Source organism: Elaeis guineensis, chromosome 5, assembly GCF_000442705.2.
Source record: "Elaeis guineensis isolate ETL-2024a chromosome 5, EG11, whole genome shotgun sequence".
Classification (NCBI taxonomy): domain Eukaryota; kingdom Viridiplantae; phylum Streptophyta; class Magnoliopsida; order Arecales; family Arecaceae; genus Elaeis; species Elaeis guineensis.
Genome location: NC_025997.2, coordinates 112,990,795 through 113,062,883, shown reverse-complemented (window position 1 = coordinate 113,062,883; position 72,089 = coordinate 112,990,795). Strand labels below are relative to the sequence as shown.

The 72,089-nt window shown below is 33.4% G+C and overlaps 2 protein-coding genes across 2 annotated transcripts; both read right to left on the bottom strand.

Annotated features, from left to right (window-relative positions):
- Window positions 1-30,604: 30,604 nt before the first annotated feature.
- On the bottom strand, window positions 30,605-41,376 carry LOC105032900 (phenylacetaldehyde reductase). Its single transcript, XM_029261159.2, has 6 exons — window positions 41,058-41,376; window positions 39,308-39,477; window positions 37,390-37,578; window positions 35,411-35,573; window positions 33,488-33,674; window positions 30,605-31,019 (listed from the first exon to the last, which is right to left on the bottom strand). Exons 1-6 carry the CDS (start codon window positions 41,359-41,361, stop codon window positions 30,875-30,877), a joined length of 1,158 nt encoding a protein of 385 aa, XP_029116992.1. The 5' UTR covers window positions 41,362-41,376; the 3' UTR covers window positions 30,605-30,874.
- Window positions 41,377-56,739: 15,363 nt separating this feature from the next.
- LOC105032899 (phenylacetaldehyde reductase) lies at window positions 56,740-68,083 on the bottom strand. The gene is made up of 5 exons (XM_019846481.3): window positions 67,702-68,083; window positions 65,687-65,856; window positions 61,512-61,674; window positions 59,597-59,783; window positions 56,740-57,064 (listed from the first exon to the last, which is right to left on the bottom strand). Exons 1-5 carry the CDS (start codon window positions 68,075-68,077, stop codon window positions 56,920-56,922), a joined length of 1,041 nt encoding a protein of 346 aa, XP_019702040.2. The 5' UTR covers window positions 68,078-68,083; the 3' UTR covers window positions 56,740-56,919.
- Window positions 68,084-72,089: the final 4,006 nt, after the last annotated feature.

The window sequence follows — 72,089 nt, the reverse complement described above, 5'->3', positions numbered from 1 at the left end:
CACATAAGTGCTATAAAACTTTAAGTGTACTCTAAGAAAGCTTCTAAGTAGACTGACTACCAATTCTAATTCGAAGCTCGTTACTTAGTAATACTAAAAAACTTCTTGAATTTCGATCTTAAATTAATTTGCAAAGGAAGGATCTTTTTGAAATATGATCTTATTTTGGTACATTGCTAAGGGACTAGCAATGATTAAGTTGGGGGGTGTGATTTATGTCACAAATTGACATAAAAAGTATCAATTAATATATAAATTATCTAACTTTATTAAGAAATTGATACTTGTTATTATATTTTGCAGAAGAAGAGATCATCAATAGAAAGAACAAGGAAAGAAGATTCCAACGGCGTAAATTTTATGCAAAACGGAGTTAAATTGACTCAGAAATTGAAGAATGAAGAAAGAAGACTCAATTGGGTCAAACCCGAGTCAAATCAGATCAAAATTGGTCAAAAATCAACTAATTTGGTGATCTGGTTAGCCGCCTGGTCCACAGCAACAGGCGCATGGACCATGGACCCATCGGCGCACCATAAACCCTCCTAACAATCCTCTAAAACCTCTTAGTCCCACATCTAAAGTTTTGAAAACCATATAACCCCCAAATGCCTATAAAAAGCCCCCAAAGGTCCTTGTTTTATGTATTCTTCCTTCCGATCAAGCTTGTAACCCTAGATAGTGGGGTTTTTAGCTCTCTTCTCAAGCCTCGAGCTTTGAAATTTTTGTAATAAATTTTTTTTATATAAAATCTTATTTTTATGCAATTTCATCTCTTTACATTATGCAATTTATTTTTCTTACAATTAGGATAGTTTAATTTATGCAATTTAATTTTATGCAATTAGGTTAGTTTAAATTATGCAGTTTAAATTTATGCAATTAGGATAGTTTAATTTATAAAATTAGGATAGTTTATTTTTCTGTATTTAAATTTTGCAAGTAGATTTAGATCATGTCTAGCTAAGCATCCCTTCTAGGGTTTGCGATGAAGCTAGATCATGAGTAGGGATTTTACATAGGGTTCTTTCTTTTTCTTAGGGTTTCTTTTTCTTCCTCTTTTGCCAAGAATTTTTGATGAACTACAGTTGGGTCAGAGTCCCTTCATAGTTCATGCTTGATTCAGTGTATAGGAGGAGAAAATCCTAAGGGATCCTAGTTACTACTCCCCTGTAAAGAATCTTGATGGGTTATCGTTGGGCCTTAGTCCCTTCATAATCTATGCTTGAGAAAGACAAGAGGAGTAGTCGTTAGGATCAATAAGAAAAATTTTAGGTAGAATTCCCTAATCTAGATCTAGTGGATTCAAAAACCCTAGATCCTTAGTCTTATTGTCTTTAGCAAACAACTTTCGACTTTCGATTTTTGTTAAAGCTCGCTTGAGCATAGATTTGAAAATTATTTTTAAACCAAGTCTCTGTGGGATCGACCCGTACTCGCTGGTCGTGCTACTTTGCACACCGTGCGCTTGCGGTTTTATTTACAAATTTTAAGATTTGCACATCATGGAACCTCGGCCAGTGGCCAACAGTAGCAACCGACATCAAGGAGGAAATGACCTCGACAGTGGCCAGAACTACCGATGGTCAACAAAATAAAAAAAATAAATTTAGAATAGGGGAGATCCCATTCCCTCATAAATCCGGCACTTGGCCGGTTCTAACCCACTACATCGGTGGTCTAAAAATCAAAATAAGGTGGAGAGAGGGATTTGAGGTCACTTACCTTAATATCTGATGGTGAATCGATGAGGACTTGCCGTGTATGCTCAATAAAAACTCAAGAAGTGTTTGCCAAATTACACCGATGTTGATTGACTTGGGATGGGGTGACTAAAGGGTGGAGAAGACCCCTTCTTATAGACCCAAAATACTAGGATTAGTATACCCTAAGGCCCTTTTCCCAATCAGAATAGGAGAAGAAGAAGACTCCCATTAGGAGTCTTAATGGGAGTCTTCCTTCACTCTCTCACATGCACAATGAATGAACTCCCTTTTATTGGATACTTTAAAATTTGTGCATAAAAAATAAAGGGATGGATCCTTACATTCTCCCTCTTAAAATAATTTTATTCTCAAAATTAACTTACTTGGGGCACAAACTTCAAAAGTACATATCCACCATATCGTTCTTGTGATCCTAAGTAATTTACATCTCAGAGTACTTACTTCACAAGTTTCTCAACATAAAGAAAATGTGGCATTCCGAAACTTGATCTTTCATTTTACAATACATACCAAATTCTTTTATTCTCTCTCAAAGAAACATTAGCCTCTCGACTTTAGATTAAAATATCATAATTGCTTGCCCTTAAAATTTATTACTTTTGATTTTTTTGATTCGAAAAATACTATTGTCATAATCCACCTTTAGTAGAAGGCTTGAGTATCAGTAGCCTTAATATTTCTACTCTTAACATCTTCTATATTTAATAGTTAGACTTTTATTTTAGGAAAACCTCAAGCCTCTTAAAATAGATGGAAGCAATAGTGTCAGGGCTTGAAGAAGGAGATCACAACATTCTAGATTTAAGCCCAACCATCAATCCATTAATGCTAAATTTGAGATGGTCAAAATCCTCCTCAGGGTTGTCAATAGTGAAAATTAAATCTAGATTAACCAAAGGATTTGCAATATTTCATTTTCATCTATCAACAAAATCCTTCTTAGCTAAGTCAAGTCTTCCATTATGATAACTTTTGAATCAAAGGACAATATTTTTCATCAGCTAGAACCACCACACTTTCACTATACACTTTGATCTAAATTTTATTGAATTCTATAGGTTTATTAGATGAATTCTACAGAATTCTATAGTATCACTTGAAATCTTATCCCTTAAATGTTAAACTCACAGAAGTATCTCAAACTAATTTCTCTACTCAATTCAATATCAGCAGTAAGATACTTTAGATCTGCTCGTAAGTCTAACTTTGACTAGAAATTTAACACATCTTAAATATCTCAAATAAATATAGAAAAAATTTAGTAAGCCTATCCAAAGATAATATTTTAAATTATCAAAGATTCCACTAAGATGCTTATCTTATGTCCAATTGATAAAATCAAATCTATCAATAGAATCAAATATACATTTCTTCTACATGCCAGTTTCATACTTGTTCCTCTTAGAAGTTCGATTCTCAAAAAATATTTCTTTATGATACTATAATTTTTTTTAGGCTCTATCCGAAACAACTTTTTACTGGTAAAGCCCAAATTATAATGATCAAATAATTAACATTAAAATTAGAAAAGTCATCATGATTTTCATCCATATCAATATTAGAATTCCAAAATCATCTAAATAATAATTGACTAGATACATTTAGTACAACACAATATATCAATATATCCTACTTTATTTCAGGGTCAACAACTCTTATATTTAAGTCAAACCCTACTTATTAAAATCCAAGACATAACTCATCAAGTCTGCAAAATAAATATGAGAATATAATCTAATTATATTTTTTTTTAAATTATGAATGTCATGCCCTGAACCCAGCACCTGGGTTAGCGATGCAATAGACACACACTTCCTAGGGCATGACCTTAAAGAACATGCAAGACCTTAAAATTTATTATAATTTCAAAATCTCATGAACATTGTTGATCTCAATTCATAATAAATATTTCATATTAACAAATATCAAATCTTGTACAATTAATAAAACTCGATCATCCAACTGATATTACTGATGTCCTATCTAATTAATTCTTTTCAATCAAGATCTAAACCTTAGCCAAGTGCAAGCATCCTATAACTTTGAAAAGAAAAGAAAAGAATAGAGTGTGAGCTTTACAGCCCAATGAGAATCTTCATACATTCACATCAATATAATAATATAATTTAGAATTAGTAATAAGTGTAGAGTATGAAATTTTATACCAAATATCCAGAATAAATCAAATATCTATATAAATATGTATCAAATATCTGTTTGGTCAAAAAAAATATATCACGACATACCAACAAGTGGAGTTCTTTATTCAGCATTAGTTTCATGTATCTTATCATCCCTTTCTCTTATAATAATTTTAGATTTCTTAATCTTTTTTTTTCTAATTTTAGTCTAACCAAGATCATGCCCCAGTCCAAGACTGATCAAATTCCTATACATAAATCCATAGAGGCTATCCTAGGTATAAGCTCCTAGAGGCTATCCCATATATAAGCTTATGGAGGTTGTTTCAAGCATATATTTTTAGTCGGTCATCCCAAGCATAAACCCTTGGAGGCTATCCCATACATAAACCCATGAAAACTGTTCCAAGCATAAGCTCTTGACCAACTATCCCACACATAATTTCATGAAGGTTGTCTCAGGCATAAGCTCCTAACCAGCAGCTATCCACATAATGAGGTAAAGTCCAAATCATATATTTTTCATCTAATTATTACATGTTAATTTCAAAACATTAGTTTCCATTTATAGATGATCAAGATAAGCATATCGTAAACATGTAATCATGTCATCAATCATTGATTTATATATATAGTTAACACATAATATACTCATACCGAAAAATTATATACAATTAATAGTATCTCAAACAAGATAAATCCATCAACATAAATCCAATGATATAAATCTAATAGTACAAATAACATATATAATGGTGATCATGTATAGAACTTCTTATCTGTACCGATTTCAGACTCAAGCATAATAATTGATCAACCCCTCGATCCATGAACTCAAGGTCAAGGCTTTTCACTTGACACTTTATACAGATAATTACATCTCTACATAATCAAGGTCCATCATAGACGATCATGAACAGTAAAAATTATGAAAAACACTTAAACATTATAGGTCCAAGACCCATCCTATGATCAACCAATTGATCCAAATTTACCTAAATACCTAAACCTCCACTGGTCTATAAAATCTCTAGAGAGAGATATCCATGGAGAGAAAGAGAAATTCTAGAGAGATAAACTAGATATAGAAATTTATAGAGAGAGAAAGATAGGAGACAGAAAAGAGGAGAAATTATTTTTATTTTTTTGAATCCCTCTACTCATCTAGAGAGAGAAAAGAGAGAAAATAAAAAATAAAATAGAGAGAGAAGAGAGATAGCTCTCTCTCTCTCGCTCTTCTCTTCTTCTTTAAAATAGAACTCCCCTTCCCCCTCCCCCCATTATTCCTCTCCTTCATGCCATGATGGTGGAACCTTGGTTGGCAGCCAACAGTGGCATACGACATCGAGGAGGAGATGATCCCAGAAGTGGCCACAATTGCCAACAGTCGGCAAAACAAAAGAAGAAAAAATATAAAAAAATAAACTTGAAAGAGGGAAGATTCCATTCCCTCACAAATCTAGCACTTGGCCGGTTCTAACCCACTGCACTAGTAGTGGTCTAAAAATCAAAATAAGGTGGAGAGAGGGATTTGGGTCACTCACCTTAACTTTTGATGATGAATCGATGAGGGCTTGCCATGTATGCTCTATGGAAACTTAAGAAATTTTCACTGGTGTTGATCGATTTTGGGATGGGGTAACTAGAGGGTGGGGAAGACCCCTTCTTATAGACCCAAAACCCTAGGATTAGTATGCCCTAGGATCCTTTTTTTGGTTGGAATTGGAGAAAAGGAAGACTCCCATTATGTGTTTTCTTTCAATCTCTCACCTACATAACACATGAACTCCCTTTTTTGGGTACTTTAAAATTCATGCAAAAAAAAAAGGGATAGATCCTTGCATTCTCTCTCTTAAAATAATTTTATCCTCAAAATTAACTTGCTTGAGGCACAAACTTTAAAAGTACACATCCATTATGTTGTTCTTATACTCCTAAGCCATTTACCTCTTAGAGTACTTGCTTCACAAGATCTTAATATAACGAAAATGCAGCATCAGTAAACATAACGAAAATGTAGCATCACTAAACATAATCCTTTCATTTTATAGTACATATCAATTTTTTTAATTCTCTTTCAAAAGAGCATTAGCCTCTAAAATATAGATTAAAATATCATAATCGCTTGTCCTTAAAATTTATTACTTTTGATTTGTTTCACTCGAAAAATACTATTGGCCCAATCTACCTTAGTAGAAGGCTTGAGTATCAATAGCCTTCTTTCTTCTCTTAACATCTTCTATGTTTTTAATTAGACTTTTATTTTAGAAAAATCTCAAGGCTCTTAAAATAGATGGAGTAACAGTGTCAAAGCTTGAAGAAGGAGATCACAACATTGCATATTTAGGCCTAATCATCAATCCAATAATGCTAAATTTGGGATGCTCAAAATCCTCCCTAGGGTTGTCAGTAGTGAAAATTGCCTCTAGATTAACCAAAGGATTTGCAATGTTTCATTTCTTTCTATCAATAAAATCCTTTTTAGCTAACTTTAGTCTTCCATTATGATAACTTTTGAATCAAAAGACAATGTTTGTAATCAATTCGAACCACCATACTTCCACTATACACTTTGATCTAAATTTGTCGAATTTTGTTGGTTTGTCAAATAAATTCTAACAAGAATACTGCTTTATATTGGAATCTAAAAAAAAATCCAACCTTTCAAATTTTTGAGAGAACTGGAACAAAACTTTTAACTTTCTTTATTCTTACTATGCCTCAAGAATTCCACATCAAGATTAACCTCATCCACTTTCCATGTTTGAAGCCCCTCGCATATGCTTCATCACTTATCTAGAATCCCATAAGTCTAGAATGAATTTGAAGTGACTTAACCCTAGATTCACTTGATTATCAATTAGACAATTCCTAACTGATCTTTTTTTTTAGAAGGATTAACTTCAAATCTCAACAAATTAGAAAAGTTCACATTAGTATCTCTATTAGTAGAATTAACTGATTATTTCATATAGAGCTTCCTTCACCATGCTCCTTACTATCAATCGATAAACTCACTTGAAATCTCATCTCTTAAATGTTAAACTCATAGAAGTATCCCAAACTAATTTCTCCACTCGATTCAATGTCAGCAGTAAGATACTTTAGATCTGCTCATAGGTCTAACTTTGACTAGAAATTTAACATATCCTAAATATCTCCAATAAATATAGAAAAAATTAAGTAAGCTGATCCAAAGATGATATTTTAAATTATCAAAGATTTCACTAAGATGCATATCTCATGTCCAATTGATAAAATCAAATCTATCAATAGAATCAAATATACATTTCTTCTACATGCTAGTTTCATACTTGTTCCTCTTAGAAGTTTTATTATTTAAGAATATTCCTTTATGGTACTATAATTTTTTTTTAGGCTGTATCCTAAATAATGTCTTACTATAGTAAAACCTAAATTATAATAATCAAATAATTAACATCAAAATTAAAAAAATCATCATGATCTTCATCCATATGAAGTTTAAAATTTCAAAATTATCTAAATAATAATTGACTAGATACATCCAGCACAACACAACATATCAATAAATCATACTTTATTCTAGGGTCAACAACTCTTATACTTAGGTCAAACCCTACTTATTGAAATTCAGGATATGGCTCATCAATTCTGTTAGACACATTATATGCCACTTATGCATTAATTTCATCACAATACCTATTGATCCAAAATTCAAACTAATCATTTTTGTTATATCTATCATGTCCTTAGTGATCATAAATTTATACTCAAACACCATTTAAGTCATAGTTTCTAGTGATCATAACCTAAGCTCTAATACCACACTATCACACCCTAAACCTAGCACCCGAGCTGGTCACATGATGACCGCATACTTTCTAGGACAAGATCCTAAAGAATATGTAAGAATTTAAAATATATTACAATCTCAAAATCTCATAAATATTATTGCTCTCAATTCATAACAAATATTCTGCATTAACAAATGTTAAATCTTGTATAATTTACAAAACTTGATTATCCAATTGATATTGATGATGCTCTATCTAATCAATCCTTTCAAATTAAGATCTGAAACTTAGTCAGGTACAAATATCCTATAATTTAAAAAAAAAAAAGAAAGAAGGAGATTATGAACTTTACAGTCCAATAAGAATCTCCACACATCCACATCAATATAATAACATAATTTAAAAATAGTATTAAGTATAGAGTATGAAATCTTATATTAAGTATCCAGAATAACTCAAATATCTATAAAAATATATATTAAATATATATTTGGTCAAAAGAAATGTATCACGATATGTCAACAAGCAAACTTTTTTATTTAGCATTAGTTTTATGTATTTTACCATTCATTCCTCATTCATAATTTCAAATTTCTTAACATTTTTTCTTTCTAGCTTTGGACTGACCAAGATCATGTCCTAGTCCATGAATGATCAAATTTCTACACATAAGCTCATAAAGACTATCACAGGCATAAGCTCCTGAAGGCTATCTCACACGTAAAATTATGAAGGTTGTCCTAAACATAAGTTTCCAACCAACTATTTTAGGTATAAGCTCTTGGAGGCTATCCTATGTGTGAGCCTGTGGAGGCTATTCCAAACATAAGGTCTTGACCGGCTATCTCATGTATAAATCCACGGAGGCTGTCCTAAGTATAAACTCTTGACCGGCTATTTATATAATGAGATTAGTCCAAACCATATCTTTTCCATCTAATTATTACATATTAATTTTAGCACATGAATTTCAATTTATAATATGATTAAAATAAGTATATGATAACTATATAACTGCATCATGAATCATTGATATATATATATATATATATATATATATATATATATATACTCAAGACATAATGTATCATACCGAAAAATTGTATAGAAATAATTAATAGTGTCTTAAACAAGACAAATCCATCAACATGAATCTAATGATATAAATGAACAATGCAAATCCAATGGTATAAATAGTATATATAATGATAATCATATACAGAAATTCTTATCTCTATCCATTTTATACTCAAACATCGTAATTGATCAACCAGTCAATCCATGAACTCAAGATCAAGGTATTTCTCTTGATACCTTGTGTAAATAATTGCACCTCTATACAATCAAGATCCATCATAGATGATCATGGATAGTGAAAATTATAAAAAATATCGAAACATATTATAGGTCCAAGACTCCTCCTAGGGTCAATTAATTGATCCAAGTTTACTTAAATACTTGGATCTCCACTAGCCCATAAAATCTTTAGAGAGAGAAATTCATGAAGAGAGAGAAAGAAAGATTCTACAGAGATAAACTAGATAGAGAAACTTGTAGAGAGAGAAAGGAGAGAGAAAGAGAAGATTTTTTTTTTATTTTTTTGAATCCCTTTACTCACCTAGAGAGAGAAAAGAGAGAGAAGAGAGATTGCTCTCTCTCTCTTCTTCTTCTTCTTTTTTAAAATAGAGCTCGTATTTTTCCTCTCCTCCATGCCATGATGGTGGAGCCTCGGTTGGTGACCAATAATGGCACCCAACGCCAAGGAGGAGATGACCCTAATGGAGGCCACAACTATTGACAATCAGCAAAACAAAAGAAGAAAAAATAAAAAAATAAATTTGGAACATGGGACATCGCATTCCCTCACAAATCTAGCATTTAGCTTGTAAACTATAAAGAAAAATTGAGAAGAAAGAATGTGACATATCTTATTCTTGTACTGATGATATGCACACACACATAGATACAAGTAAGAGACAATATTGTTAAGATCTCTAAGATTCTTTATTAAAATTTGCTGGGATTTTATTCTAATATTTCAAATTTGCTGGGATATCATGCTAGTATTTTAAACTTGCTGAGATATCATGGGATATCATACTAGCATTCCAAATTTACTAGGATATTATTCTAACATTCTAAATTTATAGAGATATCATGCTAATATTCTAGTATTCCAAACTTATCGAGATATCATGCTAACATTCCAAACTTGCTGGGATATTATGTTGACACCCTCCCTCAAACTCAAGGCAGTGGAGTCAACATCAACTTGAATTTGGATACGAGATCATTGAACCTACTAGAAAGATGAGATTTGGTGAAGATGTTGGTAGTTTGATCAGTGGAGCGACCAGATATGAGTCGAATGTGCCACAAACAAGACATCGACAAACAAAGTGACAATCATTTTTAATATGTTTAGTTCTCTCCTAGAAGACATCATTATGAGCAATCTGAATTACACTCCTATTGTTACAATAAAGAGTCATGGCAGAAGAATGAGAAATACTCATATCTTCAAGTAACTAGCATAGGTAAAGGAGTTCAGAAATGGCATCGACAAGGGCTCGATATTCTACCTCTATACTAGAGTGAGTTATAATAGTTTGTTTCTTGCTATGTCAGAAAATCACCAAAAAAGAGACAATTGCTAGTGATAAAATGACGATCAGTAGGATCACTAGCCTAGTCAACATCACAATAACTAGTCAACTCAAGATTAGAGCTCAAAGAAACATAAAGACCATGAAATAGAGTGCCTTTTACATAGCGTAAAATGGGGAGAACGGTAATGAAAAGGATGGATCGAGGGGTAGTCATAAGTTGACTAACCAAATAAACCGCATGGGCAATATTAGGTCGAGTAACTATAAAATAAACTAAGCTCCCAATCGGTTGACAATAAAGTGTTGGATCATCAAATGGTGTCCCATCCGTAGAAGTAAGACATGCATTAGGTTCAAGAGGAGTTGAGGTAATCTTATTGCCTGTCAGGCTAACTAGAGAAAGTAAGTTTGAAGCATACTTGGCCTGAGATATATGATATCCATCAAAGATAAAAGAGACCTCAAAACCAAGAAAATAATTGAGAGGGCCCAAATCTTTCATTTTAACTTGCTAATTGAGATATTCTTTGAGATCAGAAATACCAGCAATATCTTCTCCAGTAATGATCATATCATCAACGTAAAGTAGGAGAAGAATGATGCCTCTATTAGTTTTGTGGATAAAGAGTGCTGAGTCATGGAGGCTGGAAGAGAAATCAAGATATCCAATTATAGTACTAAATTTTGCAAACCAAGCATGAGATACTTATTTGAGACCATATAAGGCTCAACGATGATGACAAACCTTTCAAAGAGGATGTGAGTAGCTAGGGGGAGGTTGCATATAAACTTCCTCTTGAAGGTCACTATTAAGAAATATATTTTTTTATATCTATCTGAAATAATATCCACTGTTTAACAACGGTAATAGCTAGAAGGCTTAAAACAGAGATAAGTTTGATAGTCGGAGCAAAAATCTCTTCATAGTCAATCAGATATTTTTGTGTAAAATTTTTTGTAACTAGACGGGCTTTGTCTCTTTCCACAGATCCATCTAAGCGGGACTTAATCTTATAGACCCACTTGCACCCAATAAAGGCCTTCCCAGGTGGGCAATCAACTAAATCCCAGGTATGCATTTTTTCTAAAGCTTGTATCTCATCTGCCATTGCTTGCTGTCATAGAGGATCCATACTAGCCTCACAATAAGAGCAAGGCTCATCTAAAGAAACAAGAGTAAAGAAATAATGGTAATCACGAACTTTAGTAGGGGGTTCTCTTACCCTTGTGGACCGACAAAGAGAGATATCAATATATAGAGGAAGGGATGAAAGACTCAAAAGAATCATATGTAATATCCAGAGGCAAGCCAGATTCTGATGAGGAGATCATGGGTTTCGCAAGAGTAGTAATGAGCTTGTCAGAGGAATTACTTGTATCAGAAGCATTGGGGAATAGCTCAATAGAATGATTAGTTAAAAAATAAGGATATAGATGGAGAATCATAAAATTTTGAGAGAGAAAAAAATATGGTGCATTCCCAAAAAGTGACATCATGGGATATCCAAAGATGCTTAGAGATATGATCCCAGTAATGATAACCCTTTTGTTCTATACCATATCTAAGAAAACAACATAATTGTGCTCGCGATTCTAGTTTAGTGTGTTCATGTGGTTGAAGGAGAATAAAGCAAGCACAACCAAAGACTCTGAGAGTGTTATAGATAAGAGGAGTATCATACAATCATTCAAAAGGAGACATATTCTGAGTGACTGTAGAAGGAACACGGTTAATAGTGAAGACAATAGTGAGAGCGGCTTCACCCTAGAAATGTTCAGGACATAAGGCGGACAAGAGTAAGGCACAAACCAAGCCTAAAATATGTCTATGCTTTCACTTAGCACATACATTTTGTTGGGAGATTTCAAGGTAGGATTGTTAGATAAGGGTGCCTTGTTGCTGAAAAAAATGGACAAGACTAGAGTCTTTGTATTTTATGGCATTATCAATTCGCAGAATTTTGATAACTTTTGAAAATTGAGTCTTCACCATTATAGCAAAGTTAATATAAATTTTAGGTAACTCAGATCTATGTTTCATAAAGTAAATCCAAGTAAAATATAAGTAGTCATTAATAAATAGAATAAAATATCTAGAGTCACCCCATGGTTGGAGTTGGTGAGGGATTTCAGATATCGAAATGAATCAAGTCAAATGAAGCAGGACAAATAGAGTCACTTTTATTAAAAGATAGTGCTAGTTATTTTGCAAGTTGACAATGTAAATAATCAAAAGACTCATTATTGATAGACTCTAACAAACCGCTAGATACTAGTGCACGAAGTTTACTAAAAGAAGCATGACTTAAGCAAAGATACTAGAGATGAAGAGAAGATGAGATGGTAGCCACAGAAATAACTTGATGAGCATCCAACAAAGGTGGAAGATGGAGGGAGGTGAGCTCAAATAAGCATGCCACTCCATAGCCTGTCTCAAGAATCTATCCTATTTGAGGATCCTGCACCTGACAACCATTGAAAGAGAAATGTAAGTTAAAACTAAGTTCGCATAATTGACCCACAGAGATAAGATTTAAAGTTAATTTGAGAACTAAATATGTATTGAAAAGTGTTAAATGAGATGTGGAAACATGATCAACATGGCTGACATGCATATGAGATCTGTCTGCAGTGTGAATAGTTGGTGTAAATGGAATGAATATTTTAGAAGAGATAAAAGAGGGATCAGAAGTTATATGATTATAAAAAGTTGAGTCAAAGAGCCATAAAGGTGTACCTAGAGTCATAGACAAGGCAATTGGAGAAGCATTAGATGAAAACAAAACCTATTTTAGGAGGGATTCAAGATCACTTAATGTAAAAGTAGGCTAAGAGGTACAGTTTTTGATAGAAGATCCAGCAGTAATAACAGATGTAGAGACAGGTCTAGCATTGTCTCTAGGCTTGACATGAACTCCTTTGAGTCTAGGAGGTCTAGTGGGGTAGTTTTCGATAATATGCCCAAGCCGATGGCAATGTCGACACTCAATAAAAGGATATTTGGGGAGACTATAGCCATTCTTGTAGTAACTTTTATCCACTATGGTTCTAAGGAGGACAGACATTTGATTGAGAGGAAGTAGCTAAAGCAACATCAAAACACCAAGACTTCAAAAGTCCAAGTCTAGTTTCTTCATAAATTAGTTCAGCAATGGCATTATCAAGAGTTGGGAGAGAATTGTGGTGCAGCGATGATACCCATACTGGTTCATAGTCAGGGTGTAGTGCCATCAAAAGTTGAATAAGGTGCATTTGCTCTTTACTGATTATTGTCTGATCCAATTAGCTCCAGAGAGGTTGCATTATATGCAGTGCACTCCAAAGCTGGTACTAGTGAGTGAGGCCAGTTGTAGTGTATCTGTTTGCCAAAATATCTCATATTTCTTTAGTAGTCTTAAACTGAATATGCATCAAGAGCACTAATGTGTTGTGAATATAGGTGATAATATGATGATTCTTACTCTCCTAATCATCAAGTTGGTCAATGAATTTCGCTTCTAACTCCCCATCCTATTGTATAGGCTTTGTAATATATCCAATGAGAACATGTCAAAGTTTGCATCCAATAAGAAAACTATGCATACTTTGAGTCCAAATATTATAGTTTGAACCATTCAAAAGAGCTTGAATTGTTTGAGAGAATTTCATTTTGTCCATCTCGATATAAATAAGTGAGACTTGATGGAGCTAGTCTGATCTTGAGGAATAGAGAAGAATAGTATCCTGATAGAGCTTCAGAGATGTGATAGAGAGAACTGAGTACATTGTTCTTCAAGTCGATGATACTTATGGTGGAGGAAAAAAATTAAGCAGATAACATGGGCTCTAATACCATGTAAACTATAAAGAAAAATTAAGAAAAAAGAATGTGTCATATCTTATTCTTGTATTGATGATACACTCACACATACAGATGCAAGTAAGAGACAATATTGTCAAGATCTCTAAGATTATTGTGTTGACTTTTCTGACTTAGCATTTTAAATTTGCTGGGATATTATTCTAGCATTCCAAACTTACTGGGATATCATGCTAGTCTTTCAAACTTATTGAGATATCATGGAATATCATACTAGCATTCCAAGCTTGTTGGAATATCATGCTAGCATTCCAAACTTACTGAGATATTATGCTAACATTCCAAACTTACTAAGATATTATGCTAACACGGCTGTTCTAACCCTCTGCATCGATGGTCTAAAAATCAAAATAAGGTTGAGAGAGGGATTTGAGATATCACTTACCTCAATTTTTTATGGTGAATTGATGAGGGCTTGTCATATATGCTCAATGGAAACTCAAGAAGTTTTCATCAGATTTCGATAGCCTTGATCGACTTTGGGATGGGATGACTAAAGGGTGGTGAAGACCCCTTCTTGTAGACCCAAAACCCTAGGATTAGCAATGCCTAGGTCCTTTTTCCAACCAGAATCGGAGATGGAGTCTTCCTTCCCTCCCTCACATGTGTAGTGCGTGAACTCCTTTTTTTTGGGTGCTTTAAAATCCATTGGAAAAAAAACAAGAGACAGGTCCTTACAATGAATAACAATGAATAGAGCTTATGCATATTTGTTAAATCAAGATTGTTATAATTTCTATCTAGTAGTTTATCGAAATCGATAAAATTAAATTTTTGAAGAGGTATAGAACTACTATCATCACCAACTTACTCTATGATTGTCCATCTATTAGTATAAATAATATACTAATATATAATGGCTTGAAAACTTTTTTGTTTGGTGCAATGTTAAATTTTTTTGATAATATATATTTTTTTCAATGACAAAACTCCTAAATTTTGCAATATTTTCTTTGTGGATTGATGCTTGAATAATAGTCCTCTATATCAAATAAATATATAAAAAATATAAAAGATTAAAAATATAAAAGTGTTGTCATAACTTCCTCATCAATCAAGAAATAATCAATGCTTAGCAATAATGCTCAGTAGCTGATTATCAGCATTGAAACTTATTGAATCCAAATTCTTGTAATTCTAACTTTTATTTTTTAGCTTTGTTTTCTTAATGTCAGATGCAATAGCAAACTATACTCCATATCTCTTTCTATTCTATTAATCCAAATAATATAATAGATAATGTACATAAACCTAAAAATTTAATAAATAATGCTATCAAAAAGTAGTAATATATTAGTATGCACCTAAAATATTATCTGAAGGTAAATCTGAAGAATTTTCTCTATAAACAATATTTTTTATATAATCTTCAAATCATGTATGTTCATTTTTATTAGAGCCTTAAAGTCCATGATACGATGTAACATGCGAAAGTGCAAATAAAGTTAAACATGAGTACATACTAGACTAGGTAGATACAATCCAACTTTGTTTAATTGTATTTTCAATTTTGGCTCCTATTGAATGCAAATGCAAATATTGAGTTGTCCACTCTAATATTCTCTCAAAATTTTGAAGCATAATTCTTCCTGCACCTTGATCTAATGAAACATCTAAAAAAGTTTCTTTTAGAAATGGCAAATCTACTTTTCCTTCATGGCAGCATAAAGTAAATGCAGGTCTATATATGTTCCATGAATTGTGAACATGTTCTTTCTATTAGAACAAAGCTCCACAAAATTGTCATTGGTGTTCAAATAATCCAAAAAATAATGGTTCTATAAACTTTCCTGTACCATAAAAAAAAGAAATAATAACCTTAACTTTTTTACTCCCTTCTTGTATTAAAAACATTATAAGAAGAAAAAAAGTACGTCATTACTAAAGAACCTACTCTGACTTTTAGATGAAGATGTATGCTTTGTTGATCACATAATTGCTTATTAACTGAAATTGCAAGAAACTGAAATCTTAAGAAATACTATAAACTCAATATATAAATTATTTAGCTTCGAAGCCAACAGACTATACCTTCGTCTATTACTAATGTTGTATCTTCTCTAAAATAATTACTATCTGTAATACTTTCAGTTTGTTGATTTTCAGCAGCAACAATTTGAAAAGGATTATTTCCACCAATTTTTGTACTTGTATTTTTTTTAGCATTGGATAATCCATCTTGATTAGAGATTTCAAAACTTTTGTATATAACAGTATCTAAATTTTCTTTATTGTTCACCATAGAATGATAACATATATGCACAAATCTCTTGTTTCCAGTGATGCTACTTGAATGATTATTTTTTCAATTAACCTTCGACTTCTTTACTGAGTAATAATAGTTATTATTTTTATTTTATTCTGCCTATACATTTTCTCTCAATCCATTCTATATTATGAAAAAAATTATAAAAAATATAAATTTGAATAGAATAATTCAAGTAGAGGTATAGAGAAAATCTCTTACAAATTTCAAGTTTTTTTTTTATGCGGGATTTTTTTCCTCTTTTGGATTTTTTTCCCTTGACAATTAGAATAACTTACTAATTTGAGAATCAATCGGCATCAATATAGCATAAGTAGTCGCTAATAAAAAAAATAACAAAGAAAGCATGGAGCAAAATATTGTTTAATCATTTATTGTAACAATAAATGCTATTATAAAATAAAAGATACAGTCAATATTTCATTGTTTTATTTTAAAATGATGGAAAAAGAATGAAATATGATAAATACCTTGGATAGTAATTGCACCAAACAAATTGGAGGCAAACTTTTCAATTATTTGTAGAGAACAAATAAAACTTTATTTAGTAGAATTTCTCAATAAAGATTTTCTTATTTTTTAAGCTAAAATTTCTTTCTAATAAATAAATTAATACCAAACATCACCTAATGAACTTATAATTTAGTTCATCTACCAATATATCAACAAAAGAATTTATAGAAAATGGTATGTTAGTAAAACAAAAAAAAATAGAGACAATTCAAACAATCTTTATGCCTAGGCAATATATTTCATGATTTCATTAAGTAAACCAAAATAGATTAGATGTGATTTTCAAAGAAAAAGATAAACAAAAGCAAAGCAAAAACACAAATATTTTGAGAATAATAGGGTGGCACACAATATGAAAAAGAGTGTGAACAATGTGATAACTGGTCCAATTAGACTAGGTGCACAAAATTTAAAGCAGCAAAGAAAAATGCAAAAAAAAGCTGAGATGAAGACTCCCTTCGAGAGTTTTCTTCTCCACCAAGTCCACCATGGAATAGGACTCCTAAGGTTGCCAAAATCCTAGAAAATCCTCTATATATATACCCCTCTCTCCTCTTATGAACCTCCATCTGAGATCATCAAGTTTTTCTCTCTCCTTTTCCCAATTTTCATCAAATTTCTTTCTCCATGCCCATCAGAAATTGGGACCAAAAATACCACCAGAGCCAAGGTAAGGCCCTGATCCTTCCTCCTCTCTCTTTCCCTTCTTTTTGTGGTGTTTGGCACCATCATTGGCCATCAGTCTCATCGAAAAGCCATGAAGAAAGAATCTCCTATTTTGGTCGAGCATTTGCTTCCATTTTCTAGCCACAGACATCGCCTTTCCTTGAAGGTGAGCCCTAAGCTGAGTACCCAGTTTTTCTGTGATTCTTCCCAATGGTGCCATGCCATCGATGACCAGCCAATGGCCGAAAAAATCAAGAAAAGGGCTGGATGCCCTGCTTTTCAAGCCTTTTTTGTGGTTTCTCATCGACCGAACCTCACCACTAGCTATCCCCTACCTCGTTGCTGTAGGCTGCTTATAGCCACTACCTATTGCCGATCCTCCAGTGACTAGCCACCATGCCCTTTGCTCCTTTGTTTGGCTAAGAATGGAAGAAACAAAGAAAAGAAGAAGAAGAAGAAGAAGAAAAGGGAGAGAGAAGGGTTCTCTCTCTATTACGTCTCTCTCTCCTTTTCTATCTAGGATTTTTCTCTCTCTTTCTCTCTCTATCTGATCCGTGGATACTATAAACTTGAGATGATCTTTCCAAAGAGATCTAGAATCGCTTTGATATCCATACAAGATATTGAAATCCACCCCAACCATGTAAAATAGCTTTAAAATTTATTATTGACGAATCTTGTTGATTGATCTTAGCCTTGATTCTAATCCATGCTTATGATTTTTTAATCAAGTCACTTAGATCTGACCCTCAATTAGGAGGCCCTGAATTGTCCTGCTATTCAGATAGCCTGTTGAACCGATCATTCAATCTAAAGTTTTTTTCTTACAATTAAATTTATCAAATAAGAATTAATTATATTTTTAATATATTAAATAGGTTTGATAAATTCATCTAGCGAAGTTTGAAGAATTAGGACAGAAGAGGTAAGTAACGTTGACACTTCTTACTTGCTTTTGAATTACCAGATACTTTCAATGCTCAAGACTATGAAATATAAAAAAAAATATTTAACATTGATGATTCTATACTTTCTTAAATTAAAGATCAAGTATATGATATTATGTAAATCATGTATAGTCATGAAAAGTATGATTTTATGGATATTCTAATATTAATATTTTGTTTCTGAACTATGAACCCTATATTTGTGAAAATCCATACAGTTGTTATGAAAACATTGATTTCATAATTGTTTTTGCTTTATAGATTACGAACTCTATAAAGTTGTTAAATATCTTTCAACTTATTTATTTATAATATAAGAATACATATTTTAAAAAAATATAATTTAAGAAATACGATTATGGGCTCTCAAATAGCTATATATAGCCCCACCACTGAGTTACAGTAGTTGGCATACGGCTCTCGCTAGCGGGTTACGGTAGTTTAGCACACGGCCCTCACCGGCTAGTTATAATAGCTTGGTATATGGCCCTCGTCAGTGGATTATAATAGCTTAGCATATGGTCCTCGATTGCCAGCGGATTATAGTAGCTCGACATACGGTCCTCACTAGTAGGTTATAGTAGTTGGCATGATTTAATTACAGTCCTATCATGGGTATAAGGTGATTTTAGTATTTAGTTTGAGAGAATTATTAAGAATTATGATATGATAAAATGACAGATGATTTATGACTTTATCTACAAAGTTAACATGATTTATGAATTTGTTTATATTATACATTAAAAATTATGTTTATGTAAATTACATGATTTATGCATATATAAGAGCATCATTGATTTATGATATATTATTATTATGAAAGTTTTATATTTTAATGATAACTATTTTTTCTAAATAATTTTTTGATTTATTATCTTTTCTAAGTTTGTATAGCTCATATCTTTTTTTTTCTCCATCCAGATGAATAAAGTTAAGAATAAAAGATGATCCAGACTTGAGAGTCTATGCTAGCGAGCTTAGAGATTTTGTAGCTGAATCTTAATTTATAGAATAATTATAGACTTATAGTGAACTTTATGAATTTTGAGAGATGAATTTTGGCATTTGATATTGGATCTAGATGCTCTGAATTAATCTTGATTTAATTACTTGATGAATAATAAAACTAAATCTTTTATTATATTTTATATATGATGGATTTTAGCTGATTATGATTGTTACGCTTTATATTATCGAGAGCAGCATCCCTTGATAATATGACCGGGTTATGTCTGAATTTGGAGCATAACAAACAATTCCTAAATAAAGCCAGTGTACCAAAAAGATAAATCAAATCTTACTAGATACTATTCTCGATAACCAATGTCCTGAATCTAGCCGAAACATCTTTATTTTGTTGCTTCTTTTTCCAGCTTGTTATAGTCATCTATTAACTTTTTATATCTATCAATTGCTAGATCATTTTACCACCGTAACTGCCTATATTCATACTTGAGATCTTCATGAGCATTGCTAATTTTTCTACATATATATGTATAATATTCTTTATCTCAAAATTAAAATTTCTGACTTCAAAATAAAACCTTTTCTTTAACCTACCTATTACAAATCCTACAGTGATTCATCTAATTTATTTCAATACTTGCACGATGTCCCCAAGTTTTAAGGACCTTGGGCAACTTAATTTTCTTCTTAAGCACAATCTCCACATGTGACCTCAAGGAGCCATCATCGCGAACCTCCATTTTGAAAATCAGCTTAGGAAACCATAGTCTATCAATTATTTCTTGCAACATGAGTTTTGATGATATTCTGATTAATTTTATTTTTGCAATCATTATTAGTCACAAAATTATTTATCAATAAAAAAGTAGAACCTAAAAGTAGCAAAGTATATCTAAACTCACAATCCTATGAGGAGAAAAAAAAATATTTTCTTAGCATATCATCTACTAATAATATTAAACTATCTTTTAAATTCATGCTCTAACTGAATTTAAAGGAAAAATAATAGAATCTTAAAATACATATTTTAAGTTATATAGAACTTAAAAATAGTAAAGGAACCCATATTTTTTTTATTTTTTGAAAAATACATGAACTTGCTCTTCAACCTCAATTTTATAAAATTATCCAAAAATATTAAAAATATAATTTTAAAGTTCTTTTATCAGAAACCAATTTGCCACATTTTCTTAACGATTAAGAAAAATTTAGATAATTATTTTTCCCATATTTTTTGTTTGAGAAATCTATACACTATCCCATTCCTTTTAAAAAACTTTTAAAAATAAAAGTATACTGAACATCAAACTTCTAGAATTACTTAAATTTATTGGAAAATTAAATATAATATTCCATATTTTTTTTCTTTTTTTTCAAATGCATGATCCTTTTATAGAACTATTAGAAAATAGAAATATAAGGGTCTTTTTTTACAAAAGGCATGATCTTTTTTTTCCCTCTCCTTCCTGTTCCAAAAAGATGCCGAGCCTTTTTTTTTCCTCCATTTTTACCCTTTCTTGTTCCCTTTCTCCCTTAAAAGTCCTAACTCTTCTCTTCCCCGTCTTCTCCCGTTCCTCTCCTCCCTTCACCCTAACCCTCCACCTCTAGCCATGGACTATTCTCTGCTTTACCACCCACCCGCCCAAGAAAAGAAAAAATACTAACCCTTTTGTCCCATTCCACTTCAAAAGAAAATCCTAACCTTTTCCTTCCCCATCTTTTTCTCCTATTCCTCTCCTCCCTTCATGCTAACCCTCCATGTCCTTGGCATGGGCTCCTCTCCACTCCACCAACCACCCACCCAACAGAAAAAAAAAAAAAAAAAGAAAAAAACTAACCCTCTTCTCCCATTCCACTTCCAGATGGCACTAACTCGTTGCACGCTCTTGATCTGCCCCAAAATCCAACCCCTCCCCCCATAAAAAAGACACAAATCCTTGCTCTTTAAAAAAAGTACAAATTTCCCTTTTCCGCTCTTGATCCACCTCGATCCAAAGTTTTCCATGCATGTCTTCCTATTTTTTTCACTTGATCCGGTAAGGCGCGATGGCTTCGGGTGAATGCATCCATTCCAGTGGTCCCATTCTCTTCTCTGGCTTCCCATCCTATCGCAGCATCTTCCTTGGTAGTCCCATTCTCCCCTTCGGTACCACAATCTTCTCTCTTTTTTCCCCCGTAACAGGTATGCCACTCCTCCCCTCTGCATCCCACCACTGACAACTGGCCTCTTCCGCCTCCTCCCTCCATCAATTTGCTCCGTCCATGTGATTACCTGGACCAATCCATCCGATGTTTGGTACACGGTGATCCATCCAAAATCAAAAATAATGTGAATGAAGGTAATAAGACCATTACATTTGATTGTACTATGATAATTTTATATAATAATGATTTTAAATTATTTCGACTCATCAAATTATCTCGTTGCCCAATGATAGAATACTCATTTTCAAGATCGAGAATATAAGATCACTCTCATGCGATAATCTTGGATTAAAATATGAAGATAAAAATATCTCTTAATTTAAAAAAAATATATCAATATATCATTAATATATTATATTAATATTATATATATAATATTATATTATATTTGATATTATATATATATATTACATGATAATATATTATTAATCATATTATTATTATATTATGATTCAATAATAATCTTAAATTAGAATAAAAATATCTTATTATACTTTATATTTATATGATAAAATATTTAATATATTAATTCAATTTATCTTACTTTTTTAATCAAAATAAATATTCATATTAATAAATAATATATTATAATTATAAATAAAAATATTAATTCTATAATAATAATTAATATATTTTTATAAGATTAATAATTTAGAAGATTAATAAATATATTTTTATAGAATCTATTAATTATTAATATATTAATAAACATAGTAATATTTTATTTATAATATATTATATATGATTAATAAATATATTTTTATGAAATATATTATGAATAGTTTTCATATTATATAATTAGTGATTTTGGATTCCCACGGAATATCAAACAGGTTACACATGGTTACTCAAGAATCTTTAATCACTAGATTGTAGCTAGGGCTGTTCATAATTCGATTTCAGATCGAAAATCAGTCTGAATCGAACCTAAAAATTGAACCGAATATAGTTCAGTTCGGTTTTCATTTTCAAAAATTTTGATTTTCAATTCAGTTTGGTTAAAAATCAAAACATCCGAAAATCAAACCAAAAATCTCAGTCATAATTTAAATTTATCTTATTTACTATTTTAAGAACTTGTTGGTTATATGAATGGATGATGGGATATCAGATTTGGTCTATTGTTATAATTTGCTGTGATGCTTAATTGCTTGTTTGTATTGTAGATAATAAGATTTTTGATATGTTATATTTTGTTTATTATTGATTTATCATTTATTAATTATCAATGTATCATTATTTATCAATTATTAATTTTTAATGTCAGAAATTATCAAACAACAAATTCAATGGATCCTGAATTTAATTAAATATAATGTAACAAACTAACAATGAATCGATAATAACTATTTGAATATATTGTATCAAAAATAAATAATTAAAAAAATTATAAAAAAAATCAAATAATCGAACTGAATCGAAATTCTCGGTTCGATTCTTCTTTTATTCGGATCGGTTTTTTATTTTCATTTTTCTGTTATTTAGTTTTCGGATTGGATTGATTTGGATCAGATCGAATCGGTTAAAACCGAATAAACAGCTCTAATCGTAACCTACTGAATATTATAGGATTTGGATCACCATGGTGATCTTTTTTGGATCATCAAATGCTACCATACTGACAACCATCACACCCATCCCTACACAACGAATTGTACTTTTTTTTTAAAACAAAAATCCAGCCCATGGATTTTGACTATTGGGCTTTATTTTCTAATTGGCCTAGCCCATGACCCTTTTGCCTAACATGGCTAGCTACTATAACAGCTATCGTAACAATGGCTTTATTTTTTGAGTAATTTTTTATGCACCATATGCAGTGGGGTAGTAATGCACCATCCAATAATATTGGGATACGTAGCTATTTAGAAGGGACCGATATTTAATGTCATTTAATTTTTTTTTCTAATTTTTAGTGATAAAAATACTCTTTCCTCTATACAATAAAAAAGAAATAATATTATTGCTTCCTAATGTCTTATATTGCTCTCATGAATATATATAACGTCCTGAATCATATATATAACTTTCTGTATATTTATAACATCTTGAATAATATATATGACTTCCTGATGCCTTATATGATTTTTTATAAATATATATGACATTGTCAACAATATATATAACATCCTAAACAATATATATAGCTTCCTAATGTTTCATATGACTTTCTGTGAGGATATATGATATCCTGAACAATATATATGACTTTCTGTGAATATATATGATATTTTGAATAACATATATTACTTCCTAATATCTTATATGACTTCTTATAAATATATAATATCTTGAACAATATATATGACTTTTTATGAATATATATGACGTCCCGAACAATATATATGATTTTCTAACACCTTATATGATATCAAGAAATCATATATATTATTCTAGATGTTATATATATTCACAGGAAGTCATATATATTATTCGGGATATCATATATATTTACAAAAAATCATATAAGGCGTTAGAAAACCATATATATTGTTCAGGACGTCATATATATTCACAGAAAGTCATATATATTGTTCGGGATGTCATATATACTCACAAAAGTCATATAAAATGTTAGGAAGCAATATATGTTATTCAAGATGTTATATATATTCACATAATGTCACATATATTATTCGGAATGTCACATATATTCATAGAAAAACATACAAGACATCAAAAAGTTATATATATTATTCAATATGTTATAAATATACAGGAGGTCATATATATGGTTCAGAACGTCATATATATTATAAAAAGTTATACAAAGCATCAGAAAGTAACAATACTATTTCTTCTTTGTTGAATAGAAAAAAGGATATTTTCGTCACTGAAAATTGAAGAAAAAAAAAATTGGATGGTATTAAATGTATGTCTCACCATTAATAAGTATGCTACGTGCTTTAAGGTAATTGGATGGTGCATTCTATGTTAAATTTATTGCACCATGCATGGTGCAGAAAGACTCTTTCTTTTTCTTTCCCCCAAATCAGGCCAGAGTACCTACTAGACCATTTTTTTTTTTTTTTTTTTTTTTTTGACCGGACCAACCCACTGAGTTAGCCCATACTATTGGACGCTTTTTGTTAACAAATGAGCCCGCGTCCATTCATCCATCTTTCTTATGGCTCGGCCACTGCAAAACTACCATAGTGGTTAAACACTGTAACAGTGGTCAACCACTATAACAATAGCTGACCACTGTAATAGGCTCCTATTCACCCCTCTCATCCCCATCCTTCCCCGTCTTACCTCTATTCCCACCATCTTGGAAATCCTAAACCAACTCACTTCCTCATCTTCAATAGCAGCCATCCTTCCTCCACATGATGCAGCATGGGACGAGGATGATTGCCGTTACTTTGTCAGCAACCTTCCATTGCTTTGACGGAAACAAAACTCGAAGGAGGGAAAACAAACCTCAAATATATAGAATCTTCCTTCTCAGATGATGAACCACGGGAAGTAGAAGGCTGAAGCATACCTACAGCAGCCCCCCAAAGAACCCAATATGTACAAAAAAATAGGACGATAAAATACAGCAAATAAAAGATAGCACCTCACTAGAACCTTCACCGTATGCTTGCACTGTCCAAACCAATGCACCTAGCAAAATATAAGAGAAGAAAAGTTCACCCCACCTCCTAACATTGAAATGACTGATCCTGTGTAGCAATGCTGCATGCCTAGCTCTCTACTCCAATCCCACGTGGACATCCTTCCCTCTTTTTTTTTCTTCTTTTTCTTTTTTTTTTTTTCATTTTCATGTTGCGGCACACCACTGCTCAACACAGAGCATGGGGCCATCATCCTCTTAAGCAAGAGTTACAACAAATTAAAAATAGTAATGGTCATTTGCAATAATGTATTACATACACGAGAAGGAGAGGATAGGCTCCTTATCATGGCACATGGCCTTTCTTCTGCTAAAAAAAATTAGCACCAGCGGATCCAATAGAAGGCCCAGCGGATTTTTTTTTCTTAAAATCCAAAATGGGCTGCTAACAGATGTGTCACAGATATGTTTTTTTCTATTTGTTTTGATATGTGGGATCTCCAATGTGTGACACTTGTTGCACCGACAGAACATTAGCCTCCCCTTCAGTGTATTGAAAAGTGATGGCTGTGATATGTCATTCTACGTTTTGCATATATGGTTCTTTTCATCAGAAGTTATTTAACGAATACAAAGAATTTTGATGATTTATTAAAAGTATGCAGCCAAAATATGGTGATTTAAATTATTTTGTAGCTGATCAAATAATAATAACTTTATACCAAAACCTCTAGGATAAAACATTTGACTTGGAAGTGTTACTAGGAAATTGTGGGATGTCTTGAGGTAGAAGTACCTATATGTTTTTAGATTTGACTGAGAAAAAATTCGAAGATATTTTTTTGTAATATATGAGAAGAATATAATAAGCAGATCCTTTAGAGGCCTGATAGGCCCAAGCTTGATCCATCATAGTACAGACAAAAAAACTAGAAAAAACAAAGAAAGAAAAAAAAAAATCTAACCAACATATGCTTTGCAGGTCCTGAGGCACTAAAATGGCAAGAACTTTTCTTTCTAGGAATTAACTTTTTAAGAAATATTTTTTTAGAAATATAATTTTGACATATCTGGTTGATCATGAAAAAATTATAAAAAATTATATAAAATAACTATTATACACTTAATAAATATAAGATCATATATTTTTGCTTCCAAACTTTATATAAATAATAATATTATATTATATTAATATAAATATAATAATAATATATTATAATATAATATTAAATAATAATAATTAATTATATTAATATAATACTAATATATATATGTATTAATATTATATTAATATAATATTAATATTTAAATATAATAAATTTAGTAATGTACATATAAATGTAATATTAAATATGCTATTATATTAGTATACTATTAATATATTAATATAAATACTATATTCATATTAATAAAAAAATATCATATTAGTATAAATATCAAAATAATATTAGTATATTATAAATATTAAACTATATATTAAAATAAATATTATATTATATTAATATTAATATTAAGATAATATTAATATAATATTATATTAATTTTGTAAGAAGAAGAAAATGGAGACCTTGGCATATATCACTGTTCACTATTTCAATTTAACCATCTATTGATATTTCATAAAATTTTAGTCATAGATTATAAAAGAATATTTTTGAAAAAAAAATATCATCAATTTCCATCATATAGGAAGTCCCAAAATCTATTTCTCTTTTACTTCTCATAAAATATGAAAAGTATCTTTCTATAGAAAGAGCTTTTTCTATTCTCTCTCCTTTTAAAACTCCAACCAAAGAAAGAGACCTCTCCCTACTTCTCAGAAATTGCCTTTCTTTCCTCTACTTCTCGTGAACCAAACGAGTCCTAAAAGGGAGTTTGCTTCTTTGTCTCTAACTTTGGATGGGAGTCAAAACTTTCACTGAACTTGATAGCTAGAAAGCTCTAGCCATCTATCTATGTAAGGGCTTGTCCTCTTTCTTAAAGCACCTCACTAGAGATTATCGTCAATCAATTATTCTTTCCTCTCTCTTCTCCTCTTGATTGCCGACAGCTTAAGTTTCCTGTGCTCATAGGAATCAACCATCGTTGCTCATCAAAATCAAGGTAACAGCTTCTCCTTTTATTGTCCTAGCTTCTCCCTTGCCACCCCTGCACAAAGCCCTCATTGTAGAGATCCCACCACCATGAGTGAAGGAAAGACTATCTTATTTATTCCCTAATTTTAGATCTTCCATACCTAGTTTCTTGTTTATTTCTCTTTTTCTAACTATCATTGCCACTGAAGCTCATCGTCAGAGCCCATGACTAGCTCCCATGCCCATTCATGGCCATTGCTGGAGCTTCAGCCATCGATGAATGTGTTGGAATCTGAAATCCTTCGAGCCAAAAGATCCCCTGTTCTACTCTATTTCTATTTTGCCCCAAGCTAAAAGAAGAAAAGTGGGCTATGACTCAAAATCCCCATCATCATCGACTCTGCTTGACTACTACTGGACCTTCAATTGCACCACCGCCCCTTCCTTTCTCCTCTTCGTCTTCTTATAGGGTTAACTCGCGTCCTTCCTCCTGTATTTCTTAATAATCAAAAAAGAAAAAAGAGAATAAGAAGAAACACACACACACACACACACACACACACACACACACACACATATATATATATATATATATATATATATATATATATATATATATATATATATATATATATATATATATATTCTCTCTCTTCTCTCTCTTTTCTCTATCCTAATGACACGTAGATCCTCAATGGAACCCACTATAGTAATAATTGACCACAATAAGAGATTCTAATTCATGGTTGTCAGGCAATGTGCCGATCATCACCTTGATTCTTGTCAAATACTACTAGATTTATTGCTCTTGATCTCGATTAAGCCACATGTACGCTAGTCTGACCTTAATCAGAAGAAATTACTTTGATCATATTGACTTGGGGCATCGACACTACTACTTGGATAGCCCATCCTCCACCTTCGTCCACCCTTGCCTTGATTTTGACCATAATATTTTCTAATTATCGAGATTGATCTTCTATAAAGGTGCTAGGACTTAGGGTTTTTAATTCAAAATTAGTCATGATTAAATTTGATAGAAATATAATTTGAATATTAGGTTCCAAAGATGACTTTATTTTTTATAGATATTTCATTTACATAATTTTATTTTTGACATCAAATAAATTATTCAGCGATTTATATATAATTTATAAGTTTTATAATATGATATTTTTTAATAGAAAATAAATATGTAATTTTAAGATTTTTGGAATATCGTTATGTTGTTGATTTTACATAGAATATGCATACTTTGTGGGGTTTTACTATATCTTGCTATATTTTGGATCCTATTGATTAGGATTATGCATTGGCATTTTGATTATTATCAAACTCTTTATTCTATTTCTAGTCCTACCACAAGATCTAAGTATAATATTCTAGTTCGTACCTTAGAATATAATTGTGGTTCTATTTTTAGCCTTGCCATAGAATATAAGTATGATCAAAGTTAAAAACCGTTGAATAGAATAAGATTTGTTTCAAGCCAGATTTATGAATATATCTATATGAATTTTTGAAAGATGCTAGATTTGCGAGATCTATGTTTCAAAAGACAAAAAAGATTAAGATTCTTATATTGATTCACGAGAATTTGTATTTGTTTATTGAATCTTATATTATTATATAAATTATCTGATTAAGATATTTATTATTTACTAGATCGTCAAGCTCATTATTTCTTTTTTCTTTTCAGATTCAGATACTTATTTGCAAATATGGATACTGCTATAAAAATGAGACTACAAGCAAGATTTGATAATATCAATATAGCATAAATATAAATTTATTATTATATTTTTTATAAAATTATTATTTGAGATTTAATTAATGTAAAATTTTTAAATTTTATTTGTTAGTTGAATTTATTAATTATTTAAATTTTAGATTTTAGTTATTTAAATTATTTTCGTTGTGATGTATTTTATAAAATATTGAAATATCTTACATACTTGTGAAAAAAAAATTTTATAAGTATGCGGTAATTGCTATGACTCTAGCTGGTGATTTGGAGTTGGGGATATAACAACTTATTTAATACATTGTATCATTAGAGAATAATTTTTTTTAAAATTAGTAAATCATTGATTTTATTTTCTTTTCTATTATTTCAATTTTTATCAATATTCTTCTTTATGCTTGCAAATCTGAATTTCATTTTATATACCGAGCTACAACTATTATGAAATATATCAATGAAAACATTCTCACCCTTTTTTTTTCCAACACACTTTAATAAAATGTCCCCTTTGACAATTTATTCGACTTGTTTGAATTGAAATGATAGCAATATAGCACTATTAAATTTTACAATATTATTCTTCTTTTTTTTTTGATAAATTGGAATTTATTATATCAATTCTAGAGTAAATATCACCATGAGAATCAAAAAATAAAACATATTAAAAATCAGATGTAACCAACCAGTCTGCAGTATTTGCTTCTTTATATGTATCATCTCAAACAAATGTAAAAATACCCCCATGCTCTAGCAGAGAGCCGGTATCTGTATTCGATAAACCTGATAACCACTAAACCACTATCACAAAATCCCCTCAAGAATAATGTGAAAAGCATTTAGCTGTTTTATAACATATTTCGGGCCTTTCTATGCAGCATGCAACCCTACCATTGGCACCATAGTCTCAAATCATCTAACACCACCTACCGACTCAATCCATTGTTTTTCCCTCATGCCGTTATTATATTTTTTTAAACATACTAAATAACAAAATTGCTGGGTGATGAACAAATGCGCACATGCCATTCTAGGGGTGGACTCCGCTTGACATTCAAGTGTTCAACTTTTATGCATTGCACTAATCTTCAGTTGCCATAAAAGATTTATAATCTAAAATAGAAAAAGTAATATATCTTGAAAAAACCTAGGTTATTCAGAAGGTGTACAATTGGAATAAGATTAGTGGTAGCATCTTAATTAATGATTGAGCAACTAAAATTTATAAGATTCCGTTAGAAAAACAAAAGACTTCCTGCACATATACTTCATGTTTATATAATACATATTTATATTTTTTGGTACAATATATTTTTCTTGTATGAAGGACTAAACAAAATAAAAATTAATGGTTAACATGCAAAGCATAAACATAAACATAAATAAAAACAAGAGACCCATGTGGATAGGACAGAATATAATGAAACCCAAGAATGAAACCATAAACATCCGAAAAAACTGGTAATAACCATGATACTTTAATGAGACAGCATTGTCATAGAAACCTTCACATTGAAGAGAGAAGAAATAGCTTGTTCATTCAGTCATAGGAAGTGTAGGAAAGTCAAGGGAAATTCAATGCATACTAGATTTTAGCCTGTCAGTGGTCAAAGAAACACCACTATCGGATATAAAACACAATGAAACATGATAGACTTACAAAAGTATCTCCTAGAAGATGTCTCCACGAGAAATAAAGCAAAGCTTTCACAATTGCATAAAACAAAGTTGAAGGTTCTCTTGGTTCGGTGGAGCTAAAGTATCACGCTATCTTTGTAATGCCATTAAGCATTATCCCAACAAACCGGGTGCAACTGCCAATTTTTAAAAACTAACAAAACCCTTCTCCCTTAAGCTTTTAACGGTCTCCATGATGCTTGTCTCTAGAGGAATATAGTCAATCCCTAAGCTTTTTGTCTTTTCCTTTGAGACCTGATATATTGGCACAAAGGGCTTGTCATCCGCGCACCTGCCAGCATATGGAGCTTGACATTTAGAGAACAAGTTTGAAACAAAGAGCTTTATCTAAGTAGAGATGTACATTTAGATTGAAGGATAACTCATTAAAACTCATCTCTTCAAGACCTAGTAATTGGAACGACTAAATAAAAAGCAGCCTTAAACCTCTTCAGAGTGGAAAAGGTAGAGAAACAAGTTGACTGAGGCAGCAAAGTAGAGGTTGATACAAAAATATATATCTGTGCTCTGGAGAAGTTTTTCAGCATTTATTTGATACTTCAAAGATATGAATAATAGATGATTAAGGAACAGTAATCAAGCATGATGCTTGTGCTTTACATCACAGTGTCAAAACTGAAAATGTTTCATTAGTTAATCGATAACTTATAGCTGATACATGGCATACATTTAATTATAGACACATGGCTGTAATCTTCATCAATAAGATATACAGAGTTTTTGATCAATGGGGAGATAACATTAATGCTACAGATTAAGCAGAGGCTAGCAGTAGCAAACTTGAGCTAAAAAATAGGATGTTCAATTAAAATTTGGATTTGATCCATGCAAAAAATATTGCCAATCAATGGTTATCCATCTTTGTAGAAAAACTTTAAACTGACATTATAAACAGCTGCAACACATAACTCAAGAAGGTCCAAGATACTTAGGGCATTGACATGGTCGAATGTAAAAGAAGAGAGAACATCAGATCTAGTTCCATTGTTATGGTTGGAGCTACTTGTTACATTTTCATTTTCTGTGCCAAAGCTTCTTATGACTTGGGAGACGTAGATGGCTGAAGATTAAATGAGGAAATTAAGGAGGACAAGTTTGAACCTAAGAGAATTATAGACAAAGATCACGAGGTCCAACAAGCTCACGAGAAGAGACGAGTACAAAGCCATGTCCAATGGAGCATCATGCACGAAGTAGTATCTATAACTATGGTGCTCGAGACAAATATGATAGTGCCATGAAGGTGCTAGAGAGAGAACATATACACTAAGAGAGAGAAATCACCAATAGATGGCAGCAAGATGTCCTGAAAACCCTGTTGCTAATAAACAGACACCACATAAAGTGGAAAACAATAATTAAGCATGGTGTCTGCAGTTGTTCTGCTTGGCTGCATTTAAGTATCACTTATTAGTAGATAGTATGTCAAATTGTTCCAGTTTTTCCTCACCATTTGGACTAGTTTCAGCTTAAATTTACCAAAGCTAGAAAATTAATACCTTTGAGTTAAAGCAAAGAGAAAAAGAAAGAAACAAAAAAAAGGGCACATATAAAAAAAAATTAAGATAAAGAATGAGAGATCTAAAACATAGGTAGGTGAGCATGAATTACAGTTTTCTTCCTGGAATCATGCATGAATATTTTGACAAGGTGATATTGATAAAAAATAAATATGCTCATACATAACCATTTATTATTGTAGACAGGAACAAAAGCTATTAAGTTACAATATGAAATAATGTTCGACCCCCCCGAAACTAGGGTTAGATTTTTCTGATGAAATCTGTGATTCTAGTCAAAATATGCTCGAATAAAGCTCAATTATGTCTATACTTCCTTGACTCTGCTTAGGTATGATAAACCAAGTAGAGCAACCTGGATAAACTAGTAATTCTCAACAGGAATTCAAACCATTATACAAAGTTGTAATGTGATTTGACATCTCTTCAGTTTGAGCTGAATCTTTAATTGAATACTTGGTAAATAATTGAATGCATCTCTACAGCTGTTGACTCACACAATCATGACAAAAAGCAAATTTGGTAGTTGAATGACCACCATACAGTGGACGTGTCAGATTTCCATGAAATTATGTGACACAGATACAAAATTAAGCAGTAAAACAAAAAACAAAATTTATATATCCAGTAGTTAGTGCCAACCCATAGCAGATTGCAATCAGAAGTTATGTCTATGAGCTTAAAACTTAATAAAATATTTACTTAGTGCATCAAATGGCATGATACTTGAGGAACATAATAGAAATGTTTTTGTTGAACAAACGATGTCAGCAAATATGTAAAGACTACTCCATTATTCGCCAGATAGGTTGCTTGCTGCGACACTTCACATGCTAATCCCATCTTTGATCGTGTGTTGTTATATGCAGAGACAAGTTGCAACCTCAATATGGATGGGGTTTGCAGCTTGGCTAACGGTGAGAAAGGAATGAATTGCTAGATTCTGGATGAAGATGGGAAATGGTCCAAAAACATTAGCTATGATATGACTTGGCTATTACAAAACTTTCTTTTACAATATAGACCTACTGAACAAACAAAAACATAAAAAAGCAAGACAGAAACATTGAGAAAGAATGTAGGACAAAATGCAGAGAGACTGCATAGTTGTAATGAGGAAAAAAAACACAATTAGCAATTAACAAGAGAGTTATTTTCCTTGAAAACAATATGCCTTAGCAATTACATAAATCCAATGCAATTGAAGATGGTAACTTACATCTCTGGCAGTTTGAGAGCAGGATATTGGTCATGCAAAATCTTCACAAGCTCTGCATAGTGAGCAACTCTTTCAACTAAACAATATCTTCCACTTGCTGAGGGAACCTCAAATGCCAGAATATGTGCCATGGCAACATCCTTGACATTAACCCACCCAAAACTTGCATTTGGATATGTTGAAGATCCTACAAATGATTCAAGAGGAAATTGTTAGATTTTAATTCTTCCTTCATCAACAAAAAAAATATAGAAAAGAATAATCTAGATTCAACACAGTGTGTTATAACACCAATGAAGTACATCAAAGAGTTCAACGAGAAGCATGGTTCAAAATTCTATATAAATGAAACCTGTCTTTAGAGATGATTCATAATTAGGCCTATAGCAATGAAACTAGACATCAAAACAATTATCAACTTATTTTGGCCCATTTTGGATAAAACCACTTGATCTTCACCTTGGCATTCACTTTCTTCATTTTTTTAATTAATTTTATGACGTGTTTTGAGAAATGTTCTATTGGTCTTATATAATATACCTTTCTTTTGGTAAACTTGATGTCTATCACAATTTTTTCTATTTGCTCTTTATAGCTTTAGTTTAATTATTAGTTTATCTCAACATTTCTCAGAAAGTATGGCTCTAAATCGAGTGGAACAGATGAAAAGGATTCATTTAGCCAAAGCCAATTACTTTGGGATTAAGGCTTAGTTGAATAGAGTTTAGTTTAGCTTGGTAATTAGTGTTCCGGTTAATAATATGAATAGCATTTTACAGTTTTTCAGTCTAAATTATAAAAAGCTATATCAAAGATCAGATATAAAACAAATTTTATATGCAGGGTTTGAACCTACAACTGGAAAGACTAAAAATCAAAGTTACGAAAACATAATATCAGAGCACATGGATACAGTGTAGCTAGCCCCATTAATAAACTCCAATGGGCAAAGCTTAAATATAAGAGCCAACTTACTTTCACTTCAATGAATTTCATTAAATCATTAACCAATCTTTTATCAAATAACATAAACAACTTGCCGTATTGATTTCATACATGTTTGACATTATGATATTGTATTAAATAGTAGTCAGTCAATCATTTGTGGCATGCTCCTCCATTTGACTTATTGATATTTTTATGTGTTTTCTTTTTCTTGGCACTTTTTCCCTTTTTTGGAAGGAGCTCATATACTGTCGTGGAGCGTTGAGCTAACACCGGAAGAGGTTTTTTTCCTCTCTCTCTCTCTCTCACACACACACAATTGCTGTTGCTATTGTTGTGAGCAGCTTGCTCTATTGGATGTTTTTCCAATTATTAGCATTGAACGAAACTCTGGACCAATATGTCAAGAGAGCATAATGCCCTAATAGAAGCCTATATTAACTCCTTATAGGAATTTAACTGACACAAAAAATTCAAATGTGTTGAATGCTTATTTTGTTAGGATCTCAGGTCAATGTTCCGCTTTCAATCTAAACTCATACATGATCAATGGCACATGGTTCAAGAGCCCTCTCATAAGCTAGTTTACACATGGTATTGATACTGACTTTTCTTTAATCAATTAATATTTCTTTGCAAAACAAAATTTTGGGAGATATTTTGGACAAAAATTCTGATAGTTCCCTGTTAACAAAGTTGCATTTTTTTCCCTCCTTTAGAAAATATACCACAGTTCCATTGATCACAGAGTGCATAAAGAGTAAGGCCTCAAATCCCATGACATCAACCATGCAAGCATCTCTAGACTTGCCATAGTCATTCTAAATAGCAATACGTACTGCCAAAATCTTTCCTCGTGCTTTCAAGCTGAGGCTTCTTTTTGTTCAAAAAAAGCACACTCCACTATAGGTTGATAAACCTAAAGAGAAGTACTGGTTACATTTAGCTAATATGATATATAAGATGAATTTTACATACCATTTATCAAGTTCATGATTGCAGCAGCACTCGTATTTAGAGTAGGTTGCAGAAGAGGACCTATGACCATTGCTGGGTTTATTGTTACCATGTCAATAGAATTATCCTTCGAAAACTTCCAAGCAACCTCCTCTGCCAAAGTCTTCGAGAGTACATACCACATCTAATAGAGACTGTAGATTAGAAAAAATATTCTCGAAATATATACCATTAACTTTGTTTAGTACAATACAACTCAAGAAGTAGACTAACTTACCACTTGCAATACTCTTGAATAGCACCTAAAACCTTTAAGTTATTATAACATTTAAAGAGGAGCATAACAATAAACTTTATTCAAGCTACCACATACAAACGCTAAACATAATTATTCTTTAGTCTTATATAATATCACACTGCATTACCAGTATTACCAGAAAGCTCTAGCTAGAATGTAAAATAATGAACTGTACGATTTTAACAGAGTATAGCCTCACTAATAATCAATTCGCACCATATTACAATGAGAATAAAGAATAATTCAAGCAATAAAAAATGTAAAGGGAAAAAACACAAATTACAACCTTGATCCTACTTATTTGGTCTGGTAGCTCATGTTGAAAGAATTCAATATATATCATGATGCTTTGCATTGGGTGAATTTCACTTGTAGGATATAGAACATACCTTGATCAACAAGCCTTATCCAATATAAACAGGTTCGGCTTTATGAATTAAAGTATGAGTAATAAATGTACAAATATGTTTCATGACAAGAAACTGAATTTTATATGGACCATCAATGAATTGGTGTAATATTTCTGCTATACACACTTTTAGCAATAAACGTAGAAAAAACCCTGCCATGAAACTTAGAAGGCCTCTTAATTGGTAGTAAAGGCTATGTTATCAGTTATGCAGTTTATGCTCAAGCTCATGCAACAGGCGAGCAATCCACAGCCCAAAACCAAGACAAACTGAGAAGGAATTTAGGTTCATCTAGGAAATTGTATTCATCTATAGAGCCAGAATTACAAAGGCAAGAGCCCAAATTGAAAAATTATCAACATATAAGCATATATGTACTTTCACATAAAACTTTTTGATATCTAAATGTATATTTGCAGAAAGATCAGATCCTTACATTTTGAACATGTGCCTCAAGCATACAACTACATTTGTGGGACAATGGGATAAACAATTAGCAACTATAATCATCATGTAAGCAATAGAAGATAAGAATAATCATTCACCTTCACAACAATCTTAACAATGTATACTTTCACAGCATTCGAATATCAATTCATGATACATACAGTTGTCAAAGACAAGAATAATAGAGGACAGGGATATGATATTTTCATTCTACCAAAGATACTCAACAATAAAACATTAACATTTGGGAGTTTACTTTTTTCTACCAAAGATACATGCACACACATGCTACTTAAATGTGGGACCACAAACATGGACTTGTATCGATTATTTTTGTTGATAGATCAACCCATATGTTAGAAGGTGGACTACACAGTGGCAGTAGCCTTCCCCTAGCCAGGGCCAATGGATCGAGTATATAGTCCAAAACCAAGCTACACGTTCTAGCAAATCCCACATATCCACCTCTTCATACAGTGGCCCATGCAACAATTGTCACGTTTGATCCGCATCCATGCATCCCATGTTTTTTAAAACTTCATAATCATGCCGCCAACAAATCATACATAAGGAGACTCAAAAACATGATTTGCCCCAAAAAGGATAGCACTTATAAGATTTTGTTGTGCCTCTGATGCATGTCCTACAGAAATTAAAAGTTTCTGGATGGGATATTGCAAAAAAGGATAAGGACAAAAAAAAATTAAAGTAGCTCTATATTTCTTTCTTGCATATATTCTTAGGGAATTCATGTTGCAGCCATGTTTTGATCATACAACCTTCATGATGTCTATATCCAAATATGATTCAAAAAGAGAAAGATACACCTTGGTATTAGCTCATACCTTTGCCTGCTTACAGAACTCTGCACTAGAAAACCATGTCTCATCAACTACCACATCAGGTGTTCGTGGTCTTCCATTAAATGCAACAGCAGCCATGGATGATGTTACGACCACCCTTTTAATAGGAGTTTTAATGCAGGAACTGAAAACATTGAGTGTTCCCTTCACTGCTGGGTCGATTAACTCAGCCTAAATGTATGATTGAAAGACAATGCTGTTAAAAAAGTTATAGCTTGCCATCATTTGGGACAGTGAAAATAAAGAATATCACCAAGGCACATTGGAGAGAAAGAAAAGAAGGCAAGAAGTGTATCTACAGTAATCTTATCCAGTTCCATATGTATTACTGCATTATAACACAACATAGGAAAGATAGCAGAAGTTGTTGCAGTAAGCATGAAATGTTCAATTAGTCAGACAAATTTTTCAGCATACGAGCAAAAAGTTAATCAATGCTGAATATCATTATCCTACATGGATAAAGTGGCCAGATATGAAAACAGCATCAAGTGAGTAAAGAGGCCAGATTTTAAAGCAGCTTCAAGTGAAGAATGCGGAATTGCATAGATATAGGTCAGTGCACATAATGAATCCATACGACCAGCCTCTTTTTATTACATGAAAATTTTGTGCATGTATTTGGATCTAGGTTGCTAACATGAAAAAAATCTCAAGCTGAAATTCATAATCAAAAGATAAAATATGGAAAAAATCTGTAATGCAACCCCTAAACTCAGGACGAGTTTCTATACAAATAAATGCAAGCAAACAGGGAGTATGCCTTTTTCCCTTTTCTTTTTTAAGTTGTTTCAGAAATCCATGGCTGGTTAAGCTTTAGAACTTTAATATTTTCAGATTAGTTGTATGATTATATCTATAAGTCATAGTTGGGTTGAGAAAAATTAGTAATTAGAATTTTATTAGATAGCTTAGATGTCTTTACACATAGGGTTCCATAGTTCCATGGTTCTCCAAATTTGGAATATTTGTCCTTAAATCATCGAGGAATTATTTTTCTTCATGTTTTACTTCTATCTTTTGTTTATCTTTAGGAAAGCAGCATTCAAGGCCTCTGCCCCACACATCTTTAAACCTATCCTCTCTAATCCTCTGGTGCCACCTAAGTCAGGAGTGGTGCCACCTTAACCTGCTCAGATGTTGTCTTATCACCATTTGATGCCAACTAGATCTCCCTCTAAATCATTGCTACAACAACCTGTTGGCCCCATCTGTAGAACTCTAAAGTTTCCACTTCAACCCCTTTGCCATGACCTCCGCAACTCCCCTCTGAAACTGTTGCCTCAACTCACTTTTGACCCTACCTCCATCCCTTCAGTTCTACTATCTCAACCAGCTCTTATTCCCACCACCTCAACCTCTATAGTGCAACAACTTCAATCAAAGAACATAAGAATAGCGAAGAGGATCATCAGATCTGTACAACTGTTGGTGATCTTTTGCTCTCATTACCTCAATTGAGAAGAGGAGAGAGGTCAGCAGATTGAGTTTTAGGGTAAATGGCTTGGCCGAGTCTGAGTCCAATTAAGTTGCTGATTTGGTGGTTCAAACAGTTAATAGGTTCGAATGGGTTTCAGCTAGATCTAGGTTTTAACTAAACATGGCCCACCATAGCTAATAGGTGGCCGATCAAACAGGTAGACCCCGCTAATCCACCCAAGTCTCAAACAATGGTATTAACTAGATTGCTTTCTCGATACTCAGTACAAAGAATGCATTCACTCCAATAGTAGCTTAACACCAGCAAAGATTGCACAAAAAAAAAAGATTATGATGATACTGCTTTTGTTCTACAACACTAATAAGTTAGGAGCAAATTTAAATAGTACATTATAGAAACAACGTGAACCTATGAAAAAAAATAATAACAATGTTATTTTATAACAAAGACAACATGAACCTGTGGATCCGTGACATTGTGATAGAAAGGAGATGCAGTATGAAAAACACCCTCACACCCCTCAACTACTGAATCAAAAGAGCCCTCTTCCAACAAGTTTGCTTTAAACAAGTGCAGTCTCTCATTGGCTCCTTCCAAGGCACGCAAATGCTCGATTTTCTTCGGATCAGCTAATAAACATGACAAAAAAAAATATATAAGATAAGATACCAAAATTGGATTTTAGCAAAATCTCAGGTTTGTATATGTCCTATGATAAGTGGCGGTGACAGAATTTTGCAAAAGGATTAGATGATGATTAGAATATTGCATTTTTTCTCCATGATCCATTAAAACAAGAATAATAGAAAGAGATTATTCAGACAAAAGTGACTGAACAAGAACAAGAACAAGAACTTAGGATTTCATGTTCGATGTGTAAGACAGATACAGGCATATTTATAGGAATGACTGAAAGAAACATCACATAGCAAAGTGTTATCATTTAAGTGAAAAGCAGGAGTGCTTCTTTAAACTTACTATAATTTTAACAATATCAACGTCATCCTCAATCTACCTCAACTGAAATAGAGGATCTCACTTGCAAGATGCCCAATATCATTCAAATGCCGTAAATAGGCTTCAGACTTGTACCGCAGATAGTTCATAACAAATCACTCATTTTTAATTTGATCCATGAAACACGTTTGAATAGAGAGAATTTACCATCTTCTCAAATTTTTCAAAATTTTGTCCCATACAAAAATGATTAGGATTTTTTTTTCTTTTTTCTTGACAAATAGGATACTAGTTCCCATATATATAATGGACAATTTCATGGACAGTACTTCCTCCAATATTGGAAGATAAGTGGATGCTGTTTACCTAAGTGAATCTCCATATGATTCAATGTGACAAGAATGGAGATTTTGTTGATGAAATAACTGAGGAGAACCTCTAACCCAATTTATGGAGGACAGTGAAAGGTGAAAGTAGAGAAGAAAAACTGAAATAAAATTGCATCATCGATTTACATAGAATGCCTTAGAGAAGTGAGAACTTGTAGAATAAAGTGATGACCGAGGGGATAGCTACAGTTGTCACATTCTACATGTTCGCCACTCAATTGCTGAAAAGTTGTACCATTTTAAATTGAAAGGCACCAAAGCTCCTTATAAACCCTTTAATCCCGTTTTGTGTTCTGATAGGACCTACCGCAAATTGCACGAGACCCAGCCAACCCATCCTTAAAACCCTAACTTCCCACTCTATTTCTACCCATGTATTATATATAATATGTCGAGAAAAAGGCAAGACAACATTAACAAAAATCCAAAGTCAAAAATACAATTACTAAATGCTAGCAAAAAGTGTTCAATGATGATTAATGGGAAAAAAAATATAACCAATTTTTTTTAAAAAAAATCACGCAAAGTCAAGAAAACTTAAAAAAAAAAATTACAACCCCCTTTATCTGAGGTTTAAACGCAAGGTAAAAGATTCATCCAACAGTATCATCGCTTAAGGGCTAAAAAAACGAATCCAAGCAAGCAAGAAGGCTTGAAGGTCATTATTCCACAAATCTGAGCAGACAGGGACACAAATCCCACAGCGTTGATGTCATAATAACCATAAAGAGGAAACGAGAAACACTAATAGGAGCATTCCATCACTCCTTGTGTGCAACTGTTTCCCCTAAAGAGGAGAAGAGGGATATCAATTGCTATAAAATCATGACTACTAGTTCTCAAAATTACAGAAAAAGACGGACCAAGATCCCGGACGGAGGCGCGCACGGTATATCCACGCTGGAGGAGAAGCTTAACAAGCCAGGAAGCAATGTAGCCGGACGCACCAGTCACGCACACCACCTTCCCACTTCCACTCATCCTTCTCCGCTCGCTCGCCCTCGCTCCCACTCTTCCGTATTTGGATGGACATTGAGAAGGCCAGAGGCGGATGTATAAATAGAGAAAGGAGCCAGAAGCGGAACGCCAGAGGACGGCACCAGATGCCCTCTCGATCGCTCCTTGCACGAATGTTAAAGTATTCCCATCTCCTTTTTTTTCCATCATCTGCACAAATTTGGAAGCGCTTATTGCGCAATCGTCCGCAATTGCTTACTTTGGTGTGTGGCGTACAGCTAAGTGGCGGGGTTGACGGCAAAACGTGGGCACTTACCGCTGGACGCTGAACGCAAATGGGAAAAAAAGGAAATTGCAAAGAGCTGAAACGTAAGCAATTGCGACATGCCGTTGGACGCTGAACCCAAATAGGGGCAAAAATGGAATTACAAACAGCTGAAACGTAAGCAATCGCAGCAGCATTGGAGAGAGATCATGCTTAATGGTGACTGCAATACTGTAACAATTTTGAATATCATCCAAAAAGACCACCCCTCGTGATCAGCCCACTGAATCTGTACTGCAATATATCATCTGTAATGACGTGAGATCTTATCTAAAAAAAAATTAATCAGAATATAAAAAATATTTTGACATCTAAATATATAGACCTTTTTAAGAAAATAAATTTCAATCATCAAAAGATTTTTAAGATGATATCATCCGTATATTCAGGGATACGTAAATCACTTTCCAAATGGAACAATCACGAATCTCGTGATCCATATTTTTAGATCAACCCAACTGGTCTATTAATTGAATAAACCGGATTCCTAATCTGTTTCATACTAGAATCAAGTCGACCCATTATGATCTGATATGATCTTTGATCCCTACGATGATTCATTTGCCACCGCAGCAGCAGAATGGCAAGTACACATCAAAACTGACGCCTTGGTTGCCCTATCAAAGCATACATCAAAACATCGTATATCATTTGCTGTCGCAATTGCTTACGTTTTGTCGTCCATCCGGAAAGTGTCCGATACCGTGTTCCTTTTCAGGCTTCTTCCCTTGTATATATGCGGGCCTCCGACCGAATAGCGAGAGCGAGAGAGAAGAAAGAAGGATGAGTGGGAGGAGCGGGAAGATGGTGTGCATGATCGGTGCATCCGGCTACATTGCTTCCTGGCTCGTCAAGCTTCTCCTCCAGCGCGGATATACCGTGCGCGCCACCGTTCGAGATCTTGGTCCATCTCTCTGTAATTTTGATGATTTTTTTGTGATTAAATTATATTGCCCTCTTGAGGTTTGGGGTAGACATAGACTTCCATCCGATGTTTCAGAAAATATAAATAATCTCCTATCGTTTTCTTTCTTCTAAACAAGCCTCCCTCTCTAGCCTAATTCGATCTTAAATATCTTATATTCTCTATTTTTATTATTTTTTATTCATTTTATTATTTGAATTTTCTAAATTTGAAATTTTTATGTTTACTCAAATTATTCTCAAATATTGAATTTGTAATGGTGATTACAACTTATCTAAAGAAGTATGCTTATTAAAATCCAAGGTATTTATACATAATTTATCAAATTTGGACATTGAGATGGGCTATGCCTGCTTATAGCCGTATATTCTAGTAGGCACGAATAGCCATGTAACATAATTGGACTTTCAAAGCTAGAGTTGGCAGTCAGATCGAGTTGCATTAAATATGGATCAAATTAGATAGGGGTTCGATTAAAAATTCATCAATCTAAATTTAATTTATTTATTAAATGAGTCAAAAATTAAAGTCTAAACTTGACCTATTTATTAAATAAATCATCCAATCTAATTTATATAATCTATTTATAAAATAGGTCCAATTAGGTTAAATGGGTTAAAATATTAACCAAATTATGTTAAATAGGTTAAACATATTTTAAACATATTAAATAGGTTTCTAATTGATCAAATAGGTCATATTTTAACCCCATATAATTATTAAATAGGTTAAAATAGGTTAAATGAGTCAAAAGGTTAAACCTGAACCCAACCCATTTAATAAACAGATCTAAAAGGTTGATCCATGTATGATCCAAACCCATTTATATTAAATCAAAACCTATTTAATATTGATCATTTGCAAGTCAAGTTAACGAGTTGAGTCATAAAATTGCCTCCTTACTCAAAGCCCCAAATTTATAAATTATATAAGAAATAATATTAAGACTCTTTTGGCTAAGTTTTAATCATTATCACAAGTTTGATAATTGGAATAATTTGGTTAAAAATAAAAAATGAAGTTTGAAAAAAATTCAAATAACAAAAGAAAAAAAAAATAAGAATAAATAATATAAAATATTTTAACATTCAACGATGATAGAGAGTGATGATGTTAGCAAGACTATTAGCTTATTTAATAGAAAGATAATGATGGAGACTTATGTGTTATGTACAAAGCAAAAATTTAAAAAATGAAATGTATATTTTCAAAAATATTAGGTGGGAATCTATAATTATATCAAACCTTAAAAGTTGTCAATGTAATTTATTCTTTGTTTTAGGGTTTTTAAGATAGCTATTTGCTATCCCTCTTCTCCTCCTTCCTCTTTTGGAGTTAGTGATAGGGTGCTCCAATTAGTGTTATATGGCATGGCACCTATTCTCATTTCATTGATTATCTTGAATGATTATGATTATTATGATTCATCTCTTTGCATGCTCAGATTTGTTGAAGAGTCCTTAAGCCTAATTGCTTGCTTACATTAGCTTGTAGCCTTTAAGCCATGATTGTGGTTGGATGGATCTTTTACATTGTGTTTAAGCCCCAAATTAAGGAGTTTTAATTGATTTTTAAGTTTTCATGACTTTGTTGTGTATGATTTTTTTTTTTTGATATTTTTTTTCCATTAATCACTATTTGACTCATTGTGCTAACATTAATTATTCACATTTTTGACTTATTTTACAATATTTGTATGAAAGATATTTTTGACTCATTGTGCAAACATTGATTAATCATATTCTTAACTATCTCTAGTATAAGTTTGAAGTCATTTGCAGCATTTGAACATTAATGTTGGGTTTCTTGTAAGGAAGATCCTTTTTTCTTTAGTTGAGGCAAATTGAGGATGATATTGATTTCTAGTTAAATATTTAATAAATTTGAAAAAGAGCTTCTGCTTTCACTAAAATAAGAACACATTTTGCTATATGATGTTCTTCTAGTCTTTCCTCTAAATATGCCTCTATCTGACTTATGCATAGAACATAAAATCCAAAATTTTTGTGTTCTTTGTCTTGGTTATTTATTCATGTTCTATCACTTTTGTGTAAAAATCTCTTTCTATTATTATTTTTTAATGTATTAGGGAGAAAGGGTGATGTTCTAATCATCATCAATTTTTTTTGCAAAATTTTGTGATTAATCTATGTCAAGTATTCATGCCACCACTTGACTTACCATAGGATATTAGCTAGATCTAAAATTTTATTGAAAATTAATTTTTGCCTATCTTCTTATAAGTTTTTGTGTCATGTTTACCAATTGATTCGAAGAAACCTGAGCATCTACATGCCTTGGAACGAGCTAATGATAGATTACACCTATTTAAAGCAAACTTGTTGGAAAATGGCTCTTTCGATTCAGTGGTCGAGGGGTGCAAGGGTGTATTTCATACAGCATCTCCTTGCTATGAAAATGTCATAGATCCACAGATTCATATAGTTATCTATTATAGAATAATAATAATATTATTATTTTTCATAAGTTTAATTTTTTCACTAATATATTATTTAGATTGTTCCTAACTTATTAGTCTTACAAAACAAAAATAGTATCATCATAACTTCACTATTTTTTTGGACAATATTTACTGGCGTAGAGCTACTATTGGAGTAAATGCAATCTTTACACAAAGTTACAATCGAGATAGCAATCTAATATATGCACTTAATACAAGTATTTTGAGATTTGGTTTGATCAACTAGGCTACTTGTTTAATCGGCCACCCGCTGGCTATGGTGGGTCAAGTTAAAATATGTACTGGCTTAATATCCATTCGATCTAATGAACTAAACAGCTCAATTATTTGAACCGCCGAAGCCAGTAGCTCATTTGACTTGAACTAGGCTATAGGGAAAAATTACAACCCTTTATTTCCCTAAAACTCAATTTGATAACCTCTACTCTTCTTCTTGATTGAGGAAATGAGAGCAAACATTTATTAATTTGTTCTTCTTTTCATTGACTAAGGTGGTTCCTCCATAGAGGTTGAGATGGTGGGACTAAAAGCTAGTTGAGGTAGCCAGACTGAAGGGATGGATGTGGCATCAAAAATAAGATGAGGCAGCATTTCAGAAGGGAGTGAGGGGGGAGCATAGCAACAGTACAATAGGCTATCTAGGTAGTGTTGAGTATGATAGAACAAAATTTGAATAATTTGAGATGGTCATTGGCACCATGCATAACCGGGGAGCAATAGAGGATTGGAGAGGTTCCGTTTAAAGAAGTGAGGGGCAAAAGGCTCAAATAGCTAAGAAGGAATGGGTAGTTTGTTGTCTTTGGTTGAACCTTTGTTCAACCATTAGAACATGTGGCCTATGACCACACCCAAAATGGGCATCTAGGTCACCAGGTTTAAAGCATTATTTAATAGAATTGAATGTTCTTTAATAATAGTTTACATTATTGGTTCGATATCCATAATAGTGCCATGCTAGTCGAGTGTTAGTATGGGTGAGTTTGTGTATACTTAATAATAGAGGTACAGTGCTACATGTACACTATGAAACAGTAAAGTCTACAGTGAAAGGTATTGATATTATTCTTGATCCAGTGCATTTGAGACAAATCCTGCACTTGCCTTGTGAAGGCTATACTAATATGGAGCTCCCAATCAAAGAAGAAGGAATTAATATTATCTTAGGGAGAACTTTTACTGAAAGTTTGAATAAATTAGAAGCAAAAATTCTTTCTGTTGAGATGAGGCTGTTACATCACATGGTAACCAAATTGTTTATCCCTAGGAGTGGCAGACATGACCTCTTATCTAGTAGGGATATTTGCATCATATACCATATGATCACCGAGACCCCTTGAACCTTCTTGCTTTAATGTTTGAGGCCATTAGGGAGATCCTGAACAGGTCTAAGGCTCACTTGCCTTATGGTATGGCACTTACCCTGATCTTTAGGAGGTTCGAAGTCAATTTTGAGGGGGAGGCAGTTGTCAGATTATCTCATTCTGACACCATCAACCACCACACACTGCACCGCGTGGGTTTTTCAAAGACTGATGGCGGTTGGTCAAAGGGTGTTGAGGAGAGAGCAGAGGAGGAGAGACTGTCTTTATCTCCTCGTGATCATAGAGCATCTCCTGATATTCAGTTCATGTCTGATCACGAGGCTGGTCCCTCAGAGTCAGTGAGGAGGCATGCTTCAGTTCCACAGTCAGGATGTAGAGTACATCCTTCAGAGTTCAGACTTGCAGATGATCAGATTGAACTGATGTCTCAGCGTATTGCGTCCATTTTATCTCAGTAGTTTGTTACCTCAGTCTTTGCTCAGAGGTCGACATCCCAGGATGACTCAGATCAGACTTTGATCCCTCATATCTCTACTATTTTTCAGATGCTCACAGCTTAGTCTGTACGACTTGAGGAGCTTGAGGGATGTGTTCTGAGACTAACGGATAGAGTTCTAGATTTGCAGAGGCAAGTATTAGCTTTAGCCCATCCTCAGCCGCATGAGGACATCACAGAGGTCTCCAACCTGTCTGCAGAGGTGGCTAGACTTCAGAAAGTTTTGGAGGGTGGATTTGACTTTTTGAGGAGAAAAATCAGGGGCTCCAGTGAGACTGTCTCTACTCAGATTGGTACTTTGATGCAGTCCATGTCGAGAGCTTTAGAATAATTGGACACCATCAGACTTTTTCTCCTAACACAGTCCATAGCTTTCCAGGCTCCAGGATCCTCTCGCCTCTCTACTCGTGCCGGTACTTCTACTCGTGGTCGAGGCAGACGTGGTCGAGGTCGTGCCCATAGATTTGATCCTACATCTCCTCATCATATCTCTGATTCTTCTGATTCTGATGACTCCAGCCATAATATCTATTCGATCTAGAATAGTTAATCTTTTTTTTATTTTTATCCAGGATCTATCTTATGGCCTTTGTATTTTGTTGGCTGATTAACTCTTAGATAGTTGTTATCCATGATTTTTGTATGATCTATGTATTTTGACTTAATGTATTCAGTCACATTTTGATATATACATTTTTTATGCTTTGAATTTCAATGAATACTTTGGATTAATATTTATGAATGGGATCAATTAAAATATTTTAATTATAAGATATGAAAAATGACTCATATATGTGTGATGAAATATCATGATTAGCAATATCTTCTAAATGAGCAAATTGATATATCTTTTATGATTGCTATAGTGAGGGAGAGTAGAGAAATAAACAATGAAAGAGGAGTAAAGAAATAAAATATGATATTAAAAAAGAAGAGTAGAGAAAATATATCCTTTATGTTATCATTTTTTTTTTTTCTTTTCAAAATCTCTTAAGATCTTAATTGATGCTGTCAAAAAGGGAGAGTAGAGAATCAAAAATCGAGATCAAGCAATAAGCAATACAGAAATAGAATCGAGAGCAATAAGCAAAATTATCAAAGCAAATATGTCAAAGAACCAAAATTATCAGTAATTTTCAAAGCAAATGATCTAATAAGCAAATTTCAAATTGATCTTCAAACTACTCATGATGCATTTCATTTAAATAACTGACTATGATGTTTAAGTGATGCATCCTCATAAATTTGAAATTCATGTTCAATGCCTTATATATGTTATACTCTGCTTTTGCTCAAGTATTTTGTCATCTTCAAAAAGAGGAAGATTGTTGCTCCTTGAATTGATTTTGATGATTACAAAGTATTTGAGGGGGTTACTAATTATTTTGGCTTAAAAAAAAATTTATTATTTTTCAGAGGCAAAATCATAATTTCATCAAGTCCTAACTCGAAAGCCTCAATAGCAAGAACAGAAGATTTGTGATCTTTTGGAGGCAATCTCAATATTTTTGGATGTGTATTTTGAAAGAAAATCATATTTATAAAATTGAGTCGACCCCATGAGTCGACTCATATCAAAAGGAGCTGAACGACACATTAATTTTTTGGCTGGCACACCCAATTGAGTCGACCCCATGAGTCGACCCTGTGCATGAGTCGATCCTATGAGTCGACCTCTGTTGCTGTATGCCAAAATTACAGAATAGTCATTTTCTGTTCTGTGCCACAGAAGTCGACCCCATGAGTCGACTCATGTGTATGAGTCAATCCCTGCGATGAAAAAACTCCGAAACGGCTAATTTTTTAGCTCATTTTAGCGTATTTAATGCTCATTTAATGATCTCCAACGGCTCTAAAACTACTCAGATTACTCTCCACCATCAAGTGAAGTTATAAAAGGCACTTAAAGGAGGGAATAAAAGAGATTTTGAAGAGGATTTCAAGCATTCAATTCAGCCCTACGCAAAAAGCTCTCTCGAAGTTAAGAAGCTTTCATTTTTAAATTCACAGCTCATTCAAGTCTTGAACAATCTTGAGGAGAATCAGAAAAGCTTCTTTATTGTTGTGTAAAGTGTATTTAAAGCTTTATTTGCTCATTAAAGGAGCTATATTTGTATTTTCCGTGTGATTAACTGTTATACTCTATTTTTGAGTTGATCTTTAGTTTTGGAAGGATTCCAAAATATGGAAAGGTTGATCCGAACCTTGAATCGGATTGTATTGGATTGGCTTGTATCCGAAAAATAAGTATTCTAGCTTGCGATAGTTAGAGTCAGAGATACCGACGTTGTATTCTTGTTGAATACGGTTTAGTGAATTTAAATTTTCAAGTAGGAGCTTGAGGAGTGGATGTAGGTGCAAGGTTGGCACTGAACCACTATAAATATTGATTGTTTATGGTGTGCTTACTTATTCTCTATCTTATTTTCTTTTCTTTTTTGCACTCTTGCATCTAATATCTTCACTTTGCTTAAATCACTCACTTCAACTAATTTGCCTTTTATTACTTTAATCCTTGTGGTTCTAAATTAATTTTAAATTTTTAAAATCTAATTCACCCTCTCTTCTTGGATTGCATAGTTGGGCAACAGAATCAGAATGGAAATGGGAATCAGAATGGTTTGGAATCAGAATCAGAATGATTAAATCCTTCAAAATATTTGGTTTATGACCGAAATCAAAATCGAAATCGAAATCAAAATTAAAATATAAAATTGAATATATAGAGGAGAGTAGGGATTGAGTTCTACATAGATTGAGCCATTCTCATTTCATCTTGAAATCAGAATCGAAAAGGACTTCTCCCAATCAAACGATTGGAATGAAAGTCATTCATTTCGATTTCAATTTTGGATCCTCACTCCTCCCAACCAAACACCTCCTTAAAGTATTGGATCTGGGTTTGTACGTTAAAACCCAAAACCCGCAAACCCGAAACCCATGTCCCTATCTTCTTAGCAACCCTGCGGCGAGAAAGGGTGCCGGAACCGGTGCCCCTTTCTCCTTATTTGGGTCCGGCGGCCGGCGGGAAGCCTCAATAGGCAGACCATCGGCCCCTCTCTGGCCACATCCACCGGTCGCCGGCTCCTCTACGCCGCCCACCGTCGGTAGGGACGGAAGCTGGTGGTACCAATTTTTTTTTGTTTGAACTTTCAAAGGAGGATGGGAGGGAGGAGGAGAACCGCCACCGCCCATCAGGATCTCCGCCGCCTGCCCGGACGGCCACTCTTAATAACCGCAAGGGAGGAGAAGGAGGTCACAGCGGCGGGAACCGCCGTCCCTCCCTTTCGTTTGTTTTTTTTTTTTTTGTGTTTGGATCTTTGGATCCGGACGAGGATCACCGGTCCCTCACCGTCGGCTTGTCCCGATCGCCGCACCACCTGCCGGACGGTGGCTTGCAATCAGGCCATGGAAAGAGGAGGAGGGCACGGCAGCGATAACCGCCAGCCCTTCACCAAAATTCCTCTTTCTCTTTTTCTTTTTTCCTTTTTTTTGATTGGACCAAATAGATTGATTTCTTTTCATTATTCTAATTCTCAATAAATACGGGCTTGATAACAATTATTAAGAATTTTTTAATGAATCTTATCCAAAAAGTTAGAATATAAAAAAATTTATTCAAAAATAAATTTCTAAAATATAATAATAATAATAATCATCATCATCATTATTAATGAATCATATTTTGAGATTTTGAGCGATCACGGTTTTAATATCTTACGAAAAAAATCAATAATGATGGCATAGATCTTTTTCTTCATCTCTATTTTATATTTATGTCCTCAATAGAATAGGTTCGCTCTAGAAACACAAAGATCTTAATGTCTTAGAATTTCTCTACAGATAGATATGTATAAGAGTGGAGTGAAGATTTAGTTTAGCTAGTAATGTTAATGAGGCCACTCATAATAGAGCCCATTAGATGAATCAGACCTACACCTATATCTGTTATAGCATATGACTAAAATAATAGGACCCAAAATAATATGATCATAGATAATCATGGGCACCTTAACCATTCATTCAGACGACAATATAGCCCATAAGAAAGCGGTCTATAATCAATAAAAGTTCATCTTTTGAGAATTTTTAATAGAATTTTTTATGAGTATGCAATAATTATAATAACTACAGCTTATAATTTTAGATTGGAGGCATAATAATTTATTTAATATAATGCACAGATGTTAGAAAATATTTTTACTCAAAATTAATAAATTGGTGGTTCTACTTTCTTGTATCCTGTTTTAATCTTTATCCATACTAGCTTAGAATCTCGTGCGATGCACGATATGTGATTATTTTTTCTCAGATAAATCTTGTGATAATCAACAACTTTGATTCCGTAAAGCTCCTTTATAAATTCATAATTTTTTATTATTTTTATTTTTAATTATTTTTTAAACTTTTCTATCTCTCATTCTTCTCTCTTTCAATCCTCTTCTCGCACACCCTCCAACTCTTTCAATAGTAAAGTTAACAATATCAACTGTCAGCCACTGCTACCATCAATGGCCACAGCATCTTCGAGCTCAAGATGGAATAAAAATATAGCAATATAATGATAAATGATAGTTTTAATCAGAATCTTGGTGAGTATACCTCCAATTAATGAGTTGTGAGAGCTCGGCTTGAATAGAGAAGCTTGGGCGATCCACATGGCTCCCTCCCCTTGCTTTTAAATACCCACGTGTTAAACGGAGGCTTCTCCATTGAGAGACCTCCATTTATATATATATATATTAGATATATTAGATTAGATATCATAATATGTTTAGTCATAGTCTTACCAAATACGATAGTTCAAAATCTTTTTTAATTTAATATTAATATTTTTTTATTTTAATTTTTTTAAAAAAATAGGATCTACTGATATCATCATTTTTTTTCTGGAACAATTCCTCTCTCTCCGTCAATGGATCCAAAAAGGAGGAGCTGGGAAGGGTTGAGTCCAAACCCTTAGGGTGGTAGTGGTGGTGATCGAAGACAGAGAAAGGTGTTAGGAGGTCAGGATTGGAAAGACACAGAACTGCACTTTCGGATCCAATCTTTGACCCATGGCCTCCTCCTCTGCTAATGTCAGAACCCTAGTCCCCACCCAGTGAGACCCAGACCCTAATAGCTGGCCTCCCCAATGACCTCATAGTGGTGATCCTTGCCTCGCTCCCATACTCCCACCAAGCCCACCTCCGAGACACCTCTCCATCATGGAACGTTTTCCTCACCCCACGCTTCCTCCTCCCACTCTGCCGTCGGCTCCTCCTTACCATCATCTTGTGGATGTGGGACCTCATATGGCTGCTCAGCGACCAACCAGATGGGAAGCTCTTTCGACACACCTTGCCTCTGCACTCAATCTCCTTCTATCTAAAAAATGCAGTAATCCTGCTGTTCTTCCATTGCCATGAGGGCCAATAGTGGTTTGGCTTGCCCCGATAATCCCGTAAGAAAGCAGCAGTGGGTGCGGTGAGGGAGCGGCGGTAGGTACAGTGAGGGTGCAAGGGGTGGTTTTTGGCGGCCTTTCTCACTACCGAAAACCCTTCACCTCCGCCAATGCCTCCACCACCATTGTCATCCGCTGTCGTCATCTCCGCCTCCATCGATGCCTCCATCATTGTTATTCCTACCTCCACGAATGCCTCCGCTATTATTATCCCCACCTCTGTCGGTGAAAAATGATGGACGGAGTGCGTCTCCATCAATGGCCTGACCGAGCCCTCACCCATCTCCTCCTGACTTTTTTATGATGCGTTTGCTCCTGACTTTTTTTCTCTTGTACACACGTGGCAGACAGAGACATGCCCATATGATGGATGGAGATGCAGAAATACATTTGCTCTATTTTATAATATATATATATATATATATATATATATATGATTCTCTTTTATGCTTTCCTACCAAGACGTCATCATGTACGTTTAGTTGTAACTATTGTGTAGTATATCAATAAAATAGGCATCCTCGCATGCTTTTTCTCTAACATATGTTAATAAATTGTTCCTTTTGATATTTTGTTTAACTTGTTCAAACAAAAAGTACAAGCAATATAGTACTATTAAGTTTTAAACATTCAAAATTTTAGTAAATCAAAATATGTCATATCATTCAAGAGTTAATACAGCCATAAAAATCAAAAAATAAAATATATAAAATCTAGAAGGAATATCTATCACAGTGTGCGTGCAAGTACCATAAAAAATATTATAGTATGGGCTTCTAATTTTACCACATCTTTCCAAATGTCCATTCCAAAGGAGGAACATAAAAATCAAATATTTATTTTAGTAAAAGAGCCATTAATGTAATTAAAAAAATATGACATTCTTTTTCCTTATTAATTTTAAAATATTTTTTTATCGATACATACTATATAATCAGATAATATATATCAAATAAATTAATCATCTAATAAATTAATATACATCTCTAAATAAATAGTGTACAGTTATCAGAACATAGTAATCATCGGTATATAATACACGATCATATAATACATACTGAGCAAATTAAATTAATCATTAAGTAAGTCAATACACACTTTTAAATGTATTAATATAGTTTTTAAAATATGAAGTTCATCAATACATAATACATGGACATATGATACATACTTAGCACTAGTTATCTAGCAACCCAATGCACATTTTCAAGTAAATTGATATTTAATTTTTGAAATATTATATTCACTAATATACACTATATGACTAGATAATACACAAATACATATTGTAAATTTTTTTAATACATGCTTGTTAATGATCTAACTCACACACACCTCCTATTAAAAAGCATATTATGGAAACTATATATCGGTTTAACTAGAGGTGTGTATTAGATCATTACTATATATATATATCAAAAAAGCTTATAATATGTATCAGGAAGTCGACAAATATGTATTACTTATTTATACTATATATATTGATGAATATAATGCTTTAAAAATTATATACTAATTTGTTTGAAGGTATATGTTCAATTGCTAAATGCTAATTTGTTAAGTATGTATCACTTATCCATTTATTATATACCAGTAAATTTCATGTTGAAGAAATTGTGTATTGATTTGTCTAGAGGTTGTATTGATTTGCTTGATTATTAGTTTGCTTAGCATGTATGATCTGACCATATGGTATATACTAATAAAAAGTGTGTTTTGAAAATGAAGAAAAAAAGGAATGCTATATTTTTTTTGAATCACGAGACTGATGATTCCATTAGTAAAAAAAATTTTTTACTTTTAGCTTTCTACTTTTAAATAGGTATTAGGTAGTGGTACAAAAGGGTCGGATCAGATCGGATCATGAGTCACCCCAATCCGATCCGATTTCTTGATTGAATTTGAATATTGGATCCAAATACAGTACAATAGAAGATTGGATTATATAAGGTGAGGTTCATGACCAAATTTCTTGATCCAATAAGTCATTCGAGTCGGATCGGGTCCATGCACAACCCAGCCCTAATCCATAAAATACAGATTTGGTTCGGGTCTGGATCTGGATCGGTTCGGGTCCGGATTATATTTAACAAAATTAATAAGTAGAGGATCTATAAGCAACCTTATTTACACTACTATCGAACATAACCAACTCTTTTATTAATGAACCAGTTCTTCTCTTCATTTATAGGAAGCAAGTGATTGAAAAGCTTATTATATTCAATTGCAAATAATGTCAATTTTGAGGAGAAGAATATGTGCACAAGTTGCAATCAAATATTAGAAATTATAAGAAAGAATAATAAAAAATATATATAAATAATAGCATGGGGTTTACTTACCCATTCAATTTTTTTTCAGGAGTCTATATGTCTTAATCTTTCAAGCAGCACAATAAAGATTACCTTTTTATAGCTTGTGACATACCATCCTAAAAAAGCTAGCTTCAAAAAAGTTTATCAGATCAGAAAATTGACCACAAATGTTTAAGATACACCTATAATTATGAGAGACTAAATCCAATTTTGTTTACATATGTGAAAAAATTCAAAAATGTCAATAAAAATTTGCAAATGCTGATATAAATAATTAAACTTGTAAGTTTTCGACATAAAATAATGAGTTATAATAAATAAAATAAAAAGAATATAGATTTGAAATCACAAGATAAAAATATCTGAACTAAGATCAAAGAAATTCATTAAATAGATTAGAAGAAGAAATTTATGAGATAAGATGTAATAAAACCTAAAGCTAAGTAATATGCCAAATTACCTTTTATCTTATTATTTTTGTATCTAGATGTTAAGAATTCCTATTTTACAATACTATGACTTTAATAAAACAGCAATAAATGTCGTTGGTACAAAAATTTGCTTTTTGAGAAGGGAGATTGATCTAGGATAGAAAGAAGCCTAGAGATGGAGAGAAGAGCGGTTAGAGATGGAAAGAGAGTATTATTTTATTTTAAAAGAGCATCTAAGAGGTTGAGAAAGAGAGATTCGGGATGGGTTTGGCTTCAGCCATTCAGATGAATGTTCGAGTCTTGTATTGGATTCGGATTAGATTGGATTGGATCATTTATCTCAAGATTCAAATCAACTCAAAAGTCTCCACTTTAAAATCGGATCAGAACGGATCGAATCAAAATTTAGTAAATCCAAACTTGATCGAAAAAATAGAATGGGTCTAATTTTGAAATCCGACCTAAATTTGTGGATCCTTTAAAATAATTCGAATCGGATCTATACAGATAAGATCAATTCAATCTATTTGCAACCTTAGCATCAGAGGACTGATTGTAAAATTAAAAATTCGCTTCATATTTCTTTCTGAGGTACTTACCCCATATGAATTTTATTCCCACTGCCCTTGTTCCCTGGCAGTCATGAATCAATGGATAGGACCTGGTACTTATGTTTAATGAACTTGATAACCACCAAACCACTATTAAAGAATCCCTTCAGAATTTTCTAGCATATATTAGCACGCAACTTTGCCAATCGTACTATCGTAGTCTCAAATAATCTGATACCGCTTGACCACTCAATCCATTATTTTTAACCTATGCTATTATTATTATTATTTTTAAAATATTAAATAATAGAACTGCTGAGTGGTCAACAGATATCGACATGCTATTCTAGGAGTGGACTCCACATAATGCTCACCTTCCGTGCATTGCACTAATCTTCATTTGCAATAAAAGATTCGCTATCTAAAATAGCAAAAAGATATGAAGGTGTAAAGTTGGAATAAGACAAGTGGTAGCGTATCAATTAATTATCAACGGTTGCTAATCAAAAAGTTTATAAGATTATGTTAGAAAAACAATATATATATTTTTTTATGAAAGACAAAACAAAATTAAAATCAATAGCATGTGCTATAACCAATAGCCAACAAAAACAGGTGCCAGCAGTGAGCCTCAAGTGCCATTATGTTTTTAGGTTGAAATCTCCATCGTGACTATCGAAATCATGATTATCAGAAGGTCCGTCTGTGCATCCCTTTCCGATGATCCATTTATGCACTTGTTTCGTGGGTGAGCTTAAATAGAACAAGAACTTAGGTAGCCAATACGGTAATTTTTCTTCCACATTTCTCATATAGGAATAATTATGAAGGAATTATTTATGATTCCCAAACTTAAGTTGCACAATATTTGGCATGCGTTCAAATAACAGCCCTTATTGCACCATAACATTGTTTGCATAATAGATATCCAAAACCTTCACTTGATGTTTTCCTTGTTTAGAGAACAAACTATTATTGTATTTTACTAAGAATGTTGTAGAAGCTATCCAAAAAATAACACCATAATATACCAACAGTTATTTTGGCAAATAACATTGACAGCAATTAACAGCCAATATATTCATTATGATAGCCAATAACAATAACAATGATACTTTAATAAGATAGTTTTGTCAGCAGAAACCGTAGCAGAGGAAGGCATGGCATGACATTCTTCCTGCCATAGGAAGTGTAGGAAAGTCAAGGGGAATTCAGCAGATACTATATTTTAGCAAAAAAAAACCATGGCCAGAAAAACACCACTACCAGGCATGGAAACACAATCAAACATAGTGGACTTATAAAAATATCTACTAGAAAATGTCTTAGCAATAAATAAAGCAAAGGTTGCACAGTTGCACAAAACAAAGTTGAAAGTTCTCTTGGTTCAGTGGAGCTAAAGTATCTCATAGTCTTTGTAGCGCCATTAAGCATTGTCTCAACTAATTAGGTGAGCTTTAACTTGCACCAGCCAATTTTTAAAAACTAACAAACCCCTTTTCCCTCAAACTTTCGACAGTCTCCTTGATGCTTGTCTCTAGAGGAATATAATCAATGCCTAAGGTTTTTGCTTTTTCCTTTGAGACTTGGTATATTGGCACAAAGGGCTTGTCATCTGCGCATCTGCCAGCAAATCAAGCGTGACGATCAGAGAATGAGTTTGAAAAAGAGAGCTTTATTTAAGTAGAGATGTACATTTAGATTGAACGGTAACTCATTAAAACCCTCTTCAAGAACTAGTAATTGGAATGACTGAATAAAAAGCAGCCCCAAACCTTTCCACAGTAGGAAAGGTAGAGAACAAGTTGATGGAGGAGAAGTAGAGGTTAATACAAAAATATATATCTGCACTTTGGAAAAATATTTCAGCATTTATTTGATACTTCAAAGATATGAATAATAGAAGATTAAGGAAGATTAATCAAGCATGATACTTGTGCTTTATTATCATAGTGTCCAAACTAAAAATTGTTTAAAAACATGTTCATTAGTTAATCCATAACTTATAGCTAATACGTGGCAAACATTTAATTATAGACACATGGATGTAATCTTCCTCAATAAGATATGCAGGTTTTTCTATCAATGGGGAGGTAACATTAATGCTACAGATTAAGCAGAGCCTAGCAGTAGCAAACTTAAGCTAGAGAATAGGATGTTCCATTAAAATTTGGATTTGATCATGCAAGAAAGATTGCCAAATCGATGGTTATCCATATTTGTAAGTAAAAAAACTTTAAACTAACATTATAAACAGCTACAATATACAACCCGAGAAGGTCCAAGATAATTAGGGCATTGGAATGGCCTAATGCAGAAGAAGAGAAAGCATCATATGTAGTTTCCAGGTTATGGTTGGAGCTACTTCTTGTTAGATTTTCATTTTCTGTGCCAAAGCTTCTTATGACTTGGGAGATGTAGATGGCTAAAGATAAAATGAGGAAATTAAAAAGGACAAGTTTGAACCTAAGAGAATCTTGGACAAAGCTTGTGAGGTCCAACAAGCTCCCAAGAAGAGACAAGCACAAAGTCATGTCCAATGGAGTGTCAAGCAAATAGTAGTATCTATGGTACTTTGGGCAAATAAGGTGATGCCAAGAAGGTGGTAGAGAGAGAACATACACACCGAGAGAGAGAGAGAGAGAGAGAGAGAGAGAGAGATCACCAATAGATGGCAGAAGGTCATCCTAAAAACCCTGCTGCTAATAAGTAGACACTACATAAAGTGCAAAAGGACAATTAAGCACGGCATCTGCAGTTATTGTGCTTGGCTGCATTTAACAATCACATATTAGTAGATAATATATCAAATTGTTTCAGCTTTTCCTCACAAGTTAGACTAGTTTCAGCTTAAATTTACCAAAGCTAGAAAACTAATACCTTTGAGTTTAAGCAAAGGGAAAAAGAAAGAAAACCAAAAAAAGGGTATATACAAAAAAATTAGGAAAAAGAATGGGAGATCTAAAACATAGATTAGCATGAATTAGAGTTTTCTTCTTGGAATCATGTATCAATATTTTGATAAGGTGATATAGATAAAAAATAAATATGCTCATACATAATCATTTATTATTGTAGATAGGAACAAAAGCTTTCAAGTTAGAGTACAAAGCAATGTCACTCCAAAAATCAGGGTTAGATTTTTGTGATGAAATCTATGTGGTTTTAGTAAAAATATGCTCGAATAAAGCTCAAATAGGTTTATACTTCCTTGACTCTGCTTAGGTATGATAAACCAAGTGGAACAACTTGGATAAACTAGTAATTCTCAACAGGAATTCAATCTGTTATACAAAGTCTTGATGTGATCCGACATCTCTTCGTTTTGAGCTAAATCTTTAATTGCATACTTGGTAAATAATCAAATGTAGCTCTACATCTGTTGACTCACACGATCATGACAAAAAGCAAATTTGGTAGTTGAATAACCATCATTCGTTGGACATGCCAGATTTCTATGAAATTATGTGACCCAAATACAACAATTAAGCTGTAAAACAGAAAACAAAATTTTTATGTCAAGCAGTTAGCACTAACCCATAGCAGATTAAAATCAGAGGTTATGTCTATGAGCTCAAAACTCAATAAAATATTTACTTAGTGCATCAAATGGCATGACACTTGAGGAACATATTAGAAATGTTTTTGTTGGACAAAGGATGCCGGCAAATATGTAAAGACTACTCCATTTCTCACAAGATAAGTCGCTATTGCTGCAACACTTCACATGCTCATCCCCTCTTTGGTTGCATATTGTTATATGCAGAGACAATTTGCAACCTCAATAAGGATAGAGTTTGCAGCTTGGCCAAGGGTGAGAAAGCAATGAATTGCTAGATTCTAGATAAAAATGGGAAATGATCAAAAAAAAAAAGCTATGACATACCGTCATAATCCAAGAACAACAATACATGTTCTAAGACTAGGCTATTACAAAACTTTCTTTTACAGTATAGACATATTGAACAGACAAGAACATAAAAAAAGCAAGACAGAAATATTGAGAAAAATGCAGAGAAACTGCATAGTTGCAATGAGAGGAAAAAAAAAAAAAGCAATTAACGAAAGAGTTATTTTTCTTGAAAACAATATGGTTTCTAAAACATATGGATTAACAATTACATAAATCCAATGCCACTGAAAACAGTAACTTACTTTTCTGGCAGTTTAAGAGCAGGATATTGTTCACGCAAAATCTTCACAACATCTGCATAGTGAGCAATTCTTTCTACTAAACAATATCTTCCACTTGCTGAGGAAACCTCAAATGCCAGAATATGTGCCATGGCAACATCTTTCACATTGACCCACCCCAAACTTGTATTTGGATAGGAACAGGATCCTAGAAACAGTTCAAGAGGAAATAGTTAGAATTTAATTCTCTTCCTCCATCAACAAAACAAATTTTATCGAAAAATATTATCTAGATTGGATAGAGCATGCTTATAACACTCAAGTGAAGTATATCAAAGAGTTCAATGAGAAGCATGATTCAAAATTCGATATGAATAAAACATGTCTCTGGAGATGTTTCATAGTCAGGCTTACTGCCATGAAGCTACGCATCAGAACAAATATCAACTTATTTTGGCCCATTCTGGATAAAACCACTAGATCTTAATCTTGGCATTTGCTTTCTTCCATTTTTTTCTTTTTTTTTTGTTCTATTTTATTACATATAAGGTTTGGGAAACGTGCTATTTGTCTTATATCATTCCTTTATTTGTTCCATATATTTTTAGTTTAATAATTAGTTTATCTCAACATACGTCAGAAAGTAAGGCACTAATTGAGTGGAATGGAGGAAAAAGATTCATGTAGCTACCTCAACAGTTTGGGATTAAGACTTAGTTTAGTAGAGTTGAGTTTAATTTAATAATTAGTGTTCTGGTTAACAAGATGAATAGCTATTTACAGTTTTCCACTCCAAATTATAAAAAACTATATCAAAGATCAACTACAAAACAAATTTGATATGTTGGGTTCGAACCTGCAACTGGAAAGATTAAAGATCAGAGCCACAGAAACATAATGTTAGTGCACATGTATACAGTGGAGCTAGCCCCATTAATAAAGCCCAATAGGCAAAGCTTAAATATAAGAGCCAACTTACTTTCACTTCAATAATTTTTATTAAATCATTAACCTATTTTTTAACAAATAACATAAACAACTTGCCACGTCGGTTTCAAACACGTCTGATGTTGTGATATTGTATCTAAATAGACTGTCGGTTAAATGTTGGCTGCATGTTCCTCCATTTGACTTATTGATATTTAGATGTTTTCTTTTTCTTGGCACTGTTTTTTCCCTTTTTCTGGAAGCAGCTCATCTTATTGTTGTGGAGTGTTGAGCTAAAAATGGAAGAAAAATTTTTTTTTTCCATTGCTGATGCTGCTGTTGTAAGCAGCTTGCTCTATTGGATGTTTTTTCAGTTATTATCATTGAAGGAAACTCTGGATCATTATGCCATGAGAGCGCAATGCCCCAACAGAAGCTTATATAAACTCATTAAAAGGAATTTAAGCAGCACAAAAAAATCAAATGTGTTGAATGTTTCTTTTGTTAGAATCTCAGGTCAATGTTCTGCTTTCAAGGTAAATCATATATGATCAATGGTACATGGTTTAAGAGCCCTCTCATAAGCTACTTTACACATGGCATTAATACTGACTTTTCTTTTATCAATTAATATTTCTTTGCCAAAACCAAATCTTGGGAGATTATTTGGACAATAATTCTGATAGTTCCCTGAGACCAATTTGGTAACAAAGTTACATTTTCTTTTCCTTCCTTTTAGATAAAGGTGCAACAGTTCCATTGATGATAGAGCACATAAAGAATGAGGCTTCAAATCCCATGGCTTCAAGTGTGCAAGCACCTCTAGACTTACCATAGTCATCCTAAGTAGCAATAAGAACTGTCAGAATTTTTCCTGGTGCTTTCAAGCTGAGGTTCATTTTGTTCAAAAAATGCCCACTTTACTATAGGTAGATAAACTGAAAGAGAAGTACTGGTTATTGTTTACCAGCATTCTACTAACATGATATGCAACATGAATTTTACATACCATTTATCAAGTTCAGGATTGCAGCAACACTCGTATTTAGAGTAGGTTGCAGAAGAGGACCTATGACTGCTGCTGGGTTTATTGTCACCATGTCAATAGAATTATCCTCTGAAAACTTCCAAGCAGCCTCCTCCGCCAACGTCTTTGAGAGTACATACCACATCTAATAGAAACTGAGAGATTAGGTAAAAAATTCTTGAAACAGATACCACTAACTTTGTTTAGTCCAACACAACTCAAGAAATAGACTCACTTACCACTTGCAGTACTCCTGAACAAATAGCACCTAAAACCTCTAAGTTAGTATGACATTAAAAGAGGAGCATAACCATAAACTTGATTCAAGCCACCGCATATAAACACTAAACATAATTATTCTTTCATCTTATAAAATATCACACTGCATTACCAGTATTGCCAGAAAGCTTCATCTATAACATAATATAATGAACTGTAAGATTTTAACAGACTACAGCCTCACTAATAATCAATTCACACCATATTACAATGAGAACAAAGAATAATTCAAGCAATAAAAATGTGAAGGGAAAAAACACAAATAACAAGCTTTATCCGACTTATTTGGTCAGCTTGTAGATCATGTTGAAAGAATTCAACATACCTCACAATGCTTTGCACTGTGTGGATTTCACTTGTAGGATATAAAAGGTACCTTAATCTACAAGCCTTATGCAAAATAAGCAGGTTCAGCTTATGAATTAAAGTGTGATAATCAATGTACAAATATGTTTCATGACAGGAAACTGAATATTTATATGGACCATCTATGAATTGGTGTAATATTTCTGCTATTCGCAAGTTTTAGCAATAAATGTAGAGAAAACCCTGCCATGAAAACTAGAAGGCCTCTTGACTGGTAGGAAAGGCTATCTTATTGGTTATGGGGTTTATGCTCAAGCTCGTGCCACAGGCGAGCAATCCTCAGTCCAAAACCAAGACAAACTGAGAAAGGAATTTAGGTTCATCGGAGGAAATCATAGTCATCTATAGGTCCAGAAGTACAAAAGCAAGAGCCCAAATTGAAAAAAGATCAACATACAAGCATATAACTTCTTGACATAAAACTTTTTGATATCTAAATGTATATTTGCAGAAAGATCAGATCCTTACGTCTTGAACCTGTGGCTCAAGCATACAACTACATCTCTGGGATAATGGGATAAACAATTAGCAACTATGATCATCGCATAAGCAATAGAAGATAAGAATAATCATTCACCTTCACAACAATCTTAAGTCTTAACTATGTCATTTGGGAGTTTTATGTTTTCCACAATTGCATATCTTTTGGGATTATATATATATATATATATATGAAAGAACCTAAATAATTATACTAGGCTGAAGTGGAAGAAACATGGATATAGGAGTCGAATTTGGCAATAGTCAGGGTATTTTGATTCAGTAAAAAGTAACATACAGTACAAAAAACAAAAAAAATCTCAATACACTTAAGTTGTTTTCAGTAAATCATTTTTCTCAATGAAATATATGTTAATTGCTTGTCACATGCTAACAACAATGAACTACTGATCTCTTTAAACTGTATAATGCTTATAAGGAACCTTTTCCAGGGTGAAAAAATTTAAATAATCTCTAATATTCATGAAGTATCATTTATATTTTGGCATCTCCAACCATAATACCAGGTAGCAGAATGCCAACTAGACATATTCATAAATGCATATACTTCTCTTACGCTAGTTAATTGAAATACATGAGCATACATGCTACTTAAATGTGGGACTGGAAACATGGGCTTGTATTGATTGTTTTTGTTGATAGATCAACCCAAATGTTAGAAGGTGGGCTACACAGTGGCTGTAGCCTTCCCCCAGCCAGGGCCAATGGATTGAGCATATAGTCCACAACCAAGCTACTTTTTCTAGCAAATCCCACATATCCTCCCCTTCAGACAGTGACCCGTGCAACAACTATGCCATGTTTGATCCACATCCATGCATCGCATGTTTTTTAAAACTTCATATTCATGCCACCAACAAATCATACATAATGAGACTCAAAAACATGATCTGCTCCACAGAGGATATCACTTAAAAAATTTGTAGTGTTCTCTGATGAATATCTCTTGCACATGTTCTTGGGGAATTTATGTTGCACCATGTTTTATCATACAACCTCCATGCTGTCTCTATCCAAATATGATTCAAAAAGAAAAAGATACACCTTAGTATCAGCTCGTATCTTTGCCTGCTTGCAAACCTCTGCACTAAAAAATCACGTCTCATCAACTACCACATCAGGAGTTTGTGGTCTTCCATTATGTACAACAGCAGCCATGGATGATGTTATGACCACCCTTTCAACCGAAGGAGTTTTAACGCGGGAATTGAAAACATTGAGTGTTCCCTTCACTGCTGGGTCGATTAACTCAGCCGAAAGGAATGATTGAAAGACTATGCTGTTAAAAAAGTTAAAGCTTGCTGTCATTTGGGACAGTGAAAATAAAGAATATCACCAAGACACATTGGACAGAAAACAATAAAGGAACGCAAGAAGTCCATCTATAGTAATTTTATCCAGTCCCGTACATACTATTGCATTATAACACAGCATAAGAAAGAGCACAAAAGTTGTTGCAGTAAGCATGAAATGTTCAATTAGGCACACAAATTTTTCAGCACAAGAAAAAAGTTAATCTATGCTGAATATTATTATCCTGCATGGATAAAGATGCCAGATATGAATGCAGCATCAAGCGAATAAAGAGGGCAGATATAAAAGCAGCATCAAGTGAAGAATATGGAATTGCATAGACATAGGTCAGTACACATAACAAATCCATATGGCCAGCCTCATTTTATTGCATGAAGATTCTGTGCATGAATTTGAATCTAGGTTGCAAAAATGAAAAAAATCTCAAGCAGAAATACATAATCAGAATATTAAAAAAAAATAAAAAATTCTGTAGCACAAGCCCTAAACTTAGGATGAGTTTCTGTACAAATAGATGCAACAAACAGGGGGTGTACCCTTTTTCCTTTTTCTTTTTGAGTTATTTCAGAAGTCCATAGCTGGTTAAGCTTCAGATCTTTAATATTCTTGGATTAGTTGTATGATTAGAGTCTATAACTCATAGCTGGGTTGAGGAATATTTAGTAATTAGAATTGTACTAGATAGTTTGATGCCTTTACATATAGGGTTTTCAAGTTCCTTAGTTCTCCAAATTTTGAATATTTGTCCTTTAACTCATCGAGGAATTATTTTTCTTCATATTTTACTTCTACCTTTTGTTTATCTTTAGGAAAGCAGTATTCCAGCCCTCTGCCACTCACATCTTTAAACCTATCCTCTCCAATCCTTTGGTGCCTCCTCAGTCATGCTTGGTGCCACCTTAACCTGCTTATATGTTGTCTTATCAGCATTTGATGCCAATTAGATCTCCCTCTGAATCATTGCTACAACAACCTGTTGGCCCCATCCATAGAACTCCAATTTTTCCACTTCAACCACTTCACTATGAGCTCCTCAACTTCCCTCTGAAACTGCGGCCTCAACTCACTTTTGACCCTACCTCCATCCCTTCAGTTCCGCTACCTCAACCAGCTCTTATTCCCACCACCTCAACCTCTATAGTGCAACAACCTTCATCAAAGAACATTAGAATAGCGAAGAAGATCATCAAATCTGTACAACTGTTGGTCATCTTTTGCTCCTATTGCCTCAAATGAGAAGAAGAGAGAGGTCAGCAGATTAAGTTTCAGGTTAAACGGCCTGGCCCAATCTAAGTCAAATTAAGTTGCTGACTTGGTGGTTTAAACAGTTGAGCTACTCAGTTCATAGGTTCAAATGGGTTTCAGCTAGATACAGATTTTAACTTAACCCAGCCCACCACAGCTAGCAGGTGGCCAATCAAACAGGTAGACCTGACTAATCCAGCCTAGTCTCAAAACAGTGGTATTAACTAGATTGCTGTCTCAATACTCACTTAGTACAAAGAATGCATTCACTCCAATTGTAGCCCAACACAGCAAAGCTTGCACAAAAAGATGATGAAATTATGATGATACTGCTTTTGTTTTGCAAGACTAATAAATTAGGAGCACATTTAAACAGTATATTATTGAAAAAATGTAAACCTATGGAAAAAAATAATAACAATGGTATTTGTAACAGAGATAATAATATGAACCTGTGGATCTGTGACATTTTCATAGAAAGGAGATGCTGTATGGAAAACACCCTCACACCCCTCAACCACTGAATCAAAAGAGCCCTCTTCCAACAAGTTTGCTTTAAACAAGTGGAGTCTCTCATTGGCTCCTTCCAAGGCACGCAAATGCTCGGTTTTCTTTGGATCAGCTAATAAACATGACATAAGAAATATAAGATGAGAGACCAAAATTAGTTTTTAGCAAAATTTTTGGTGATAAGTTGTGGAATGAGTGCTTGACATGGATCAACGACAGAATTTTGCAAAAGAATTAGATCATGATCAGAATATCGCCTTTTTTCTCCATGATCCATTAAAAGAAGAATAATAGAAATTTTCAGGCAAAAGAGACAGAACAAGAAGAAGTAAACAAAGAATACAAGAACTTAGGATTTTCTGTTCAATGCATAAGACTGATACAAGCATATTTATATGAATGACCGAAAGACACATTGCATAGCAAAAGGTGTCATCATTTAAGTCAAAAGTAGGAGTGCTTCTTTAAACTTACTATAGTTTTAATGAAATCAATGTCATCCTCAATCTGCCTCAACTGAAATAGAAGAACTCTCTTGCAAGAAGCCCAATATCATTCAAATGCTGTAAGTAGGCTTCAGACATGTAACACAGATAGTTCATAGTAAATCACTCATTTTTTATTCGTTCCATGAAACACATTTGAATAGAGAAAATTCACAATCCTATCAAATTTTTCAAAATTTTGTCCCATATAAAAATGATTAGGATTATTTTTTCTCTTTAGGACACTAGTTCCCAAATATACAATGGGCAATTTCATGGACAATACTTCCTCAAATATTGGAAGATGAGTGGATGCTGTTTTCCTAAGTGAATCTCCATATGATACATATGATGCCTTAGAGAAGTGAGAACGTTGAATAATATAGACAAGTGATGACCAAAGGGATAGCTACAGGTCGCACTCTTATATAGAATAAAGTGAAGCATTGTGCCTTCAACCTGCTTCTAAGCAACAAATGTTGCCGCTAAAGTTAGTTTACTTAACATTACACTAGATATTTCGTTTTTTTTTTCTTCTAACTACCAACAACAAGTCTGCAATTAAATAAGCAAATATACAGTCTAAATGAGTGGATCATAATGTTTTATAAACGAACATATTATTGCAAAAAGAAAATTCCTGCATGTTCTACATCCTTTATTTTTCTTTAAGCAATGCTTTAGAACTCTCACATACGGATCTAATCATGATTCCAATTTAGGCTAATTTGATCCTGAGCATGTGATGCATGTTTCCTTTTTTTTAGAAAAAAAAGAAAGAAAAGAAGACAACTCTACATGTTCGCGACTCTATTGTTAAGAAGTTGTAACCATTTTAAATTGAAAGGCACCAAAGCTCCTTATAAACCCTTTAATCTTGTTTCGTGCTCTGATAGGACCTACCGCAAATTTCACAAGACCCAGCCAACCTATCCTTAAAACCCGAACTTCCCACACTATTGCTACCCCTGTATCATATAACATGTCAAGAACGAGGCAAGACAACATCAACAAAAATCCAAAGTAAAAAATGCAATCGATAAATGTCAGCAGAAAGTATCCAATGACGATTAATGGAAAAAATATAACAAATTCAGAAAAAAAAAAAAAGCAAATCAAAGTCAAGAAAATTTGAAAGAAACAATTGCAACCCCGTTGAGCTGGGGTTGAAACACAAGGTAAAAGATCCATCCGACCATATCATGGCTTCAGGGCCATAAACGAATCTAAGAAAACAAGGAGGCTTAAAGGCTATCATTCCACAAATCTTAGCAAGCAGGGACCTGAATCCTCCAGCGATGATGTCATAATAACCATACCTATTGCAAAACAATCAATGAAACGACAAACACTAATAGGAGCATTCCATCACTCCTTGTGTGCAATTGTATCCCCTAAAGAGGAAAGAGGATAAGAGGGATATCAATTGCTACAGAACCATGACTATTAATCAGAATTACAGAGAGACGGACCAAGATCCCGGACTGAGGCGCGCACGACATATCCGCGCTGGAGGAGAAGCTTGACGAGCCAGGAAGCAATGTAGCCGGACGCACCGGTCACGCACACCACCTTCCCATTCCCACTCATCCTTCTCTTCTCTCTTCTCTCTTCTCTCTTCTCTCTTCTCGCTCGCTCTCGCTTCGCTACTCGGCATACGGGTGGACATATAGAAGGGCGGGAGCGGGCGGGAGCGGGTGTATCAATAGAGAAAGCAGACAGAAATGGCACAGCACCGGTGCTCTCTCTCGGTGTCACTGTGTTTGGGTCGTATCTTTCGCACGAAAGAATGACTGAGCCTTTTTCCGCGACATCAATCGTTGGATTTGCACGAGCATTCCAAACCATAGGCAATTACCGTTGAAAGCTGAACGGCTGCATCGTATCTTTTGTACCGATTTTCCTTCATGTGATTGCATAATAACCATTTTAACATCACCACCGGGATGGCAACCCAAAACCCAATGGAACGGGCCATTTGTGTCCAATCAAAAGATCCAGATTCAAGGCACGATAGAGGTCGGGCTTCGATTAAATACTAAGATGCATATCCTGACAGCCCTATGGTTACCTCCAGGAGAGATGGTTACGCCAGGTCGCCTCTCTCTAACTTCCTTTTTCTGTACCCAAAAAAAAAACACTTCAACATCCGTAGGTGCATGAAAGTGGGAATTTGGAATGTTTACTGGACGTGATCCAACGGTCCAGATTGCAAAAGAAGGCCAATCATTTTTTTTGCATGAAAGATATGATCCGAATGCTCAACACAAATGACATATAATTTATTTTTTAGTTTCGTAGGGGGACAAGGCACCCAAACCAAAGGATCGGAAAAAAAAAAAAAACATAGAGTTGAAGGCAAATTGTATTTAATGATGGCTGTGATTAGAGATAAGCAAAAATTGAACCGGTCAAACCGATGAAATCGAACCAAACCGCAGGTTTGATTTAGTTTAAAATTTTATTCAATTTGGTTTAATTAATTTTTAATATATAAAAAATAGATTTGGATTAATTTAGGTTTATCAGTAAATAAAATTGTTCTCAAACCGAACTGGATCGACTTTAATAAAATAATGTCATTTTGATTAAGGTATTATTTATATTGGAGTATTAATATATTAAAAAATAATTCTGGATTTATGATGTTGTTTATCAATTTAATTTTATGTTGATTAACCTTAAATCCAAAGTGACTTACTTATTGGATTGTTTATTTTTTTTTGTAATATATTGAAGATCTTTATCTTAATCCTTAATGATGGTGTTTGTTTAAAAATTTTATTTTATTAAGTGATAATATCTTATGTCAATTTAAATCATTTTACTTCATAAATTCTTTTGATGGTACTCTTATATGAAAAAAAATAAATCTTTATAAATCACAATAATGATAATAATAATGATAATAATAATAATATAAACTAGTAAACCAAACCAAACCAGACCGTTTAAATCATGTTAGTTTGATTTGGTTCCAATCTTTTATTGATCCGGTTTGGTTTCTAGAAATATCAAACAATTTAGGACTAGTTCAGCTTAATTTTGAGCATGAAACCGGTCCAAACCGAACCATACTCACCCCTAGCTGTGATGTACTGTCGAAATAGGCACCTGTCCGTATAGGTATGGTAGGCAAGTCCTGGGTCATATGGATCACATTAGGTAAAGAAATTATATATATTATTATATATATATATATATATATATATATATATATTCTCTCCCTTCACTCTTCTTTTTCTCCTCTATCCTCGTAACCTGTGGATCCCCAATGGAACCAACCATAGCATAGGTTGACTACAGCAAGAGATGCTCGTTCGCATCGGGCAGTATACCAAAAAAAGAATTAAAGAGAAAATTGAGAGAGAAATTAGAGGAAAAATAAAGCAGGAAGGAAAAATGAGATAGTACGGGAAGAGAGATGAGGAGAGAGAAAAATTATTTTTTTTTCTTATTATGGACCACCATTTTGGCCTAGTTCAACCATATTCTCGAACATGACTGAAGACTTAGAGGGCTTGGTCCTCAATGGATGTAGAGATAGCAAGAGGTCTGCCATGACCGACTTAGAGGAGTCAAGTATGAAAATTCAGACCGACTGACCTGATCTAGAGCTTTCAAGTCCTATAAATTGTAGCTCAAACCTCGGCCATGTCCAAAGTAAGTAGAGGTCGGCCATGATTGATCAAAGAAAAATTTCTCATATAAGGCAGTTGTCCCAATTGGGAAGGAGTTCATTCCCTTTATAGTTATAAAGAGTTCAGATAAGGAAGAAGATCATCGGGATCGAATTATACCTTAAGTAGAAACTAATAGTTGGCCCTACATCACAAACACAGAAGCAATCACTGCCAGCATGATCCATGCATGATATCTGAGAATCAGTTAGTTCTCCGGACATACAGAACTCTAACTCTCCCTCTATAAATAGGAGAGAATGAGGTGTAGGAACCAGATCTAGAGTTTCAGGGTTAGATCTTAAAACTTTTTTAAGATCATACAGCGGAAGACTAAAATAAATCAAAATTTATTTTCTAAAATCAGAGAATCCCTAGATCTAAGATCCTATTACATGATTATTACATAGTATTAAATCAAAAATTAAAATATATAAATATAGCATGAACTACATGTTGATCATATCAACATGTTTCTATACCACATCTAATGTATGTATTAAACAATAGATCAGATCTATTACCTTGCAAGTTAGACGCTCTAACCTCGCTGATCCGGGCTTAAGGATGATGTTGCAAGCCGCACACGTGTCCGGCCTCTAGGAGTCGTCCACACGAGCCCACGAATCTCGATCAGAAGTCCTACTTCAGGAAATCAGCACAGTATGCTAGTACTGCGCTGATCCTTCTTTGATGGTTGATCAGGTGCCTCCTTCTTCTTGATTTGGACTCTTCCAAAGATGAAAAGTAAAAGGAGGAGTTTCAGATCTGAGACGCTCTCAGGAAACTCAAGATGGAGGGAGGAAAGATATGAAAACAAAAAATCCTAGAAGAAGACCCTCTTCTTCTTCACGTTTTTCTCTCTAGACACCCTAACTTGCATCTTTTATATCTCCACGACCCAAAGGTCTTTCTCTCTGATTTTTGGATGGCACAAAGGTCTCTCAAATCTCTATCTTCTCCAAAACTTTCATGAAGAAACTCATTTTATACAGAGAGATATGATAGAGTCCTTGTCTAGGTCAAATACCTAGTCAAGGCTTATCCAAACATGGCAAGTTAAGGGGCGCCCAACTCTTGAGCACCTCTTCTATATTTTCGTGCATGGATCAATAGAAAAGGGTGCACAATGTGTACCCTAAAAGCTATAAAAATTTCAAAAAAAATTTGGATAAATTCAGTGCAAAATTGAAAGAGTTTTGGATTTCTAAAACTCTATCTCATAGAATTCGAAATCCAAACTTATTCCTTTTTTATTTGATCCAAACCACCTTCCATGTAAGAAAGAAGAGAGGAAACCTTTTGTGAACGTGGGAGAGACTTGGGAGAGGGCTTTTGTCGCACAAAATAAGTGGAGATTGGCGTTGAATAAGAGAAAGGGCGTGGGGAAGGCTTATGTGGCGCAAGGTGGAATCCTAGTCTTACTAGAATTCTATCTTATGACTTGTTTTAATTTGATTTTCCAAATCAAATCAAACCAAAATTAGATCAACCTAATTAAAATAGGTCTTAACCCAATTAAGAACCTAATTTAATCAGATTAAATTAGATTTAAATCTGATTTAATTTTCTAATCAAATTAGAAATTAGATTGACCCAAGTCCTAGTTGAACTAGGACTAGTTTTTCCTTGCACTTGGCTTATCCAATAAACTAATTGGACTTGATCCAATCAAGCCCAAACTAAATCTAATTAAATCATATTTAATTAGACTTAATCTCAGCCCATTGGCTTAATCAAATTAAGCCAATTAGCAATCGAATTGCTAATCGATCCTCCTGCAATACTTGCACTGGGTTAAATGTCAATCGTATTGATCATTTAACCCTAGAACGATTCTTAATCGTTGATCAACCATCCGATCAGATCATGAACTCTAATGTGTGTGACCTCATAGGTTCGAACCTAAGCCGGTAGCACAGAAATAAATTTCTGTACCAATCGAAGTGACCATCTAGCAATGGTACCCGACGACCGGATAGGTCGAATGTGTAGAACAACATCCTTAGAACCCATGCGGATATAGTTTTCATATAATTCATCCCCTTGACCAAAATGATCATAGGACACCCCAAAGTTCCACTGTCAACTCTGATCAGGTTGTCCACATTGTATTTTAAAATATCAAATCCATCTGATGGATTACCCTGGCCAAGATTTTGCTAAATTGAAATATAATG

Coding starts and splice junctions, on each gene's coding strand:
- LOC105032900 (XM_029261159.2), bottom strand. CDS start 41,361: ATGATGGAAAAAAAAGGAGATGGGAATACTTTAACATTCGTGCAAGGA. Junction 35,574..37,389: donor AGTTCTGTAAGCAGGCAAAG/GTATGAGCTAAT, acceptor AGTCTCTATTAG/ATGTGGTATGTACTCTCGAA. Junction 31,020..33,487: donor GCTCTCAAACTGCCAGAGAT/GTAAGTTACCAT, acceptor ATATGCTGGCAG/GTGCGCGGATGACAAGCCCT.
- LOC105032899 (XM_019846481.3), bottom strand. CDS start 68,077: ATGGTTTGGAATGCTCGTGCAAATCCAACGATTGATGTCGCGGAAAAA. Junction 65,857..67,701: donor CGCCTCAGTCCGGGATCTTG/GTCCGTCTCTCT, acceptor CATGTTTATTAG/CTGATCCAAAGAAAACCGAG. Junction 59,784..61,511: donor AATCCTGAACTTGATAAATG/GTATGTAAAATT, acceptor AACTGTTTCTAG/GATCCTGTTCCTATCCAAAT.